Source organism: Pinus tabuliformis, chromosome 8, assembly GCF_031772625.1.
Source record: "Pinus tabuliformis cultivar Carrire ecotype Pingquan chromosome 8, CPIR1, whole genome shotgun sequence".
Lineage (NCBI taxonomy): Eukaryota > Viridiplantae > Streptophyta > Pinopsida > Pinales > Pinaceae > Pinus > Pinus tabuliformis.
In genome coordinates, this window is record NC_142294.1 from 1,755,537,698 (window position 1) to 1,755,609,786 (window position 72,089).

The following is a 72,089-nucleotide window of genomic DNA, read 5'->3' on the forward strand; positions in this document are numbered from 1 at the left end:
GGGCCTTATTTCATGGGGCCACAAGGTTTATATCTAAACAAATGGTCATCGGATTTCGACCCGACACAAGATGTGCCCACTGTCGTCCCAGTATGGGTGCGACTTCCCCACCTACCCCTGCATTGCTGGACCTAGAAATTGCTCCAAATCATTGGCAACTCCCTTGGAAAATATATCGACCAGGCTGCGAGGAAAGATCAGTACTCCTGTGCTTGAATATGTGTGGAAGTAGACCTTGAAGAAGGATTACCAGAAGCAATAAAACTCACAGTAGCCGGATGGTCTCACATCCAAGAACTGGATTATGAGCAGCTACCCTTCAAATGTAGACACTGCCATGGCTATGGGCATTTTGCGAGATACTGCAAGAAAAAGGCTGAAGAATAGAGTGATAAGTCGAAGGGAGAACAGTGGACCACAGTCCAGAAAGTTGGTCATGCAAAAGCACAAGGGAAAGGGCCTACAAAGGAGAACAACGCTGAAGATCAAGGAAATGAAAAGAGGAACCCCCATGCCCCGGATGAGAATCCAAACCCTAATGGAAGCCCCCCCCAGATCCTCCTGAAGCAGATCTGATTACCCCGACACAGATTGACATCCCTCAAACAAACAAAGAAGGAGGAGGAACTGCCTCTCCTGGTGTCTCTCAGGGTAGCCCCTCCATTCCCTCGTATGCAGATATAACAAAGAAAAAAGCGGCAGAACCCTCTGACTCCTCTGAGGATGAGATCTATGAGAGACCCTCGAAGAGGGTGGGCAGGAAGCCTCACCAAGTAGTGAGGGAAGAAGAAACAAAATGTCTAAAGATCAAGGCAGCCAATGCATAATAGAAATGTCTATTGGGAGAAATACAAGAGCAAGACCTTCCAAGGGAGGCCTCTCAAACCCCTCGCCAGGTAAATAATGCGTATAGTCTCTTGGAATTGCAGAGGTCTGGGGACCCAACCAAAAATCGAAGCCGTCAAAGATCTGATGAAAATAGAACCCACATATATCCTCTTGCTCCAAGAGACCAAAATCGAAGGGCAAGCCCTCATGGAAATCAGCAAGTCAAAATGGAAAAAGAATGCAGGCAAAGCAGTCAGCTCGAGGGGATCTTCAGGAGGAGTTGCGACACTCTGGACTGATGATCACTTCCATCTGCTTAACTCGCATGAGACCCAGCACTGGATCTACACTGAGCTCAAGCACCTTGAAAGTAAGTTAACTATAGCCCTATTCAATCTCTATGTCCCTGTCTTTTATGCTGAAAAAAGAGAATGTTGGAATTCTCTCTCCGACTTTTTAGACCTTCATTCCCCCAACAACATCATTCTGGCCGGAGACCTCAATATTGTTATGAAGCCAAAAGAAAAAAGGGGGGGAAACAACATCAGAGACCAACTACTGCCCTTGGTCGAAGAACTCATGCAGCAGAGGGACCTTTTAGATTTTGCACCTGTAAAAGGCACATACACTTGGACCAATAATCGAACTGGGACTGATCACATTTCTGCCCGGTTGGATAGATTTCTGATTCAAAGCTCCTTGCTGTTGGAAAATATTCTTATCTCCACAAAAATCCTCCCCAAACTCACCTCGAACCATAAGCCAATTCAAATCCTTATGGCTCCTGAGGAAGACCTAGGCCCAATGCCCTTTAAATTCAGCCCTTTGGATTGAAAAAGAAGGGTTTCTTGACACTGTTCAATCAGCCTGGGATATTCCCATCAATGGTTCTCCCAGCTATGTGTGGGAACAAAAATTAAAAGCCACAAAAAAGCTTTAAAAGAGTGGCTAAGCAATCCATCTAAAAACCGTACTCAACAGAGAAATGAAGTTGTTCACTCATTGGAAACTCTGCAAATGGGAATATAAGACCTTCACATCACTCCAGAAATTCTAAATAAAGAGGCCGCACTCCAAAGCAACATCCATCGCTCTTTCAGATGGGAAGAAGAGTATTGGAGGCTCAAATCTCGTAGCCTATGGCTCAAGGTCGGAGACCGAAACACTTCGTTCTTCCACCGACAATACAAAGCCCGATTATCTCACAACCATATTACTGAGATAAAAAATGAAGAAGGACAGATCTACAAAAAGTTTGACCAAATTAAATCAACAGCTGAAAATCATTTCAAAAACCTCTACGGGCCTGGGAATGAAGGCAACAAAGAGGATATTGAAGACCTTCTCTCTAATATCCCTCACCTCATCAATCAAGAGGACAATCAAGCTCTTCTGAAACCACTATCTGAAGAAGAAATTATCAAAGTAATATGGGCAATGGAATCAGATAAGGCCCCTGGGCCAGATGGCTTCTCTATACACTTTTACAAAGTCTGCTGGAACATCATCAAAACAGATCTGTTGAAAATGATACAAGGTTTCTTCAGTAAAGCCAAGGTTGGGGGAGGCATCAATTCAACCTTCCTAGCCTTAATTCCAAAAGAGGTCAATCCAGAAACTTTTAGCAGATTTAGGCCCATTTCACTTTGTAACGCTTCCTATAAAATCTTGGCCAAAATCCTTGCAAACAGAGTCAAACCCCTCCTTGAAAAATTAATCTCCAGCTCTCAAGGGGGATTTGTTAAAGGTAGACACATCTTGGATAATGTCATTCAAGTCCAGGAAGTTGTCCACTCCAGTAAACTGAGAAAAGAGAAGGGGATTTTGATCAAGCTCGACATGGCCAACGCCTTCAATGGGGTCAACCACTCCTTCCTCTTCCAAGTCCTCCAATCCTTTGGCTTCCCTGCTCAGTTTATCAATCTCATCAAAGCCTGCATTGATAATCCTTGGATTGCCCCTCTAGTCAATGGCCGACCAACATCCTTCTTCCAAGCTCAGCGTGGATTGATGCAAGGTTTCCCGTTATCTCCTTTCTTGTATATTCTAATGGCGGACTCCCTCAGCAAGAAGCTTACTGCATAAATGAATTATGGTGACCTCCTCGGAATTCGCACTTCCAATGCCCAAAAGCCTATAAACCACGCCCTCTTTGCAGACGACTCCCTCCTTCTTGGTGGTGCCTCTACGAGAATAGCTAAATCTTTCGACTCTATCCTAAAAAGCTATTGCAGAGCCTCAGGAGCTATGATAAATGACAGAAAGAGCTCAATCTACGGATGGAATGTGGATCAAGGCAATCTGAATAGTATAGCCCAGATCCTTGGCTTCGAGGGCTACGCCCATTGGGACAACATCAAATATCTTGGCCTACCACTCACCTCCGGGGTTAATATCAGAACTCTGTGGCAAGGTATTATCAGCAAGATCAAATCCAAGATCGCCTCTTGGGGAGGGTTCTGGCTCACAAAGGGAGGAAAAACAATCTTAATAAAATCTGTGCTTTCTGCCCTTCCTATCTACCAAGCCTCTTTTCTTCTTGCTCCTAAACACATCATGGAGCAAATCTCCTGCCTTCTGCGAAACTTTCTTTGGCAAGGAGGCAAAGGCAATCAAAGAAAAATGCACTTGGCAAACTGGGATCTAGTAAAACGCCCAATAGCGGATGGAGGACTCCAAATAAGAGACCCTGCACTCTCCAATCTCGCTCTCAGCTGCAAGCTTCTCTGGAAAATCTATTCCAACCCTGCTCATCCAGTTAGTGACACACTCAGGAAAAAAATATGTGCAGGGGGTCTCTCTCAGGCAACTATCTGTTGACAACACCTCCCCTGGAATGTTAACCTGGGATTTATGCAGAAACAACATCAATCGCTTTAAGTCTCACCTCTACTGTATTCCAGGCAATGGGAAAAAAATTTACTTGTGGGAAGACTATATAATGAATAGCGCACCCCTTAAATCCCATGATGAAATTCGTGACCTCCGATGTTGGCTTCTAGATGCAGGGTATCACAAGCTATTTGACATAACAGAGTGGGATCGCAAAGGGAATTGGCAGGATTGGAGCTTCCCAATCGTACCGGAGCATCTCCTTCCACAGCTGGCAGCGCTGAAATCGCTCCTCTCCAACGTTGCGCCCATCCATCGTGACAGTCCAGATAGCTGGGGCTGGGGAGACACCGGCACTTATACCACTACAGCAGGTTATATCGCTCTGCAGCCAAAAAAAGATAAAATACGTTCTCCCAGCATTTGGAAACAGGTTTGGCATTCTACAGGACTTCCGAAAGTCAATTTTTTTTTTTGGATCCTCATGCATAACAAATAGTTGACAGGTGACAATCTACTAAAAAGAAACATTGTTGGACCTCATCGATGCATCATGTGCAGAAATGCTGGAGAGACAACCCCTCATCTATTCCTAGACTGTGTTTTTGCCAAGGAAGTCTGGAAAATAATGCTCCTTGATCTGCAAGTTAATCTGCCCCAGCAATGCACCGTGGCTGATCTTTACTCCACATGGTTCCAAAATTATCCTCATCCCATTCCCAACAACTCTCTATGGTATCACATTTGGCTTTCAATCCCTAAATTCGTGTGTTGGGAAATCTGGCTCACCCGAAACGACTTGACATTCAATAATACTCCTTGCTTCCCTACAAAAATAGCTGCTAAAGCTAAAGCTCTTCTCCTAGAATCTGTTCTTCAGCATTCGCAAAAATCAGATTCTTCTCTCCTCCCTTCTGAAAAGAGCTGGTTGAATCATCTTAGCCCTCTCCCCAAAGGCAAATTCCCCCCTTCCCAACCCTCATTGGAGATTAAGAGATCCAGAAGCCAGCTTGCAACTTTGGTGGAGGAACCAACTCAAAACTACAATTTTCTTCGACGGAGCCTCCAAGGGAAACCCTGGGGTAGCGGGCGCTGGTGGAGTCATCTACTCCCCAAACAACACTAGAAAAGATTGCTTCAGCTGGGGGCTTGGTCATCGTACAAATAACCAGGCAGAACTTCTTGGCCTCACAAAAGCCTGCCAAATTGTTCGGGAAAGAGGCATCAAAGATTGTCAAGCATTTGGAGACTCAGAAATCCTCATCAAGAAGATCAATATGCAGGACCAGTTCAACAACGCCACACTCAACAAGTCTCTGAAAAGGCTAATGACCATACTGAAGGACTTTGAATCCTTTCAAATTTTCCACATTCTCAGAAGCTCGAATAGTGAAGCGGATATAATGGCAAACAAAGGCTACCTTCTTGCATCGGGCGAACTCAACATCAATGACAATAGTATTATTCAAGCAAGTGTTCCTTAACCTGAGAAACAGAGTACATCAAGATGTATTAAGATGTAAGATATTGCAATGTAACAAGGTTGATTAGGCTCCGACCCAACCAAATCAGAAATAAAACATACCCGTTTCAGTTAAAATATATATATATATTAATTTAAAATTTATTAAATATTTAAAATACTTAAACAATATTAAATATTAATTTAAAATTTATTAAATATTTAAACAATATTAAATATTTCGGAACCTAAAATTTATTAAATACTTAAACAATATTAAATATTTGGGGCATGGGAAGAAAATTTAAGGAAAGAAACTTAACTTAAAACAATATTACTTAAGAAACCTAACTTAAAACAATATTAACAAGAAAGAAACTTAACTTAAAACAATATTAGCAAGAAAAAAAAAACTAACTTAAAACAATATTACTTAAGAAACTTAACTTAAAACAATATTAACAAGGCTGCATAGCTGGCATGCCCTGCCACTTAGTTTAATTATTGAATTTTAAAAAGTATGAATCAGATTCTACATTTGAACAAGGACTATCTAGTGGCTACTCTTGCTTAGTTTAAATATAGTTAAATTATAGTGAAAAACAATAAAAATATATAGTTTTATATTAATAAAAATCACAATTAAAATAACAAGATAATAACTCTATTTGTTCAATGTAGAACTCTATTTGTTGAGCATAGATTATAAGAACTCTATTTGTTGTTGATTTTTTTTTATAAACGTTAATACCATATTTGTTCAATGTATAATGTTGAGGGTACCGAAGTATTTTAGTTGAAAACAAAAAGTTTTCAAGGAAGATGGTAATGTCATTGCACCCTTGTTTAACATATATTTCTTAAATTTGCAAGGTATTGGTTTAAATGTGGTAGAGGTCATTTAACAACTCACACATTATTAATTATAAACTTTAATACCATATTTGTTCAACATATCGCGTTCAGGGTACCGAAGTATTTTAGTTGAAAACAAAAAAAATCAGAGGAAGATGGTAATGTCATTGCACCATTGTTTAACATATATTTCTGAAATTTGCAAGCTATTGGTTTAAATGCGGTAGAGGTCATTTAACAACTCACAAGTTATTAACCATTTTCAGTGCTTCATTCAACTTGACTTAATTTTAAAACGTAAAGGTATAATGTAACAAATGAGATTTAACAAAATCCTTCATTCAACTTGACGTCATTTAACAACTCACAAGTTATTAACCATTTTCAGTGCTTCATTCTACTTGACTTAATTTTAAAACGTAAAGGTATAATGTAACAAATGAGATTTAACAAAATCCTTCATTCAACTTGACTTAATTTTAAAACGTAAAGGTATAATGTAACAAATGAGATTTAACAAAATCCTATACCATGTTTGAGTGTGAAAGTGGCATATTTTCACTTCAAAATCTATTATCTACTTTTGTGTAGGGAAATTTAACTAACAACATTGCAATTGATTGTTATGATTGTGCAAGCAACATTCATCTTTGTTCCAAAGTTGCAGTTACCTTAATAAAAGTATTTTTGGGAGCTTTATCTCAACCCAAAATTATTAAGAAATATTCAAGAATATTGAGAACTAATTAGGGTAACTCTTGATAATATGGCACCAATGTCCCATTTTATATTAATTATTGACATGGCTCAAGAATTATCTTGTAATTATGATTTCTTCTTTAAAAAAAATATCCTTATTAGAGTAAATATATAACATGCATTATTGATTGGTACTAACACAAATTCAAAGCTAAACTTGATATTAGCAATGCTAGCAAAATAAAAGTAAAACTAAGTTTAATGGCCTTAGTGAAGAGAAAGTTATGTAAAAGGTTCTATAACAAATACATTTCATATTATCTACATATTTTCATTTATAGATAAAATATCATAATAGAGAATTTGCCAAAAAGAAAATATTTAATTTTAAGTTGACAAAAAATCCCCAACACAATATATCTTTCTCATCAAATATATCTTCATAATCAAATGGAAAATTAAAGTAAAATTATTGAAGCTTAGTTTAAATATAGCTAAATTAAAGTAAAATTATTGAATTCAAGTTAGTGTTAAGGTTTATAATCCTTTCAATTTAGGTTTCACTGATTGGTAAATTGAAATATTTTGTTAATTGTAATTATGCATTGCTTGCAGGTATGAACAACTTTGTTGCTAATTTCATTTTTTGAAATATGAATTCATCCACCATTATTAAGTGAATTATGACCTAAAACTACTTTTGATTAGCTATTGTCTTTTCTTCTTCACATGTGAGAAAACATGTAAATAACACAAAACCCAAAAGCACATGGTATGAGTAAAGTTCATACCCTTAAAAATTACCAACAAGCTATTTTAGGTAGTATGGATTTATCAAGAGCCTAGAGAGATCAAATCTTTTGAGTTGCAAACCACTCTCTAGATTTACATTATTATAAGTGGATAAAATACATACATTTTGTTATGAGTTAAGTAGATTAAAAACGTGCTTTATTTTTAAAAAAATTATATATAAAATTATCTATAAAATATAATGTAAAATTTTGAAAAAATAATATTTTAATTATTATTATAATGAAATATTAAAAACCATATATATATATATAACTAACAAAATAATAAATTAAATTATTAGTATATAAAATTATTTATAAAATATAACGTAAAATTTTGAAAAAATAATATTTTAGTTATTATTATAATGAAATATTAAAAACCATACATATATATATAACTAACAAAATAATAAATTAAATTAAACATAATAATGTAATAAAATAAAATAAAAAATCTTTTTAATTAAATTTATTTATAAAGAATTAAAACAAGATACAAGTTATAAATAAAACATTAAATTAAATTAAAAATAATAATAAATAATAATGAGACACAAAGTTGTAATTTATTAATATGATTAAGGGTTTATAGTTATATTTCAAAAGAAAACTAAATTGATTTTTTATTATTAAAAATATAGATTAGATGAAACTTATAAATAAAATAATAAAATATGGAAATAAGAATTTTGGTTTCAAATTTTATGGGAAATAATTTTTAGTTGTTGAAAGTAAAAAAATAAGCTTTCCTATTATTATCAAAATTAATGCTTCTAAATAGTAAAATTCCTATATTTGATTTACAGATTATTAAATATACTCTTGGACTAAATGTAATCTTGAATCTTGTCCAAATTACTATGACAAATTATCTATTCAACATAGTTAAAAAAAATGGCTTGAATAATTATTTCAATGTTCATACAGAACATTAAGTCAACAATATCATTTATCATTTTTTTGTGGCCTCATTACTTACAATTCCCAATAAAAGACAAAAGAGTAATGCCATATACCTAAAACTATGGTCTAATATGTATTAGAATATTTACATAAAATATAAAAATGTAATTTTTTTATCTGGATAGAAAATAATATTTTTCAAATAATTAGATATTTATATTAAAATTAAATAAAATTATAATATCAAAAACTTAATTAATTAATTAAACAACATGATAATATTCTTTTATTAAAATTAAATACTTATATATATTATTTTATAATTTTTAAAATATACAATTTCTTAATATAAAATCTCATATTTATTACCAATAATATTTATATAATAAAAAACAAATTATATTTTTTCATGCCTAGGCGCAATAATAATTGCCATTTGTAAAATTTATTTGAGTCGTTGAATGATGGGATAGCGTTACGGATACGGATTGTTTCAGAGTGATAGAGCATCTTGGTACACGCTAATAATTATTAAGGAGCGAAGGAGCCAATTAAATTCACAAAAATTAAAATAAATAAAAATTTAAATGTTTAATAATTTTGCTCAGGTAAGCCGGCGTATAAGCTTGTTCGTACAAGTTTATAATGATTATTCAATAAGACTTAGAGCTAAACAACCGATTAAAATTAAGAAAATTAAAATAATTTGTGTAACAAAAATAAATTAAATTAACTTACTAAAGTTAACTTTAACAGTTATAATTTAACTTTGTAGTCAAAGTGCAACTAATTCGAAGTCAAATTATTTTTGAATGCTTATATCCACTAACGTGCGGCAGGGATAATAAGTAATATTTCAGGCAGTCGCAGAAAATTTAACGAAAGAAACCTAGAATTTATTAAATTAAATACTTAAACAATATTAATAAGTAATCAATTTAAGAACACAAGCTAACCAGACAGGTCAAGGAAATCGAGGAGAGCGCAGAGGAGCCGAGGGCGAAAACAGGGTTTCCTTTGAGCTGATTCCATTGCAGGGCTGGAAGCAGTAACCTCTCGTTTCGCAGCACTGTATCGCAAAGGTCAAGAGCTGACCGACCGAATGGGGGCAGAGGGGTCCAGTGGGACCCCTACTTTCAAACAGATAATCATGCAGAAGCAGAGACAAAATAAGTATGAAGGGGTCAGGATTTCAGGGCTTGACAATAACAAGCAGAACGACAGAAGAAATAAGGAGAAAATACAAGGAGAAACTGACAAGCCAGACAGCACAACGGAAGGCATAGGCACAGTGGGTGAAAGCCTGACAGGGACAAAAGACAAAATAACCTCAATAATTAAATCATCAGAAAACAAGGAGCGACAAGTTGAAGAAGACAGGGAGCAAACTGATAATAGGCAAGGAAAGCCGGAAAAGGAGGGGGAGACAAGCACAAGACCCAACATATACTCTGCATCAAATGGGGTCTGCAAACCAAAAAAGACCAATAACCTTCGGGTTGTAATCACTGACCCCGAGATTCAGGCATATAGAGAGCACATGGCAGAACATGCTGTCATCTGCAAATTTATGGGCATTTGGCCATCTGAAAGGACTCTCTGTCATTGGATCAGACAACAATGGAAGTCAAGGGGGGATGTTAAGCTTCATTTGGGAGCCAAGGGTTTCTTCACAGTCGTATTCTCCAACCTATAAGACAAGGATAGAATTTTTGAGGGAGGTCCATACTTTTTGGCTTCAGCTGGTCTGTACATGCGACCATGGAAACCAAACTTCGCCCCAGAAAAAGAATCTTTCACCCAAGTCCCAGTCTGGATTCGTTTGTTCTCTCTCCCAATAGATTATTGGGGTTTGAATGACTTGAAACAAATTGGAGACCAGTTGGGAACATTTATCAAGGCCTCGAAAGCAACATTACAAAAGAGATATACATCTTACGCCAGAATATGTGTTGAAATGGACGTTTCCGGGGCACTGCATGAGGGGCTTTGGCTAGAATACAGGGACGAGGATTACTTTCAGGCCATAGATTTTGAGCAGATTCCCTTCCGGTGCCGCAAATGTCATGAACACGGCACTTGATGAGAGATTGTCCTCTGACTCGGAAGGAAGTAGAAACCGATACAACACAAGCCAACAAAGACAAAGAAACCGTCATAAAGCCTAAGTCTAGGCAGAGAGCAAATAGAAGGAAGAATATTAAAGGTAATACAGATAGAAACAACCACAACAACTCTTTTGTGATCTTAGATCTGGAAACAGATTCGAAGGATAAGCACAAAGCCCTAGCATCAGATGCAGGGCAGGATGAAAAGGAAGAACCAACCAGGGAATGAACGGATGAAGGGGACCTCAACAATGAAGTTCAAATGCAGGAGAGAACAGAGGAAACAGAAGAAGAAACTGACATGCTCACGAGTGATGGCGGAAGTGAGGATCAAGAATGGGAAGAGGCGCTAGCTAGGGAGGGGATGAACCTACCAGTAATTGCTGAGAACTGGAAGGCCCGAGGAATAGAGAATGCACCGGAAGAAGAAATCAGGAAGGTAAACGACCTGTTCATAGCAAGGCAAAAAGCAGAATTAGAAAAGCAGAACAGGAAGCTAGGTATAGTAAAAGGCAATAGCTTCCATTCGAAAAGTCTCTTATGGAAATCATCCAGCTCGAAGCAGAAGAAAAGAAGAGGCCGTAGAACTAGTGGTGAAGTTCTACAAGAGCTAGGCATGATAATGATAAACTCAGGGAAGATGAAGGCGCTTAGCGCCTTCCAGTCCTTCCAATGAAAATTAGTTAAATATGAAGATCATCTCGTGGAATGCAAGAGGGCTTAACAGCCCGGCAAAACACAGGATCTTAAAGCGGAAAATCCAGAAATACAGACCAGAGATCATGTTCTTACAAGAAACTAAATGCAGCAGCTCCAGTATCAACAATCTTTGTAGGAAGCTTGGAAGAAATTTAGAAGTTTTAGAGATTGAGAGCCAGGGACGAGAAGGAGGCCTGGCAACTATTTGGGACACAAGGGAAGTCCAGATTTTATCAGCTGAGGCGAACAAACACTTCATAGCGGTGGTTTTTCAACCCATAGGTAACTCTGGTTCTTTCCTTTGCATCAACATTTATGGTCCTCAGAAATTAGAAGATAAAATATAATTTCTGAATTCAATAACCAAACTTATTGAAAGATATCCAAGGTCTAAGTGTATATTGGGGGGGTGATTTCAATATGATAACCACCCTTCTGAAAAAAAAGGGGGTCTTAGGAAACTTAATAGGGACGCGGAAGCCTTTACAAGCTTCATTGAAACTGTCAAAATGGTAGACATATACCCCAAGAGTGGCATGTATACCTGGAACAACAGAAGGGGGGGAGAGAGGTTGATAGCTTCTTGCCTGGACAGATTTTTAATCTCAGAAAGCATTATAATGGATGGCATAACAGCAGAATCAGATATCCTTCCCAGTGGTGGGTCGGATCATTGGCCGATCTCGCTTATTGTTGAAGTTCAGGGTACTCCAAGGAATAAACCTTTCAGATTTGAAAAATTCTGGTTAGACCACCCTAACTTCCTCAAGATGGTTGAGAAATGGTGGGCTGAACCTTTGGAGGCAAGAGGATCCAAAATGTTTAATCTACAAAAGAGGTTGAAAGCAACCAAAGAAAAGATAAAAGAATGGAACCGAACAGTTTTTGGAAATATATTCCAGGAGAAAGCCATTCTCGAGAACAAACTGGAACAGATTCACAGAGATGGTGCAGCAGACAACCACAGTGTCGAAGCTTTGGAACAGGAAACAGTTCTTTCTCAACAATGGCACAGAAGATGTATACAAGAAGAGATACTTTGGAAACAGAAATCTAGAGTCCAATGGCTTAAAGAGGGCGAGCAGAATACAAAATTTTTTCACAGGTCGGCTCTAGACCATAGAAGTGCTAACAGAATTCTTGAATTGAAAAACAATGCAAGGGAGATATTAAAGAATCACAATGATATATCTGCTCTGCTTTCGGATCACTTCAGCTCAATTGCACAGGAACCACCCACAAATAGAGAGGAGGCCATCAAGGAACTTACAGCATCCATTCCTAAATCCATTACCTCAGATCAAAATTGGGCCCTTTGCAGAGAAATCTCTCTAGAGGAGGTGGAGGAAGCCATCCGGAGTATGCTTAATGATAAAGCACCAGGTCCAGATGGATTCACCATCAACTTCTACAAGGCTTGTTGGAATACTGTTAAGCAGGAGGTATGGGAGGTAGTTGAGGATTCTAGACGTTCAGGAACTATTCTAAAATCCCTCAACTCCACCTTTTTAGCGCTCATTCCTAAGGTTGAAGAAGCAAAGACACCTGAGAAATTCAGACCCATTGCCCTATGTAATGTGATCTATAAAATTATTTCAAAAGTCATAGCTAACAGACTGAAGTCGATTCTTCCTGGTATTATTTCAGAAGAGCAGTCGGGTTACGTTGAGGGTAGACAAATTCTAGATAACATCTTGTTAGCGCAGGAGATGATTCACTCACTCCATTCGAGAAAAGAAGTAGGAATGCTAATGCAATTAGATTTATCAAAAGCTTATGAAAAAGTAAGCTGGAGATACCTTGAAGTTGTTTTGGAGGCATTTGGTTTCTGCAGGACTTGGATCAAATGGATACTTGCTCTCATCAAATCTCCAAGATATTCAATCCTTGTAAATGGTGCTCCCTCAGCTCCTTTTACTCATTCACGGGGAATAAGACAGGGGGATCCCCTATCCCCTTTCCTATTCGTTATCCTAATGGAGGGACTAAGCAGAATCATAGCCAAGAAAAAAGCTGAAGGATCTATAAAAGGTCTGCAACCGATAAGATCGTTACCAGCCACAACACATCAACAGTTCGTGGACGACACCATGTTACATGGTACTCCCACAGTGAAGGAGGTTGTGGCTTATAGGGGTATCCTTGATCTCTTCAGCCGAGCCTCTGGCATGGAGATTAATTTCTCCAAATCCACAATTTTCTTTTTCAACACTCATCCGACAGTTCAAGCTCACCTATCCCAGCTTCTTGGATTCAGGATTGGTTCCCTGCCTTCGAAATATTTAGGGGCCCCCCTGACTCTGAAACCTTGGCAGAAAGCTCACTGGGAGAAGGTACTTGCCAACATGGAGAAAAAGTGCAGGCACTGGACACACAGAGCCCTAAACCTGGCGGGTAGACTTATCTTAACCAAGGCAGTTCTGCAGGCAATTCCGCAATATTTACTTTCTATTCTTCTAGCTCCCAAGGGTATTCTGCAACAAATGAGAAACATACAGAGATCCTTTTTATGGAGTGGGAATGGGGATAAGAAGAAATGGGCGTTGGTAGCGTGGAGTAAGCTTTGCCAGCCAAAATCTAAGGGGGGGTTGAACTTAGTTGATCCTTCAGTGGTCAACAGAGCATGTGGAGCTAAGATATGGTGGAAATGGATTAAAGAACCCAATTTACCTTGGGTGAGGCATTGGAAGGAAAAATACATTCCAGACTGTGATACTCAGGATCTCATAAGACTTCAAGAAGTCCCGGAAGGATCGCCAATATGGAACCATGCCAGAAATAACAGGAGCTTAGTACAGGAGCACAACTTTTGGGAGATTCGCAATGGAAGGCTTGCCATGTTCTGGGAAGATGCGTGGCAGCAATTCCCTAAACTGGACACCCCAGAGCTTACTCTCCTCAAGAGAATAAGTCAAAACAAAGGTCGATACAGAGTCAATCAATATTGGACTCAAAGCAGTAGGGATCCGATATGGAGGGAATGGATCAATTTAAGTCGTGGGAGCACAGAGGAGAACAACGAAAGCTCACAGCAATTCCATGAAAGAATCCTCAAAAGAAAGATTCGAAAAACTGAAGAGGATGATAAGCTAATATGGGGTTTAAAAGGTAATGGTAATTTTTCATTAAAAGAAGCTAGGGATATAATTGAAAAGGAAGAACAGGTAGAAGCCGTGCCATGGAGCAGCAAAGTTTGGGACTGCCTATTTTGGCCGAAAATCAGGACCTTCCTTTGGCTTTTAATGCGAAACAAGACTTTAACTTGGGACAACTTGTGCAAGAAAGGTTTCAGGGGACCCTCAAGATGCCCTATGTGCCTCGTCGAAGAGGAAACTATTAACCACCTGTTTAATGCTTGTGAATGGGCAAATCAGTTGTGGAGCTGGATGGAAGGAATCCTCAGTAGCTCTGACCGAGACAGAGAATCCATTCATAGAACCATACTGAACTGGAGAAAAGACTTCTCCAATATTCTAAGAGTCAACAGCATATGGAAGTCTGTTCCAGGCTTCCTACTGTGGTCAATTTGGAAGGAACGTAACCGCAAAATTTTTCAAGACGAACACAAGAACATAGAGTTCTCTAAAGACAGTTTATTAACTAATATTCAACAGTTAATTCAAATGAAATGCAGAAAGGACTGTAACGAGAAACCTTCAGCTCAAGACTTACGCATTTTGAAGTGTTTTCGTCTGGAAGCCACCAGCAGCATCACAACTTCAAGACACAGAACGCAACCATCCTCACAGATCGACAAATGGCAGAGTCCGCCGGAAGGTGGATTGAAGCTAAATTTTGATGGGGCCTCGAGAGGCAATCCCGGCATGGCAGGAATTGGAGGTGCATTACGTAACCATCATGGAGAAATTCTGCACATATATTACAGAGCGCTTGGGGAAAGCACAAATAATGAGATGGAATTTGCAGCGCTCGAGCATGGTCTGAGAATTTTAAAATCCCTACGAATTTGCAATGTAATTGTGGAAGGGGATTCATCTCTAGTTATATCAACAGCTAAGAGAATTCAGGGAGGAACTAAGGCGAACAAAGCCACAAAACACTGGCAGCTCGCCAAGGTGACGGAGAATATAGCAGAACTAATGGATGGAATGAAAGGTTTAGTCTTTCATGCGGTAAGGCGTAAGGCGAACGGGTTGGCGGACTACCTAGCGAATTGTGGCGTGGACAATCAGGACAGGGGGTGGGACAGCTGTTGGGAGGAAGTGGACTGCCCGAACCTGAAGGCGAGATGTTTACAGCTGGCACAGCAAGATCTACACGAAACCGACCGGACCTCACCGGCATCGGTTTCTGTTTCCAGGACCGCATTCCTGGTGATACCGGTAACAACTTGGGTTTTCATCACGGGAGCTGGGCGACTAGACAGATGCGGCGGTGGTCATTATGGCAAGAGAAGGCCAAATATGGGAATTATCAATATGGTTCATGCCACGAGAGACTCTGTAGAGGCCGCTTGCGAGGAAGGGACAGTTGGCTCAACCGTGACGGGAAGGCATGCAGCTACATTTATGTTAGGTCAGGGAGGGGATGTGGGATTTGTGCAGAAATCTTTCGTATTAATAACGAAAGTACCTCCACTCTGCAGCGAAGGGAATAGTGCATTATGGGAAACTCCATGGACAACAGCTATTTAACGGAGAGCCGCAGCTCTGAATCTTTCACCTCTGTTCATAGCACTGCGAGAGACTACCACTTTTCTGCCCGTAGAAGGATTCACAACGAAAAGTTTAGAGGGTATAGTATGGAGGCGGGGAGCTGTAGATGTTCGGCGGCCCACCATGATCTTCGAATTGCACAGAATATGTATGAGACCCGAGCAGCAGCCAGGAGCAAACGCAAGATCGCGGAACTGGAAGCTGCTGTGAAAGAGGAAGAAGCGCAGCGACTGGGGGAGATCATTGTGGAGGAGGTTGATTGGTTACATGACCCGGGCACTCCTTCAAAAAGAGCCACCCAGTTTGTTCGGACTAAAGCGGAGAGTTGGAGAATCAAAACTCTCCTTGCGAAAGCCCTGGATTCAAAGGAGGACGGGAAGCAGCAATCTGGGAAGGGGAACTCCACTTCGGAGGAGCAGTTAGCAAAATTTCATGAAATCCATGATTCGCTGGATCGAAGAATTTCCACAGTGCATGATGCTGTGGAAACCGTCAACAAGAAACTGACTCTGCTCATCAGGCTTCTTCGGCAAACTCTAAGCCCGGACCCCCTGATACAGGAGCAAAAGATGAAGGAGGCACAAGAGTTCCAATCCATGCAAGACATGCAGGCCAGAGTTGACAAGCATGTTCTGGACGTGGGCTTAGACACAGTCAGTCGCATTGGCGGTTTTCCTCGCCCCGGCGGGTTTCCTTAGTTTCTTTTCTGGTTGTCTTATGTCTTCTGTCATAGCCTCGACTTTATGCTAGATAGTTATGTTACTCTTTTACTCTGTTGCTGTCATGGCTTCGGCCTTATGCTTGTTAGTAATGTTACTCTGTCTCTATCCAAGTTTTGATAGTGTCGTGGCATTATTTATCAACTCTAAGAGTATGCCGCCCTGCGTGTTGTGCAGCTTAGTTTTGAAAGCTCAGGGCTGGTTGTTAGCACGTTTTAAATGGTCCATCTAAGGTTCGTTCTGCTTCGGCAGACTTTTTTGTAACATATTTTGTTCTATAATATACATATCTGACTTACAAAAAAAAAATAAGTAATAAATTTAAGGAAAGAAACTTGAAATTTATTAGATACTTAAACAATATTAATAATTGTCGAATTGAGGCTTCTGTGATCCATATCAATTTATGAGAGATTCTTCAACGCAAATCACATAGAATATCATTTTTCGACGCGTTTCGAACCAACTATGAACCACACTAGTTGGTTCGAAACGCGTCGACAAATGATATTCTATGTGATTTACGTTGAAGAATCTCTCATAAATATTAATAATGTTAGATACTTAAACAATATTAAGTATTTTATTTTTTTATATTATATTAAAAGAAGGAGGTTATTTTTATTTAATGTTTTTTTGTTTCAATTTTAGGAGAAGGTAGGGCGGTTGACTTTTATGGACAAAGATTAAATTTGTGTTGAATATATCTAGAATACGTTTCATCTCATAAAAGGCTATGCATTTGAAACTCATGGTCTCTGAAATTGAAGGCCTCTGAGTTTCCACAGACAATCCACGTGGTTGATGGCCCCTTCCCATTCCAAGGTGGCCTGATCATGCCACTGCTTCCATTCTCCTACCGTTAGACATGAAACACCACCGCTTTCATCCATCGGTATTTTCAAGCGTTGGTGGTAAGGGAGCATTTGCTATTTTTTCAGGAGCACGACTTTCTTAGGGAAGAGTCGAAGAGGAGCGCACTTCCTGTGGCCTGCGTATCTAGAATTTGAATTGTTTGTGAGTTGGATTGCTCACTATTGGAGTGAAGGGACGAGCCGATTAGAGAGCCAATCTATGACTAGTGAGTCAAAGAGCTGAAGAGCCGACTAAAACTCGATATGTTCAGCAGAACGTTCGTTCCAGAGAGCCGGCTTGATCTGTTACTTCTCTGGTGTACCAATCTGAGCATATGAGCAGTTTGGACAAGTATTTTACGCATTTTAGAACTGGCTAAGGGAAATTATGGTAATTCACTGCCATGCGACGAAGAGCGCTCTGCCTAACTGTGGTTTATTATAAAATTTAAAGGAAAAAATAAAGATAAACATTGTGCATGACAATGACATTAACCATGTGTGAATATTTAGATAGAGTTTATGGAATTGACTAAATTTACGACCATCCCTTCCTTGACTATTCTGTTCATGCAAATAACAAAGGCGTGGATGGATACTACAAGCTAGGGGTTGTAAGAAAACAAAAGGGTTTAGAGGGGATTAGGGGTGGAGCCTCTCTAGATAACCTAGAACATGCTACCGTGCATTTATGCCACTACTCCTTGCTAAATTGAAATTGTTACTTATAGAAGTCCTTGGCGCTTCAAAGAATTAAAGAATCAACTATTAAAATTGCAGTTGGCTTAAGGTTGGTGGTTTGCTAAGGACTTCCTTTGTTTGTCTGAATAAGCTGATGAGGTCGACGGTTGTATGAGTTGCTTCTTTCTTCTGTTAAAATCTACAAATAAATTTTCCACTCTCATCATTAAACACCTTTTGGAAGAACTTCATAAAAAAAATATTTCACGAAACTTGATCTCTATTATAATTATCATCAAATTTGGATAAATTCAATAGACATTCATAAGATTTCCTAGATTTCCTTTCACACAAGAAGAAAATTGTGATTTTTTGGTGATACGTTTTGAGCTTTGTGGCTATTATAGTTATCTTTTGATCACCTTCTTCCAAAATGAATCTTATTGTTCAATTATTGATCACATAGCAAATTTTTGTGTCTAAATAGTTTTTTTTGGCATGGTAGTTACTGTTCATTAAGAAAATTTCTGTAAAAACTAAACGTATCTCTTAATTCTTTCTTATTATGTAATATTGGCTTATTGATTTTTTAGTTGTTGAATAATATGGGTTTTTTGGACTCTCTTCCGCATTGTCAAAGTCTATCGTTACAGTGACAATGAAATGAAATTACAGATTGATCATTCAATCGTGGAGAAGATGAAAACAATGCATAATGGTTAGAGCTTTACCCACCCTGAAAAATGGCTATGACACTGGTCTCTACATTTTCAATAATGGTGCTTCCACTATCACTAGTGGCAAATTTATTGCATGTGAAATGCCTTCCTGCAATCGCAGTCCTCTGCAATGAATAAATGAGTATTCGATCTTTTTCAATTTCAGCATATTGTACTCATGCTTTAGGAACCTTTCCTTTCGTAAATGAGCTAAAACTAGATTTCCAACTTCAAAATTTACCTCCCTTCACTTGAGATAAGCCCTCTGCATATATTTAAGATTGCTTTCCTTTAGCTTCTCTTTAGCTTGCACAAATATCATCTGCATTTTTGTAACAAACTCCTCTGCATCTAGACTTCGATTTTCTCCTTACCCCAAATTTCTAAGTTCAGAAATACCTCTCGAATGCATGTCATACATAATCTAAGAACAAATTTTTCTTATGCTCCTATTAGGAGAATCATTATAGGAAAATTAAACTTGTGGGATAAGTTAATCACATTGCTTATTATGTTCATCAACTAGACACCTTAGTAAATTTCCCAAACTTCTATTAACCACTTCAGTCTTCCCATGTGTTTGGGGATGATAATCTGAGTTGTAGGTTAAGTTTGTCCCCAATTTCTTCCACACAGTTCTCTAGAAATATCCAACAAACTTGGTGTAACATTCTCAGACAATGCTCCTAGGAAATCCATGTAGCCTCACTACTTCCTAGAAAAACAAATTTGCAATATGAGAAGTATCATTGGTTTTTGGAACAGGGTATAAAATGTTCCATTTTAGAAACCTGTCCACTACTACAAAAATTGAATCATGACTTCTTTGAGTTCTTGGAAAACCCAGAAAGAAATCCATACTAATGGCTTCCCAAGACCTACTCGGTATGGGCAGTGGCTGATAAATTCTTTTGTTCTGATGTCTCCCTTTAGCATGTTGAAAAATTCGACATCTATTCACAAACATTTTGATGTTTGTCATAATATCCAACCAATAATAAAAGGAACTTGATTGTGCATAGGTCTTGTCATGGCCAAAATGACCAACAAACCCTCCACTGTGTTTCTCTTTTACCAAATTATCCCTCATTGATCATCTTCAGATACACAACTTGTTTCCCTTGAACAAAAATCCATCCTGAACTAATTATTCAAGCCATGGGCTTCGATCTCTAATCACAAGGTTTTCACAACCTTCATAGATTTCTTTAAAATTTGGATCCTCCTTATCCAATTCTTGAATGTGTTCATATCCCAGAGTGTTAACTTGGAATTCCTACATAATTAAACATCTCCTGCTCAAACCATCAACAAATTTGTTAGCACTTCCATTTATATGCTTTAAAACAAAAGAAAATGTACTCAACCCATTTTGCATGTTTTTGGTTCAACTTGTCTTGTTTGTTGATAGATTACAATGCATGGTTGTCTCTATACAAGATGAACTCTCTAGGCATAAGATAATGTTTCCACTTCTTGACAGACTGAATTAATGCATAATTTTTTTTTTGTCATAAGTAGAATACTTCTGCTAGGCCTCATTCAATTTCTCACTGAAATATGCAACTCGTTTATCATCTTGCCTAACAACAACTCCTATTGTTGTTCCACTGGCATCACACTATAACTTAAAAGGCTTCTGGAAATCAGGAAAGACTAATATAGTTCAGTAATTTTCTTCTTCAACAATTAAAATGCTTCTTCTGCAGCTATTGTCCATCTAAATGGTTGTTGTTCCCTCTTAATTGTCTCTATCATTGGTGCACAAATGCCGCTGAAATTTTGATTTTTTTTTTTTCTGTAAAAGTTAGACAATCCATGAAAGCTTCTCACCTCATGTATGTTGGTTAGGGAAGGCCACTCTTTAATGACTTTTAACTTCTCAGGGTCCATTTTCAACCCTTCAATAGAAATTAGAAATCCTAGATAAAGTAATTTTGTCTTAAGAAAATAACACTTCTTCAGATTTATCAAAAGTTTTCCTGTTGCTATTTCTTCAATACTAGCTTTAAAAATTTGAGGTGTTCTTCGTTAGTTTTTTTGTACACAAGGCTATCATCCAAGTAAATAATCACAAACTTGATAACTCCATCATGAGCCTCATAAAAGTGTTGGGTGCATTGGTCAAGCCAAAAGGCTAACCAACCATTCGTACAAGTCATAATTAGTTTTGAATGTTGTCTTCCATCAATCCCCTTCTCTCATACAAATCTTATGATGCATGCCCTTTAAATCTATTTTCGAAAATTACTTGGCACCACTAAGATAGTCCATTATATCGTCCATGTGGGGTAAAGGAAACATGTACCTGATAGTTGACTTGTTAATAGCTCTGGAATCAATGGACATTCTCCAACTTTCATCATTATTTGGACTCAAGACAGATGGCACAACACACAGGTTTAAGCTCTCTCTGATCATCCCTATGTCCAATAACTCTTGGAATTTCTTTATGATCTCCTCATTTTCCTTAGCAGTCATTCTGTAAGTTGCCTTGTTAGGTAGACTAGCTCCTGGAATTAAATCTATATGATGGCTAATGCTTCTTATAGGGGGTAAGGAATTTGGAAAATCATACACTATAACATCAACAAATTGATCTAATAATGACTAAATTTCACTAGGAAACGCAGTTAGATTTGTGTGTGTGAGGACAATTTGAGGCTTACCAATTACAACAAACTACAACTCCTCTTCTTGCTTTACTTGTTGTAGCGGCTCCTTCCCAGCCATCATTAACACACCCATGCTTGCATCCTCCTTGGTTCCTTTCTCTTACAATGGTAACAACATGTGCTTACAATTGTCTTATTGAAAGAGTAGGTGTTCTTTCTCCCATCATGAATAACACCTTTGTCATACTACCACGACTTACCTAATAAGACATGACAAACATCCAAAGGCATGATGTCACACAACATCTCATCCTTGTAGCTTCCAATTTGGAATTCCACCTTGCTATCTTCATTGACTAAAATCTAATGTCCCTTTTTTAGCCATGTCACTCAATAAGGAGTGGGATGTGCCATCCTTTACAGCCCCAATTTCTCCACCATTTCAACAGAAACTAAGTTGCGAGTGTTGCCACTATTAATAATTACTTTGTAACACCTTCCTTTAGATTTGCAATATGTTTTAAACATATTTCTTCATTGGGCTAGCTCTTGCTTCACCTTATCTCCTTTAATTAGGATCCTCTTCAACATTAGAGACTCACCCAACTTAGGGGTTTCCTCTTTTACTTTAGTTGTTGTTGCCTCATCCCTATCTTCTACAACATGTGCTCCTCCCTAACCTACTGATTTATTTTTAGGGTAGCTCCATGACAAATGGCCTGTCTTTCAACACATGTATCATCTAACTTCCATGTCTATGCCTCTACCTCTCAAGAAAAATCCCCTACCTCTTGAATTTCCTCCTCTTGGATGTCGACTGCTTGAACTTCTTGCTTCTTCTCTGGGAGTCTGTATTCTTCCCCTGTTGGGAGTATCTTTCCCTTTAGCTAGACTCCTTCCTCTACTGCATTGGCTCGTCTTCCTAGCCAACATTTCTTCTGCCCTTAGTGTTTCCTAATAAGCATCCTCCACAGTCTTCAATAGTAAGAGTTTGATTTCATATTTAACCTTAAATATTAGGATATTAATGTACCTGGCGACCTTCTCCACATCCTCTTCGATGTGGCATGCTCTTATACTTAGCCTATAAAACTCCTTCATATACTCTTTCATTGTCATGGATTTCTATCTCAAATTTTGTAGCTTCCTAAAAAAATTCAGATGGTAATGCTTGGGCGTAGATTTTCTCTTGAATTTAGCCACCATTCTCTCCCAACTTTTAATCTTTTCCTTTCATTTTTTTCTCTAATCTGCGTGCAACTCATCCCACCACAACATTACATGTCACCTTAACCTAGTCACAACATACTTGAACTTCTAGTCTTCTTCAACATTCTCATAGTCAAAATATTTATCCAGGATGCTGATCCAATCCAACAACTCTTCCACATTCAAATTTCATTCATATATCGACACTTCCATTTGGTATGGACCCAACCTTGGTAACCAGTTTAATCATCTGCTCTTATGGTTCCTCTCTTCCTCAAGTTCTTTCTACCTCTTCCTCAGAATTTGTATCCTCACTCTCACTGATGTCTCTTGTATCAGGGTCTTTTTTATGGGAAGTTTCCATGACCTTCATCCTTGCCTGGATAAGCCTAAGCTCCAATCTCCAGTCACCATCCATCTCATCCCGTCCTCGTCCTCCTCTTTTGGTCGCCATATTAGCAGCACACATTTAACAATGTCTCAATATTTTCTTGTTGTTAAAGAATTATTTGCAGAGCTCAAAGAACATTCTAATACCATAAATTTATATAGTAGAGTGTGATCTCTTCCTTTGTTCTTCCCAAAAAACCCAATTTATTCCTCCTCCACTCTCAACTTTATACGCTTCTCAAAACACAATTCTATGAGGAATATTTTTTTCTTCATATCCCACTATTTCACAAGGTGCATGCCTTCGTGATGCCTTCATTGATCATTTCAGTCCTATCTCAAATATAATTTACATCTCAAGGTTCTTGCTTCATGATGGCCACCTTGAGCGAACTCTCTTACAACCCTTCCCTTTGGTTTCCTTTACAAAAACTTAACAATCAAATCCACTAAGGACAATCCACGTGCAACCTCAAGATTCACACAACTTTGAAATCAGTCAGGGATCATAACCCCCACACTTGACCACTAGAGGAAACACCATGTTCCCTCTAACTTCCAACTAGTCAATGATCTCAGAGATTAGGAATAAGACTAAACCAAGCCATCCATTTCTAACGATTTTATCTCCAATCAGAAAACCCAAGAGAGAAATATTGGGCATGTTGCATCCCTTGGTGCGTCCACTATTGAGCACTATTGATTTATTTGACAAGGTGCTCGAATGAATAAATCCATACACGAACTACATTGAATTTTATCGAAATATTTGCTATTGGAATCAACGAATTTTCAAAGTTTTTGCCCTAATTCAGGTGAATTCGGTTACCATGGTTAAACATCATCATCATCCACAACAACAAAAAAATCAACTTTGATTTATAACCAACTAAGCTAACCCTCCAAGCTTAATTAAAACTAGAATTATATAAATATTAATTTATGTTTGTCAATTTTAAAAATGTGTCATATTGAAAACTATTAAAATTTCGAAAGATTTACAAACAAAATTCCCAACCTGTGTACACACACTGTGAATCCTTAAATTTTTTTTATCCATGGACTCCACAATTTGTTGATTGTCAACAAAGGTGTCTTTTTGCAGTTTCGTGGGCTATGCGGGGCATCATATTTTACATCAGGAGGCCATGTAGACTCCACAATCTAAGTGTGGTTGCTTTTCAACTCTAGGGGTTGTTTAGACTCCACGATTTATTGAGTGTCGCTGATGTTCAGTTCTGGTGGCCGTGCGAGCTCCACAATCACTTGATCAGTGTGGTCACCTTTAAGCTTTGGAGGTTGTGTGGACTCATCAATATTTATTTTGGTAGCTACTGAAAGAGATTTAATCATGTTGAAAGAGGCCTTTAAATCTCATCTTATAATGTAGCAGAGCATGGTCTCTTCCTTTGTTCTTCTTGAAAAACATTTAACACGAAAACCCAATTTATTCGCCCTCCACTCTCGGATGTCTACGCTTCTCAAAACACAATTATGTGAGGAAGATTATTTTTACTTCGTATCCCACTATTTCACAAGGTGCATGCCTTTATTGTTCTTTTCTTTTTTTTGATCAAGTAAGTGTGGAACCTTCCATTAATCTAAACAAAATACATATTGTACACTTCTTAACCGGAGCTGAGCAAGGCAAAACCCAGCTCTGTGACACTTCAACGAACAACTAGGATGGCAGAACCTCGAACCAAATTCCAATCAAGACTACAAAAGAAATGAGGACAAGACAATCTGCCCTACAAAGAGTGCAAAGAAACCAAAATAAACCCAAATAGTTCGCTCTGTATGACCATCGGACTAAAAAACCTGCTTATCGACCCTTGAAGGCGGGCCCACTGAACCGAAGGCCCAAAACTATGCCACAATGGACCCAAGCAACATCATTAACTTTCGATTAACTATCAAACTCAATGGACATGCGATCCCACCCTTGAAGATCTAACGTCCCTGATTTGATTTCGGGCCTAAACCTCACCCGCACTTTAACCTTTCTTGCAGACCCGAAGAGAATATAAGTCGCCACACTAAACTATTTTGGTTTCGAAAGACGAATTAACCGTCGATCATTTTCTCTGCCTGAATCTATAGGATGGGGGATTACCAAAGCGATCTTGCCAACAAGCCCACTTTGTAACCTGTCTTATGGACTCGAAAAGTTTATGAGCCACCACACAATAATTTTTTGGGTCCGTTTGGGGAATTATTTCTCATGTAGCTTTCCACCCAAAATCCATGGGATGAAGGATTTCTTACAAGATCTCGTCAACTTGCACACTTTTTACCATTTCTTACGAACCCGAAAATTAAATAGGCCACCACTTTATAATAGTTCGGGTCCATTTGGAAGATTATCCTTCGTGCATTTTTCGCCCAAAATGCATAAGATGAAGGATTTCAGGGCAATCTTTGGTTAGTCGCTTGCCAACCTGCCCGCAATTTATCACTTTCTTCTACCCTGTGATTGGTCCACTACCTACTGTTTCCATTGGTCTTCTCTCTGTTCATTTCTCATTCTTTGAAAGTGCTCCTTGTCTTCGATAGCCTGCCTGTGGTAGTCCTCACACAATTTCCCTAATGGCTTCCTCATCTAGGCATATCTTCTATTGTTTTTTGAACATAGTGCTCCTTCGTTCACCAGGCAATTCACCAACTTGTTAGCTGTTCTGCGAACGTGAACAAACTGGAGTGTTCTCAGGGCTCTCAGGTGGGATTGAATGTGTTGATAGACCTGCAATAACCGCCAATGTTTTGACACTTTTTCTGGTGCTGTACCATTGCATATCTTCTTGACCGAGTTAATTATCAGTTTAGAGTCTGCTTCTACAATGGCATTGTGTAAATCTGACTCAATCAATATTTCTAGGCATTGCTCTAAGGCCATGAGTTCCGCCATATTGTTAGTGGCATTCCCAAAATGACTGTGAAAGATGATTTGTATGTATCCCTTCTCATCTCTTATGACTCTGCCATAACCAGCCACTCTAGGGTTTCCTTTAGAGGCTCCATCTATATTGAATTTCAGAAAACCATGTGGAGGAGGTTGCCAGAAATCCTTACCCGCTGTTGTATAGCTTGTGTTCTTGCTTATTCCCTAGGGGATCAACAACTAGAGACCCAATTGCACAAGTATATGTGCATCCTTGTTTAGAGGAGGGTTTTCGAGGGGTTTCTTAAGACAAGTACTTACAGTTTCTTTGAGCTCTCTTATAATCTGATCTATGATGCTCTGTGTTGAGCCAATTCTGTTCTTGAAAATCTTGTTATTACATTCTTTCCAAACATCCCAGATCAAGAAATATGGGATTAGAGTCCATGCTTTGTTGACTATTTCATTTTCTGAGAAATATTTCCACCAATTCTTTAAAGTGCCAGTAATGCTGGATTCGTCCCGGTCAGTTTGCCAGAAGATTGAGGCTACCCAGTTCCATAAGGTAAAGGTGAATGAGCAGATGTTGAGTAGGTGATCCATCGTTTCTTCTTGTAGACCACACAACTGGCATCTAGATGGACCAACTAGACCTCTTTTCTGAAGATTCTCCCAAGTAAGAATTTTTTTATGATGCACCAACCACATGAACAGTTTAATTTTCATCCAGTGCAAGTTCTGCCATAGGTCCTTCCATATCTTATCAGGGTTTGGAAAGTCAAGCCCAATGGCAATTCTTTTGCCTTATTTGAGGTTAAAGTTGCCTTCATTGTTTCTTCCCCATCTTAGTTGGTCAGATAATGTAGATGTTAATATATTTCTTTGTTCCAAGATAACTGCAAGAGCTTCTGCTTGGGCCTTCAAAGGGGTTTCTTCACTGTATCCTAGGTTCTTCCATGTTCTCCATTTATCCTTGTATCTCATTTGATCTGATAAATCACTTACCCTGAGTAATTGTCAGTGTCATCCTTAAGATTGGCTAATTCTTCTCTACACAGGTTAGGTTCCTCCTGCCAGTTATCCTCCCAAAACCATGCTAGGTTTCCATCTCTGATCTCCCAGAAACTGTGCTTCTGAACTATGGCTCTATTCTCCCAAGCACTGTTCCAAATGTGGGAGCCTTTGATGTGCCCAGACATCCGAATATGATCCCTTTCTTGCCAATTGTTTGCATACTTCTGTTTCCAGAGCTTGGCCCATGGGGTTGCTGACTCCTTTAGCCATCTCCACCAAAGTTTTGCCCCCAAGACTTTGCTAAGGGTTTCAGGGTCATGAAGTCCCAGACCCCCATGGTTCTTAGGTTTACATAGCTTTTCCCAAGCTACCAAAGCCCATTTCTTTTTCTCTTCCCCTTTTCCCCAAAGAAAATCTCTTTGAATATTTCTGATGAGTTTCAAAACTCCTTTAGGAGCAGGAAGCACTGAAAACATGAAGGTGGGAATAGTTTGCAGGACAACCTTTGTAAGCACTAGTCGTCCAGCTAAATTCAAAGACCTGCTTGTCCATTTCCTGATTTTATCCCGCAGTCTATTAGTCACTGGCTCCCAAACTTCCTTGCTTAGAGGTTTATCAGTGAGAGGTATTTCTAGATATTTGGATGGTAGCTGATCTCTTTGAAAGCCGAGAATTCTGGAGAGGTTTCTCTGCATAGCAATGTCAGTATTAAGAAAGAAAATTTTTGATTTGGTGAGGCTTACCTCTATACCAGCAGCCATAGCAAAGTCATTCAGGATTTGTTTGAATGATTTAGCTTCCTTGACCTTGGGTGTGCCCTGCAACATAGTATCATCCACAAATTGTTGATGAGTCTAGGCATCCCCATTCAGGGTGAGTTTGAGACCCTGGATTCTTCCTTCTATGTCGGTGGATTTAATGGCTCTGCCTAATCCTTCCATCATGAGAATAAAGAGGAAGGGGGAGAGCGGATCTCCTTGTCGGAGGCCTCTCGAAGGCCTAAAGGTTTTGGATGGAGAGCCATTAAGCAGGATTGAAAAATTAGCTGTAGTGACCAAGGCCATTATCCATTTTATCCAATTGTGGTCAAAGTCGTATGCTATTAGTACTTCCCTTATGTACGACCAGTTGAGATTGTCATAAGCTTTCGCTAGGTCAAGTTGTATGATCATCCCCGCTTGCTTATTGTTCTTCAGAGAATGCACCACCTCGTGAGCTTGAATTATGTTGTTTAGAATTTTCATTCCTTCCACATAACTAGTTTGCTCCTCAGACACAAGCGTTGGAAGTAGGGGTTTGAGTCTGTTAGCAATTACTTTGGAAATAATTTTGTACACCACATTGCATAAAGCTATGGGTCTAAATCTGTCTGGTGTCATAGTTTTTTTATCCTTTGGAATCAAACCTATGAAAGAAGTATTAAGCGCCCTCAAAATGGTTTTGGATCTTCTCAAGTCCTCCACAACTTCAAGGATATCTTGTTTGACTATTTCCCAACATGCTTTGAAGAAGTCAACTTTGAACCCATCTGATCCTGGAGCTTTCCCATTTTGCATTTCTTTAATAACTTCAGTAACTTCCTCTTCAATCACTGGCTTGTTAAGGTTGTAATTGTCTTCCCTGATTACAAGCTTTGGAATATACTTTGTGAATTTGTTGATAAATTGTGATCTGTTTATGAGCGACTCCTCTGCAATGCTTTGGAAATGTTGTACCAGAGCACATTCCATTTCTTTGTGGGTGCTGAGCTCTTTCCCTTGAGTGTCTCTAAGTTTTGAAATCCTGTTATGTGCCCTGTGATCCATGGTTGACTTGTGAAAAAACTTGGTGTTTCGGTCCCCTTCTTTAAGCCAATACACTCTCGATTTTTGCCTCTAGAAGATCTCCTCTTGCTAGCATCTGTCATCCCATTCCTGTTGCAGAGTGTCAGCTTGCTTTTTTCTTTCCTCGGTAAAGCCATCTGTGATAAGGATCTGATTGATTCCTTGTAGTTTTTGTTCAACCTCTCTTTTAGCTTTGAAAATATTGCCACACTCCTTTTTGTTCCATTCTTTAAGCTCGAGTTTGATGTGTTTCAATCTTTGTTGTAGGAGAAACATATTAGTGCCTTGAATGGGTAAATATTCCAACCACCATTTACCAATGTTACTAATGAAGTCAGGGTGAGTGAGCCAGGCATTTTCAAACCTGAAAGGTATGTTCCTCGGAGTACCTATAAAAGAAGCTTCAAGTTGGATAGGCCAGTGATCTGAGCCTCCAAAAAGAAGGATTGATGCAGTCAAGTCAGGGCCAGTGAGAAAGAGGTCCTCCAAGATTATAAATCTATCTAATTTAGAGGCAACTTGAGAAGCCCCTCCCCTCTTATTGTTCCATGTGAAAGTACCATTTATTGTCTCCGTATCCACTAGCCTCATGTCAATTAGGAAGTTCTGGAAGGCAATGAAGTCTCTACCTAGCGTTCTGGTCCCGCCCTTTTTTTTTGTAAGAGATCTGATCATATTAAAATCCCCTCCCAGAATCCAAGGCATAATAGGATGTCTCCCTCTCAACTCCTCCAGTGAGGTGAGAAGCCTGAGTTTGTCTTCTAGTTTTTGAGGACCATAGACATTTGTGATCATATATATTTCCTTATCACCCAAAGGTTGGATCACCATTGAAAGGTAGTTCCTGGATGCCTCAGCATCCAAGATTCCAAGTTTCTGGGGATTCCAGAGAGTGAGAATCCCACCTGCTGTGTTATCTGCTTTAACTTCTAGATACTCATACTTAATGAGCCATTTGCTATGTATCTCTCTGATTTTATCTATTGAAAATTTTGTCTCTTGGATAAACACCATGTTTGGTTTTTCTTCTTTTATTCTATTGCTAAGATTTCTTTGTTTCCTTTTGCTTCCTAGACCCCTAATGTTTGAGGTTGTGAGCTTCATTATGAAATATTTGTAAATGAATAACTAGTAAGATATTTCATCTTACCTGAGTTAATCATGAGTGTCCCACACTCTGTCAGCAGCTCATTCTGTCTTTTCCTTCCTCTTTTCCTGCCTAAGTTTTTGGAAGTGTGTCCTGATGTTGCCTCCATCGTTTTAACCCCTCTATTTTCCTAGCTGTCATGGTTTCTTTTGATTCCAGAACCCTTTGCTTGAGATCTCTAGAGGAAGAGCTGTTGCACTCTGTCAAACTCCTCTTGTGGTAGAGAATCAACCCCTTTGGTGGTTCCCTGCTCCAAGAACTTTTCTAGATCGAGGTTCTCCCTCTCAAGAATCTCCTGTAGTTCGTGGTCCTTTGTTCCCACTTCACTTGGGGTCATCTCATGGTCCCTGCCAAGTTCCATGATGTTTAGCATATCTTCCTTTAGTTTGTTGTTCTCAGGTACATCCTCCATGCTGGCATCTTTTTCCTTCTCTACAGGATTATCCTCTGATGCTTGGTTCATCGCATTGTTCTCATCTTCTTCTTCTAAAATCTTGAAACTATTATGAATTGGGTGTTTATCCTCGCTAGTTTTCCTTTGGTACTTTTTTCCTCCTTTCCCTTTGCCTCCCATCTTGGTAAAGCCTTCAGGGTCTTTGCCTTTGTTTGTTTTCATATTGTCCTCCACTTTGTTTAAAGGGCAATCTCTGATGAGGTGCCCATGCTCATGACATTTGCGACATCTGAATAGGACATGTTCATAGTCCACTGTCTGCATCCATTCTTCATCATAAACTTCTAGAATGATTTCATCCGGAAGTGCTCCTGATAGGTCCATTTCTACACATATGCCTGCAAAGGAGGTGTATTTTCCTCGCAGAGTCACCTCTGAAATTTTAAAAAAATGACCTAATTTATTTCCTATGGCCTTTAAGGATTCAGGCAGCCAGTAATCTAAAGGTAGGGAGTAGAGTCATATCCATACCAGTACTGATGTGAATATCTCTCGTTCTGAGACAAAATTCATCACCCATGGTCGCATGTAGAGGCTAACTGCCGCATAGAAGTATGGTCCTCCTTCGAACACTCTGTCTTTGTCCTCTAGGTTTGTGAATACCACTGTGAAGAAACCCTTGGACCCATGGTGGAGGGTTATTTACCCCTTCGGTTTCCATTGGTTTCTTATCCACACCTGCAACATCTTCTCCATTGGCCATATCCCCATAAATTTACATATAACTGCGTATGCCGCCATGTGATCCCTGTGCTCCTGTAGCGACAGATTATTTAAAACAACCCGGGGTTTAATGGTTGACCTGGGTTTGCAGAGTCTTGTCACACTCCTGTTCTCAGCTTTCTGACTGCTACTTTATGTTCTCTTCTCTCCTTTAACTTCCTCATGATTCTTTTCTTGCTCATGAGAACTGTTGTTTTCCGGCTTTTCCGTGCTGATCCTCTCCATTCCTACCTCCATAGGCTTGTTGAAGTGATTCGAGCCCGCTTCCTTGTTTCTATTCGCCACTACGTGGCTGTAGGAGGGAGTAGAACTCCCCCCTCCTCACCCTTCCATGGTAACCAACAATCCCTTGTTGTTCCAGACCCTCGTTCTGTGCTTTCCCCTACAACGCTCTCCCCTCACCTTTGTTGTTCTTTTCAATCCCCTCTCAAATATAATTTACATCTCAAGGTTCCTGGTCCACGATGGCCATGTGGAGCAAACTCTCTTACGACCCTTCCCTTTGGTTAACTTAAAAAAAAACTTAATAGTCAAAAGCACTAAGGATAGTCCACATGTAACCTCTAGGTTTACACAACTTTGAGACCAATTGGGGGTGAGAACTCCCACACTTGACCACCATAGAAAATGTTACGTTCCCTCTAACTTTCGACTAGTCAATGATCTCTACAAATGTCAGGGTCGACATTAAAGCCAAGTCAGGTTCCTACAACCTTGTGTGAGTGCCGAATTAGGCCACACCCGACTAAACTCTACCAATCTTTACATATGTCGGGATCAGGTACGAACAAATTAACATTGGTTGCGAATAGATTAATGGTTTGAATGTAAGAGGAGGTCTGTGCTATGGTAGAGGTGCCCACGTCAAGTATCCATTCATTAGTTTCATGGTCCACTTGCCTATCTCGAATGACCCTTATGGCTTATCAAACATGTTCTTCCACATAATAGATTACTCTTTGGAGTACTTCAGGGATAATTTCTCTATATCGGGTCATAGTAGCGTGAGCTACTGATTAGGCTTAGGTTTAACCAATAGAGCGGGAAACGAGGTTAGGGGTAGGGGAGGGACCCAATCATCCTCTTCTACCTCCATAGTGAGTAGAGGAGTGACGGCTTCTTGCCATAGCCCATGGACACCAGGGAGGGGATGAATAAAGTCTAAGATATCAAAGATAAAGTCTAGATAGAGAGGAGTGTTGGAAAATTGAGGATATTGTATTAGGGCGTGATTCTCCTTTCTTGATAATTACTTGTGAGTGTGTTTGGCTTCTTTTAGTTCTTTATTATCTTATCTTTCATCAAGCAATTATACATACATGATGATCACAAAACAAGAGGCATAAGATATAGGCACATGCTAGGAAAAAACCCCCCTCGAGGGGAAAACCTAATCAAGATAATTCTTCCTTTTAATAATATTCTTTGAGACTCTTCACCTTAGACCAAGACCAGACTTTCCCTCCACACCATGTCAGCCTCCAAGATCTTCGACCCCTTCTAGCAACTTCGACTAGGCAACAACTTCCAACAACATGCAGCTTACGACAACAATAAAATCTTAGGAGACTTCAATCTCCCAACCCAGACCATGAAACAAAGAGAGAGAGGCACCAAAAGTTCGATTTTCCTCTTCTCTAGAGACTCCCCCAAACTCACACTTCTTTCGTCCTCTTGACAACAGACTTCACACTTCTCCAGTTCTTCTTGAGATATCAAACTTGCTTGAGAGTGAGTGCTCCAAATGACTTTGACCTCCTTCAATATATAGGCTTCTTGTGGGTCAAATGGGGGTCCTTAGGCCAACTTGATCTTCCTTAGGCTGACATGATGTGGAGGACACATAATTCATATTTGACTTGATACAAAACCTTTTTACATGATCTAAAAGCCCAATAAGGGTTTCTTTGAATGTACAATGACTCTATAAAATCACTATTAATCCTAGGAGCCCACAATGGGGACTTTGATTAATATAATGATGACCCAATCATGAAACCCATGCTTTGATAAGTCATTGTTACAAAATTTTCTTTCCTTTATTCTTTTAACAAGTACATTTACATAATGACTCAAGTACATTATTGAAGACTGAACATAGTTACTTTTTCCAACAAGGAGAGGCAAAAGAGAGATAGTAGGAACTCTAAGAGGGGGGAAGGGAAGGTAAGGAGAGGGGAAGAGAAGGATAACCTGACATAACAATGAATAGGGCACTCTCGTCAGAGAGAAACAAGGGAGGCAGGGGATCAAACAAGGGTCAAAAAGCCTAAATGGAAGTCATAAAAAGCAAACCTCCTAGAATAATAAGTCCCAAAGAGGAGATCAAATAACGAGAATATGATTAATCCACAACTCTTGTAGAATGCCCTTCCATTAAAAGTATAATTCTAGAATCCCCTTCAATTACTAATTTTTGATAAATAAGATCCTTGACTAGTATTAGTCCTTGCTTCAAGATTCAAAGTTCTAACACATTATTATTGTGATTGCCTATATTTTCGGCATACATGTAAATATTTTTCCCATGATCATTTCTAAATTCCCCTCCAAAACTAACAGGGCTTGGATTTCTCATGCAGGGCATGCCAAAGTTTAATTTTAAGAAGCCAGTAAAAGGTGGTTGCCATTTATCAGGACTTGAGGGAATGAGTTGGGGTTGTGGAGCTTGAGATTTTGTAATAGATTGTTTGAGCTCCAAAAGTGTGAGAATGCTTTATTCCTTGGAATTACATTTCCAAACTTGTGCCGACAAGGGGTTGTGAGAATTGTTTCCCTTAACTTTACCATTATGGAGCTCCAAAGAGTGTCCAGATATATTTATTGGTCTTTGAAGATTCTTTTGTTCCTTTCCTTCCATATTTCCCATATTATAAATCCTTGGAAGAGCTATAGAGCCCTGTTCACTATAACACTAGTAAAAGGTCTATGCTTCCATTCTTGAACAAATAATGGTTCTTTTTAGATGTGATTGTTTAGTAATGACAAGCTAATCCCAAGTTAAATACATATATATTGAATGATGGCTAATGAATATAGTGTTTTTTTCATGCTAAGCTACTTAAAAGATAAAATATTAGTAATTAAAAATGATCAATATAGTGTTATTTTAATCGATATTTTTTTGTAAGCTTGGTAGGACAACATCTTCAACATTTCCAATTTCTCACCTCGATCGGGGGGATAGCACAAGATTTGAACCCAAGACTTCCAATTCAGTGAGACTTCATTTTCACGGCCATTGCCAATTGAGCTATCCCAAAATTTTTAAACTATAATAAATTTTTATATTTTTTAATTGTTTATTAGTTTTTTTTTAATTTTATTATAAGCGATGTTTGATATTTTTTTAATGTTTAATATTATTATTATAATTTTAAAACATTTTTGCATATTTATTTAAGAAACAAAATTATATTAATATAATATAAAAATAATTTTATTTTATCGTATTAAATTATTAATTGATTTTTAAAGTAAAATCCTTCATTCATATGATATACAGTATTCTTTTCGTATCAATATGCTTAGTAAATGCGTTGTAGTTCATCACGCGCTCCATTTTTCTAAATTTTAAAATTGATTGAATTTCTGAAGCACGGATAGACAAACGCGCTGGCGTTAAAACATCTTTTTTTGACTGTCGCTAAAGGTAGGAAATGCAAACTGCGGTGTTTTTGTCCCACATTGATCGCGTTGTCGAGACGTCGAGGGAACAAATATAAATATGTGGGAAATTAACGTGTAAGGTACGGAGCCGTGTGGTCAGCACAAAGCGAACTACTCTTTCGCCTTTTACTAAAGAATACCGTGTGTTGGCCACAATCAGCGGCATACGCCAATTTTTGGATGCTTATACCTCGTCACGAGGCGAGATATTCACAATTCAATTCATTCTGGATTGGGCATCGACTCACTGAAGTGATGCAGGGGGTAAGTCTTTTTAGAAGCTTTATATTAACCCAGAAGCTTACAGCAACCTAGCAACCCAACATGCATATGTGTGTTTCGAATGCAAATAGCAACCCAACATGTATATGCGTGTTTTGGGATGCGTGTTTCTTCACCCACCTCACAATTCAATTCATTTTGGATTGGGCATCGACTCATTGAAGTGATGCAGGGGGTAAGTCTCTTTAGAAGCTTTATATTAACCCAGAAGCTTACAACAACCCAACATGTATATGCGTGTTTCAAACGCGGGTGGGGATGCGTGTGGGGATAGCAACCCAACATGTAATGCAAATAGCAAACCAACATGTATATGCATGACTGTGGGGATAGCAACCCAACATGTATATGCGTGTTTTAGATGCAAATAGCAACCCAGCATGTATATGCGTGTTTTGGGATGCGTGTTTCTTCACCCACCTCACAATTCAATTCATTCTCGATTGGGCATCGACTCACTGAAGTGATGCAGGGGGTAAGTCTCTTTAGAAGCTTTACATTAACCCAGAAGCTTACAACAACCTAGCAACCCAACATGTATATGCATGTTTCAAATGCGGGTGGGGATGCGTGTGGGGATAGCAACCCAACATGTAATGCAAATAGCAAACCAACATGTATATGCATGAGTGTGGGGATAGCAACCCAACATGTATATGCGTATTTTAGATGCAAATAGCAACCCAACATGTATATGCGTATTTTAGATGCAAATAGCAACCCAACATGTATATGCGTGTTTTGGGATGCGTGTTTCTAACGTGGGTGAAGATGCAAATAGCCAACCCAACATGCATATGACGTGGGTGAAGATGCAAATAGCAACCCAACATGCATATGACGTGGGTGAAGATGCAAATAGCAACCCAACATGTACATGTATATGCGTGTTTCAAACGCATGCGTATTTCTAAGGCGGGGTGTGCGGGGTGTTTCAAACGCATGCGTATTTCTAAGGCGGGGTGTGCGGGGTGTTTCAAACCCGGGTGTGGAGGTTCCAACCACCCGGGACATTGATTTGTGAGGTTGAGCATAAACTACTATGATGAAAGAAATTAATTTACTAAAAGTTAATTTACTAAATAGAGGAAAGAACTTAATTTACTAAAAAAATTGGTAATTTAGTATAAAGGTAAAAGCTTAGTACTTCAATATGGAGGGAAATTAGTAATGGTTCTAAGAAAAAAAATTTATTTTTTTAATGCAATAGCTTGAATAGTGAATATGTATTTTCTTTATTTATTTTCTGTTTATTTTAGGTACTTGGAATAAGTGTGTTGGTTCCATTCTCTTCAATATATTCATTAATAAATTAATAAGTGTGTTGGTTTCATTCTCTTCAATATATTCATTAATCTTTTTATATTCATTAATCTTTTTATATTCATTAATCTTTTTATGCGGGCTTGGCCCTCTAAATTATTTTTTCATATATATTTTAAAAAATTATAAATTTTTTTATTAATATAATACATAGATAATTTGATTATCTTATTAAATTATTAATTGAATTTTAGAGTAAAATCCTTCATTAATATCATTGACAGTATTCTTTATCATTTCAACAGGTCTGTTAGTCTAGTAAACGTTGTGGAGCTCATCAATTGACACTTCGAAACAATTTCGAAGAAGTGCTTCACCCATAGTAGGTTTACTGTATTTTGTAGAGGGCCATAGACTAAAAGATATATAACAGGACCATTTTGCTAAATTTTAAAATTGATTCAAGTAGGAAGCACGGATAAACAAACGCGCTGGCGTTAAAACATCCTTTTTTTTGTTGCCTATGAGTGGGATGGGAAATGCAAAGTGTGCCTGTTTTAGTCCCACATTGATCGTGTTGTTCATGGGAAATGCAAAGTGTGCCTGTTTTATTCCCACATTGATCGTGTTGTTCTTACAATCGAGGGAACAACGTTAAATATTAGCGGAATCAATGACGGTGGATGTGGAGACGTGTGGTCCACATAAAGTGAACAATACTTTCACCTTTTAGTAAAAGAATATACCGTGTGTTGGTCACTATCGGCTACATGGACAATATTATCAGTTACATGGACAATATTAATAAGTAAAAGAAAATTAAAGTTTATTAGATATATAGACAATATTAATAAGTAAGCTACATGGAAAATAGATATACCGTGTGTTGGTCACTATCGGCTACATGGACAATATTATCAGTTACATGGATAATATGGATAATATTAATAAGTAAAAGAAAATTAAAGTTTATTAGATATATAGACAATATTAATAAGTAAGCTACATGGAAAATAGATATATAGACAATATTAATAAGTAAGCTACATGGACAATATTAATAAGTAAAAGAAACTTAATAAGTAAGCTACATGGACAATATTAGTAAGTAAAAGAAACTTAAAGTTTATTAGATATATAGACAATATTAACAAGGAGCCACTGTTGTGGCGCTAGTCTCTGCGCTAGTCTCTGCCGGTTAACAGAACAGTTTGGTCAGTTATTTTATGAGATTTAATTTGCGTTATTGTGAGAGCTGGTTTCCATTACTAGTGTGTTGTAGGCATGCTTACTTGTATTAAGATTTAATGAATTGGATGGCCAATTGTTGTATGAACTTTTTGACTTTATGCGAAGAGTGAAATATAATGAACTATGCCTTTGTTAAGTAAGAATTGTCATAAATGTCATTGAACTGATAAATGCTTGTAATGTTGAGTTTGTATTTCTTAGGATAAGATTAGTTTTAGATATAATTTTCCAATGTCTCATGATTTAAAAAACGCTTAGATTAATAATTAAAATATAATAAAATATAATAGTGAATCATAGAAAACTTGAGAGAAAAAAACTATAAAAGGTAATAATAATGCATTATAATGTATGAAGAATTAGAGAGTGTTAAAGTAAGTTATGTATTTTAATAAGCACGGGGTATAAAATATATTTAAATGCATAATAATGAATTATAATGTACGAAGAATTGGAAAGTGTTAAAGTGAGTTATGTATTGTAATAACCATGGTGCACAAAACATATTAAAATAATAGGAAGGTGTTAAAGTAAGTTATGTATTTTAATAACCATGGTGCACAAAACATAGAATTTTCTTATTTTTTTACATTTGAATATTATGGAAATATTCATAAAATGATAATGACCAAATAAACATTATTATGAATATAAATTTGTTAATTAAATTCGTGGTGGAGAGTGTTCAATATTTACATAGATCATTCTCGAAGGTCAAAGAAGAACTTAAGCATTTAAAAATTATAGTTATGGAGTCTTGAACCCATGATTGAAAGATTACATATCAATGATTGAGGAATTATTCCATGGTCAAAAGAACAAAAGATATATTTATTTAAAAATATTGTTTATCATAACTTTAGTGTGAACTTTAAATTTGTCCAATTACTAATTAGCAAAGAAAATAAACCCTGCATCTAATTTCTAATTAGTAATTTGTTGCATTTAATTAATAATTTGTTGTGATGCAAAAGGACATGACTTTTGGCCTTTTTTATAGTTTTGGGTTAGTAAATATAGCATCTAAGTACAATAATAAAATAATTTTGATAAGTTTATTTTATAAATTAAAAATTAAAATAAACAAATTAAAATTAAAAAAACATTTAAACTTTACGAGTTGAAATGTAAATTGATCATGATCTCCAAGAAAAAATTCATTATCTTTTGGTGTTCTATACTCTTGCTTTCTGCAATATCATAGTATTCGAATTAAAAAATATAATTTATAATTTAAACTGATAAGCTAATACATTGTGTAATAATATATTGAATATATATAAAAATATATATTTTTTACACAAAGAACATTGGTTTTGGAGCATAAGCAGTGGCAGTAGAATCCAAATTCAAAATATAATGCAGTTCATGTTTATCAAAATCGTTCTGTCATTTTTGTTGCAAAATACATTTATGTCAAGTCAAAGAAATGGCACTTTATAGGCTGGATAAAGAAGTATTGTGTCAGTACAATGTCAAATTTTGTGCTGTAACATTTTGTCATTCTGTCAGTACAATGTCATTTTGTCAGCAATGACAACACTTCATTCCAAGTCTCCATGTTTCAAAAATTTCAGTTGAAGTCCTAGAATGGCTGCAACTGTGCGTTCAGATATTACAACTTCAACTGTAGTTTTTGTGATAAGCTCACCAGCTGCTCTGACACTGCCAAAGGTGATATACAATGCCAGGGACATTAGTACAGAAATGGTGATCAGCAAAACCCCCATGATAGCAGCAATCGACAAAGTTTTGCAAATCTTGTGTACCTTCCTCCACCCAACTTCTGGATCTTGAATGAAAGCTCCTCCACCCAATTTCTTGAGCTTGAATGAGAGCTCCTCCAGAAGCCCTGCACCCAATTCTTGATCTTGAATGAGATCAGATAAGACATCACATATGCATAAACCTTTCGAGGCAACAAAATGCAACCATACCCGGCATTGTCTCTCTCAACCATATTTTCCACTATGTGCTCTTTCTCGAGATGGAACTCCCTCTTTCTCGAGATGGAACTCCAAGCAGGGATTTCATTGCATCGTATGTAGTAAAGCCAATTGCCACTGAAGGTACAACCTGCCGAGACCAGAATGGCAATTATTACTAATCAAATGTCAGTTTTGCTAAACTATTTAATTCCCTTCTGTAGAAAATAAAAACCCAAAATGTCATGTAACCATTGGCATCACCATAAACAATGAAAAGCTCAAACGCCAGCTCGGGCATCCTTCTATTTCAAAAAATTATCTGGCTATACTGTATGCCATAGCATATGCATAACATTAATAGGCCACATTGACAACAGAGAATCACGAAATGCTGGCTAGCGAATCAAACAGGAGTCAAGCAACTCAATAATTGTGTGGCTGATGCTGAAATTTAAAATACATGCAGCAATAAATTACTTTTATGCAACGAGATTATAAAGTTTACCTTTACGTAATTAATACTTAGCCCAGAAAACATCTGCTTCCAGCCTTGTCTTTGAACAATGGTAACAAGACCATCCAATGTTCCTTTGAACTTGGGTTCCATTTGTTGAAGAGAAGATGCACTATTTTGGTTCGCTGATAATGTCTGTACCTGTAGTGCCACTCAAACCATAATGGTCAATTTTCAGTATCATAGACTTAAATAGCCTGTATCTTTGACTTAAAATTATGAATACAGTAAACCAAGACTCCAGTTACCAAGGAAATAAAATGTTCAACCTGCATTTGTCGTCTAACAACATCCAGAGGATACGTGCAGGTATCAACAATCGAGCTTCAATCACTAGCCATTTAACACATTGTTATTTGCTCTAGCATTGAAGCCAAATTTATCGCTAATCTGATACTGCTGCCATGTTATTTCATTGGGGCAAAAGAATATTCAAAATAGAAAAGTCATAAGGTATACAGGAACCAGTATGTGGCAACAGTTTTAAATATACAGAACAGGTCCTGTCAAAAATTGATCCACTACAAAATTCTGAAAATGACAGAAACTGTCATTTGCTAAAATTCTGAAATTGAAACATGATACATTGAACCAAGCGATTATAACCTAAGTCGAACCAAAGTTTTGGGGTGGAAAGGTTTTGGGGTCTTATTGCGGGTTTCGCATTGTTCGAGGTGAATGGCAGGCTTTGGCTCAGTGTTTGACGTTACTGCGGTACAGATGGGAGTCCTTTTGAACGCAGACGGATGTACATTCCCACGGCTACATAGGTACATCACTAAGCTGGAGTATGTATGTGCCGCATATTGTGTTTTTAATGGAATGTATTATGGTTTGGAGAAAGGAATAAAGACTTGCAAGTATTTACCGTTAAGTTCATTTGCTTTGTTAAGAACTGCTGAATTGAAGGTTTGCTATACTGGTACTAGATGTTCTTCGTTTGCTGTTGTTTATATATTGGATGAAATGTTTCCTTTGCGAAAATTATAAGCTTTTCTGTGATACTGAGGGTTTCTCTTACCTGCATGGGTTTTATGGAAATTTCCGTAAATGTCAGTTTCGACCACCATGTGACTTCCTTGTCATTTGGGCTGAGACGACCTGGGTGAAGCTGTGATTCTTGGTACAGATTGAAACCATTGGTACACCGTTGTAGGGTTTCTTTTTTCTTCTTTTCGGGTGAAACTGTGATTCTTCGTACAGATTGAGCGGCAATCTTTTGTAATTTGCACTGTTTTTGCACATGAAGATCTAAATAAATTGGGGTTCATGGGTATTTAGATTGAAGCTAGAGTATGTATGTGCCACATATTGGCTTTTTAATGGAATGTATTGTGGTTTGGAGAAAGGAATAACTGGACTTTTCATGGTTTAAATTTTCGGGCAGTGTTGAAGTTATCTGAACTAAAGTTTGTTGTGCAACCCTTATATCACGTACAATGTGCCAAAAGCTTGTTTAAGATTAAAAAGAGTATTTGATTGACTAAAGCTGTATAAGACTAAAACACATGCCTAACATGGCTTGTTGCAGCTTTGCAATGTTGGTGAGATCTCTTTTGATTTGCAAAAACAATTTATTAGAAAGTGAGTATTGTATATACCTGAACCAACTGATTAGTTTCGAAAGCACACCAAGGAAGGTCTTCTCTTTGTAATATTCTAATATTGGCAGCTGTTGTGTGCCTCATATCAGAAGTCACTGCAGCACCCCTGCCAATTAGACAACACAATTTCAAAATAAGATCAAGCTGCTGAAAGGTACTTTATCATATGCAATCCTATTACTGGTTACAGAACTGTATCTGCCATCAAACTTCAGATTCACGCTGACTAGCTAAACATGACAATGCAGAAGGAGAGATCAAAACTGTGAGGCTACAAAGTCATAAACTTCTGGAACAAGGCTTGCAGCGCGTGCTTTTCAATGAGATCTAATAGAAACATTGGCTGAAAATATTGCACAGTGCTGAGGATGTAGGCAATTATGAGATTGGCATTGTCTTAGTATACAACAAAGGGGCAAAATGGTGCAAGAAAATGCAAACAACCGACTAGAAATTTTAGGCACGGGTTTCATAAAAATCTTTAAGTCGCCTTGCCAAAGTACTCCAAAGGTAGCTTCTCCATACACAACATTGTGTGTGAAGTGCACTTCAAATCATATAAAAAATGAAATGGGTTGAGGTAAACTTACTGCTTTGAAATCCAGCATTGAGTGCGAGCAAGAATACCAATGGAATGAGTGGAAGCTACCAGAAATGTATATCGGCCATTGTGTTCTTCGTCCTTTGTAGATTTGAAACCATGTGACCATTGTTCAGATTGTAAATTGCAAACCATGTCAGCACTCTTCATATATATGGCATATTCAGATGGTCTCTGGGATAAATTCTTTGCTGGTAGTGTTAGCAGATTTTATGCAAAGCAGTTACCCTGTAGCATTCGTTTCGAAAATATAACTCTATGTTTGACTTTGAATCAGATGTATTTAGGAACATGCAAAAAATTTAAGCAAATTGTAGAGGTAACAGTAAACAGAAGCTTACGTAAAATAAAACAAAACCTTTCCATTGCAAAACTTTTGTTCGACTTAGGTTATAATGCTATTATAATGAAAAATCATGTCCGTCAAGCAACGGCCAGCAATTGATCGATCCCATATAGTCATAGGGAGGTAGTAATAATACCAAATGCATTATGCCATAATTCCATTTTCAAACAACATATATTCATTTTAAAGTCCATATAGTTTGGTGCTGTTTATAAAGTCTAGCTTCAAGCATGTTGCAGAATGCGTTCGATCTCAAATACAAGACAGAAACACAAACAATACAAACAGACATGTATAAATACTTTCTAGCTCTCTTTCCTGAATCGTTACCTACACTATGCAAGAAACAAAAACTAACATAGCATTCAGCCATAACATAGGAAGAAACAGAAATGAGTAAGCGATTCAATATACAATTTGTCATTTAACTTGAGTGGATAATAAGTACATGTTTAATCAATCTATGGAATCTTTGGTGTTTGCATTGAGCAGCTGTAGATACAAAATTATTGCTCATCTGATGTTGCATTTGCTGTATTCAATGATATAATTTAAACCAAACATGGTAGTTTTTAAGATGGAGCAAAAATATAAATAAAAAAGGTGGCAAGACAATCTCTGGTTGTCAAGGTTGAAGCATGATGCAGAATGCGTTCCATTTGAGATACAGAACAGAAACAGAAACAGTACAAACACAGATGCATAAAGACTTTGTAGCCTTTTTTCGTCAACTGTTGCGTTACATGTTCTTTGTAAATGAGTCAAAATTGCAAGTCAAATACTTGTATTACAGTAAGAGCATAATATGAAGAAACATATTCATATTACTTTTGCATTTGTTCTGGACGTGAAGGCCAGCATGTTCCTGCATTTTGTAATCTGTATAACAAATAGTTAGTTAGAATAAAATGATAACATTGTAAATTGAAGAGAGGACATATTTGAGACAAAACATCTTAAGGAGTTATGTGAACTAAAGCTTCTTGTGCAATCCTTATATCATGTACAATGTGTCAAAAGCTTGTTTAACATTAAAAAGAGTATTTGATTGACTAAAGCTGTATAAGAGTAAAACAGATCTCTAACATGGCTTGTTCCAGCTTTCCAATCTTGACGAGATCTCTTTTAATTTGCAAAAACAATTTATTAGAAACTGAGTATTGTATATACCTGAACCAACTGATCAGTTTCGAAAGCACACCGAGGAAGGTCTTCTCTTGGTAATATTCTAATATTGGCAGTTGTTGTGTGCATCATTTCAGAAGTCACTGCAGCAGCGCTGCTAATTAGACAACAAAATTTCAAAATAAGATCAAGCTGTTCAAAGGTACTTTATCACATGCAATCCTATTACTGGTTACAGAACTGTATGTGTCATCAAACTTCACATTCACGCTAACTAGCTAAACATGACAATGCAGAAGGAGAGATCAAAACCATGAGGCTACAAAGTCATAAACTTCTGAAATAAGGCTTGGAGTGCCTGCTTTTCAACGAGATCTAATACAAACATTGGCTCAAAATATTCCACAGTGCTGAGGATGTAGGCAATTATGAGATTGCCATTGTCTTAGTATACAACAAAGGGGCAAAATGGTGCAAGAAAATGCAAACAACCGACTAGAAATTCTAGGCACGGGTTTCATAAAAACCTTTAAGTCCCCTTGCCGAAGAACTCCAAAGGTAGTTTCTTGATACACGACACTCTGTGTGAAGTGGACTTCAAATCATATAAAAAATGAAATGGGTTGAGATAAACTTACTCTGTGTGTGAAGTGGACTTCAAATGATATAAAAAATGAAATGGGTTGAGATAAACTTACTGGTTTGAAATTCAGCATTGAGTCCGAGCAAGAATACCAATGGAATGAGTGGAAGCTACCAGAAATGTATATCAGCCATTGTGTCCTTCGTGCTTTGTAGATTGGAAACCATGTGACCATTCTTCAGATTGTAAACTGCAAATCATGTCAGCAGTCTCCAGATATATGGCATATTCAGATGGTCTGTGGGATAAATTCTTTCCTGGTAGTGTTACCAGATTTTATGCAAAGCAGTTACCCTGTAGCATTCGTTTCGAAAATATAACTCTATGTTTGACTTTGAATCAGATGTGTTTAGGAACATGGAAAAAATTTAAGCAAATTGTACAGGTAACAGTAAACAGAAACATAGGTAAAATAAAACAAAACCTTTCGAGCCCAAAACTTTCGTTCGACTTAGGTTATAATGCTATTATAATGAAAAATCATGTCGGTCAACCAACGGTCAGCAATTGATCAATTGCATATAGTCCCAGGGAAGGACTAATAATACCAAATGCATTATGCCATAATTCCATTTTCAAACAACATATATTCATTTTAAAGTCCATATAGTTTGGTGCTATTTATAAAGTCTAGCTTCAAGCATGTTGCAGAATGCGTTCGATCTCAAATACAGGACAGAAACAGAAATAGTACAAACAGACATGTATAAAGACTTTCTAGCCCTCTTTCCTGAATCGTTACCTACACTATGCAAGAAACAAAAACTAACATAGCATTCAGCCATAACATAGGAAGAAACAGAAATGACTAGCCAATTCAATATACAATTTGTCATTTAACTTGAGTAGATAATAAGTGCCATGTTTAATCAATCTATGGAATCTTTGGTGTTTGTATTCAGTAGCTGTAGATACAAAATTATTGCTGATCTGATGTTGCATTTGCTGTATTCAATGATATAATTTAAACCAAACATGGTACTTTTTAAGATGCGGCAAAAATATAAATACAAAAGGTGGCAAGACAATCTCTGGTTGTCAAGCTTGAAGCATGATGCAGAATGCGTTCCATTCGAGAAAGAGAACAGAAACAAAAACAGTACACACACAGATGCATAAAGACTTTCTAGCCTTTTTTCATCAACCGTTGCGTTACATATTCTTTGTAAATCAGTCAAAATTGCAAGTCAAATACTTGTATTATAGTAAGAGCATAATATGAAGAAACATATTCATATTACTTTTGCATTTGTTGTGGATGTGAAGGCTGCCATGTTCCTGGATTTTGTAATCTGTATAACAAATGGTTAGTTAGAACAAAATGATAACATTGTAAATTGAAGAGAGGACATATTTGAGAGAAAACATGTTAAGGCATATGTTGATGTACCTTCCATTTGTTAGTTGACATGTAATAGCTCACTATCTTCATTGAGTGTGAACTTGCTCTGAATTTTGAAGTCACGTAAGATGTAAACAGTGGTAGCTTTCTGTTGCAAATATGTTTCATATGACATTGATTTTAAATCAGGAAGCAAGTCATGTAATAAGGGCTCCCTAATAATGCACTGGACAAAGTTATTTGTAATGGATTCTATTACAGCATTTATACAATGCTTGTAGAGGAAAGGGCAATTATCATTGCATTGTGAACAAAAAATTGTTGCATTGGCTATTGCTATGGATGAATTCACTGGGGAGTTACAAATTGCACAAACAGGTTCGAAAGGAGTTGAATATGGATTTGTTGCGATCAGAATACCTTCGACTTGTTTATAAAACATTCAAGCGTTAATTTACATTATTACATGGCAAATGCAAAGGCAGCAAAAACATTATTATTGCTATACTTACAGCATAGGTAGATGTAGTTAGTTTTTTGAGATTGTTGAGTGCATCTGTGTTAAGTTCAGTCATGAACGTTGACTTCGATGCTCTGAAATTGTTTCTTTTGCGTTTACCTTTTTTGTTAAATTTTTGAAAAGGATGAGCGGAAATTGTCCTTTTTGCAATTGTTTTTCCATTGAAAGGAAAAATTGTTCATATGTGTCAAAGAGTTGCAACTGCAAAACAGAAATTGTTATGTATTGAAAAATACAAAAAGTAATATGCAAATACATTGTTCGTATGCATTGAAAAATTGCAATTGCACTAGACAAATTACAAAAACTATAGACAAATTACAACAACTATGTATTGAAGTGATGCATGTTATCTACTAAAAATTAGGAATAAGTAACATCTGAATACATACAGTTGCATTGTCGTTTTCAGAATCTCCATCTTTGATATGAAGTATGTAATGCAATCCAACTCGTTTGGAAAGTGTAACGACGGCAGTGATTGTGCCAATTGGGTACATTTCTTTTTTGTTTGCAAATTGCCTAATGGTTGTATTGGGAATGAAGCAATATTCTTTGCAAACTTCAGGTACAGTTTCTATGATACTTGATTCATTAAGCAATATTATTTTGTCACAGTCACCGCGATCATAAACAGTTTTAGGCAATATCCTGAAATTTGTAATTGAGATGCTGTTGCCTTGCAAAATTTTGTGTTCATGTCGCTCCACCAAATGTGCAGGTACACTCAACATTATAGTCATCATTCCTTGAGCATCTGTCAAATCAGCTCGCAATACTTGGCATGATTTGTTTGCTTTATCAAGGAATGCAGTATAGACAACCATTATGTCTCCAACAAAAAGCTGCCCAATTTTACGACTATTGAGATCTTCAATTGATACTTTAATTGGTAGTATCTGTTTTTGCCTATTAAAATTGCTTAGTTAGAAATTGCTATAAACATTTGTAGAATAGTATGTTTCTCCTAAAGACTGAATAAGTAGAAATAGATTAGAGTGTTGTGTTTCATATGCATACCTTTTTGATGTATCATTTTGTACATTTGTTGAATGAAGTTTGGCTGCGATTGTTTCAGTTGGACTAACACAGGCAAACGCATGGTTCAATATGATGTGGATATTATCACATGTATTTTGTGATAAGCAATCAATAAAGAAATTGTGATATGTAACCTGTACATGTCTTCTTGCTGCATTGTTTGGGGGGACTTACTACTAGTGCTTTCTTCACTCGTCCAAGATTTTCTAATTTATATACATTTAAATATAGATATGTAAAAAGAGAAGATATATATAGTAAACATTAATCTGATATATATACATTTAAATATAGATATGTAAAAAGAGAAGATATATATAGTAAACATTAATATTTTAAATAGAAAATAGCATATTTGTATAGTTGTCATACATACCTTTTCAAAGCAAGTGGTTGGTTTGCCTTTTCTAATTGAGTTATGCGCTCTATTTCTTCAGTTTTTGTTTTCCTTTTTCAGGATTTATGCTATGTTATAGAATAGCAACATATATTTAGTTCAATTTGAAAGAGCATATAGAAGTAAACAGTTAACAAGGAACATTAAAACCATAGAACCATACATATGTAAAGATAGAATGCATATATAGTAAACATTAATATTCTAAATACAAATTGGCATATTTGTATAGTTGTCATAGACATACCTTAGTGAACATTATTATTCTAAATAAAAATTAGCATATTTGTATAGTTGTCATAGACATACCTTTGCAAAACAAGTGGTTGGCTTGCCCTTTCTAATTGGGTTATGCATTCTATTTCTTCAATTGTTTCTTTTCGTCTTTGAAGATTTAGGCTATGTTATAGAATAGTAACATATATTTAGTGCAAATTAGAAGTAAAAAGTGAACAAGAACATTAAAACCATAGAACCATACATATGTAAAAATAAAAATAGAATGCATATATAGTAAAGATTAATATTCTAAATACAAATTAGCATATTTGTGTAGTTCTCATAGACATACCTTTGCAAAACAAGTGGTTGGGTTGCGCTTTCTAATTGGCTTATGCATTCTATTTCTTCAATTGTTTCATTTCCTTTTTCAAGATTTATGCTATGTTATAGAATAGTAAGACATATTTAGTGCAAGTCAAAAGAACATATAAAAGTAAAACTTGAACAAGAACAAAAGATCCATAGGAAAGGAAAGGCAAAAAGAATATACTCTGTTTGTTTATGTTGCATGTTGTTGTTCTTTTTTCTTGGTCGTTCTGTTCAATTGAAAAGGGTTTTACTAGCAGAATCTGCATCCATAAATAGATGAGGTCATATCTGCAAATTTATGATAGGATACTTGTGTTGGTTAATTGAAAAGGCTGTCTTTGGCATAACTTGCATTGATCAATACAGAACGCCATATATGTAAATGTACAATAGAATGCATAGTATGTATGCTGTTATCACTTCGTTTAGTACAAAAAGGATATTGTAGTATGCTTTAGTAAAATAGATATGGTAAAACCAATGAGGTATTGCAAAAATGTCAAAATTTGGAATTTTGTAAACTGTTTCATGTGTATATCATAGCTGAAGGACAAGAGATATTGTATCATGGTCAGACCAATATGTATCCAATACGAAAATTCTATATTTTATATTAGCTAGATTTGCCCAAACATGGTCAATCAATGATTTGTGCATGCTATTAGTTTTGTCAACTAGGAAATGAAGATTGTAGTTTTGCATGTAGGTTTCTAGCTGCTTTGTTTTTTGATTGCAATGTACCATATCAATATTGAAGTCCCCTAATATAACTATGATATTGTTTAGATCTAAGTGGTATAAAGCTTTTGCAATGACATTGAGGATATTGTTTAGGTTTGCATGTGGCGATGCATATATATTGAGTATTGCAATTTGTAATGTGTGAACTTTTATTTTTGCGAGCAATGCTTCTACAAAGCAGTCTTCAAAATGGGTATGTTCAAGGATAATGATATTTTTCTTTATCAATATCATTACTCCATGCTTAATGCAACTTGAGATGCAATTGAAATTTTTGAAGTATTCATTTTCCATACACAGCAACATATGTGTTTCTTGTAAGCACAAGATATCAGATTGCATTGTGTCATGGTCATTGCATATGTCAGTAAGATGCGCATGAAGATTGCGAGTGTTCAATGAAAGAATAAAGATGGATCGCAATGATTGTATTGATGAAGAGTCATATTCTAATTGCCATTTTGCAGTGGTTTGCAAACGTTGCATTTCACAATTTACTTTTTGCTTGACCTTGAAATTATTATGTTTAAGAGGATTAAGCAAATACAATGATTCTATGTTTCTGACACGTGATAGTGCTGTGTATACTAGGCCATGCACTTGTACTCCAGTAGGGTCGAATGCAAGCCTATCCAAGGTTAAGCCTTGTGATCTATGTATTGTGCGTGCACATGCAAGTTGAATTGGAAATTGTTTTCGTATTTTCAATGGGGCCATCTTTGATGTCATAGGCATTGCTTTTGATATTCGCAATATTGGTGTCCAATCATGTGCTATCTCTGAAGTATACAAATGAGCTAGTTTTCTAGATTGTCGATGACCAATATTAGGGTCATGGAACTTAATCCATAGAACATCGACCTTATCTGTATGGGTATATGCTTTAACTATTCCATCTGCACCATTCACTAGCCCATCTGGTGCATCATAATTGCAAGCATACATTTCAACTAACATGTTCAACTTTATCAAAAGGTGCGGAGGCAAAATAGCCGTATGTTGATGAGTTGGGAAATTGTCGTTATTCTCCTCATTTTCGTTAATTGCATTAATTAAAATTTCTTTGCCAGGCATCAGCATCAACATTTTCTTGTTATGCATTGCAACATCTTTGTTTTTGTAAAATAAATAGGGAAATGTTGGATCATTTGGTACAGGGCGCATGCAACTTGTATTCATGTATGTTATATCGTCAGATGTTTGACAATTTGTTCGCATTCTATTTAACACTGATATGAATCTCTTATTTGTTTGTCGCATCGTCATATGCAATTGGAAGCACTTGACATTATCCTTCCAGAAATCATGTGTTATTGTTTGATTGTTGATTGTTGGTTGTTCAAAAATAAGAGAGTCTTGAATAGGTTGTGCTTGATAGAAATCACCACAAAATATGATGTCAATGTTCCCAAAGTATTTCGTTTGGACATGTTTTATGTTTCTGAGTCTATTGTCAATAGAATATAAGAACCGACTTCCAATCATCGAGATCTCATCTATGAAAGCTACTTGCAATTCTTGATATAGCTTTGATAAGTTGTCCAATACTTCTTTGCTCAATGAGAACAGTTGAGACTTGTTAAAAGGCATTAGCAATGCAGAATGGATTGTTGTTCCACCTGCATTATATGCAGCTTTTCCTGTGTATGCTAATATTAGACCTTTTGGTTTCATAGGATCAGTTGTGTTTTGTGAATCATAAATTCGTATAAGCATTTGGAAAATCGCTTTTGCTGTGAGCGTTTTACCTACACCTGCTCCACCTGTAATAAAAAGGTAAATTGGTTCCTTGGGGTTTTTTTTTTTTTTAATTGCAATGTCTTTTACAATTGCTTGTTGCTCTTTGTTCAAGATTCTTCTAAGTTTGTAATATTCATTGTTCTCCATTAAAAATGGATGGGTAGTAATTTGAAATCCAAGATTGATTTTTTTCTTCATTTCAAATTGTTTTGGAAATTGCAAGTCCGATTGCAAATCATATTCCTCATAATGGGAATTGTTCTCTTGGTTTTGCATATTCATTTGGTTAGTATTCAAAGAACTAATTTGCTCATTTGTTGCAGTCTCTAAATCACCCCATGTTGGATTGATGTTATATGTAAATTTGGCTTCATTGACTTGAATTGTTTTTTCATGTAATGTATATGCAGAGAGCCATGTAGGCAATTCTTGTTTCAATGTATCTTCACAATTTTCAAATGGCATATATAACAATAATTTCTCTCGACAAAAGTTTTCAATATCATTGTGTTTGTTATATTTGACAAATCGTATAACATTTGGTTTTTTCCTTTTAGATATGGGTCTGCCATCTTTCTTGTAATTTGATACAAATTCTGCAAGGCAGATTTTGCTAATGGAACTTGGTCGTCCAATGTAGTAGTCAACAATGGAATGGCACATAACATCTTCTGAATCATCAGGTTCTTGTTTCAAAAGAATAGGCGGTTTAAGCATAAATGTGCGTTCATCAACTGGAGACGTGTTTACAAATATACATTCCCTTGAACTACAACTCAATGGCAATGAAAGTGCTATATGCACTGCTTGTTGAGCTGACATTTGCTGTAGATTGAGTAATGTATTTCCAAGTTTACGAATCATTTGCATAGCATCAATTTCATTTTTCTGATGCTCTTTGCGTATTCTTCTAAATGCATTTGTCATAGACTTGTCAATTTTGGTCATATATGAACTACAATATGACGCTGCAGCATATGCATTTAGCACAAATTGTGCATCTGTATTTGCATTCCATAAAGTAGGCATAGCCTTTGCAAAACTGTTATTCCAAATGTGAGAAGGTTTTCGTTTCAGGAAAATTGTTGGTTGCTTTATTGTATGTTGTAATAGTTCTATGTACTCATTTTCTAGTAGCCCTATTTCTAGGAGGAAATTGTCATGTGTTATTGAATCATTGTAGTTTGTTTGCTCCAAGAATGCAAAAAACGATATTGATTTCTCTACGATTTTTTTATTTTCTGCATTGGTTGGTTCAATGATCATTGTTGATTTCATTGGTGGCATGGGGAAGTTGTATCTGCAATTTGAATTTTTTCGCTTCTTACAACTTTTTGTATGGTGATGTTTATGCAATTTAGCAACATCTGGCTCCAAATGATCTGTATTACAAGTGATGTAATTGTCAAGAAACTTCTCAATTTCTGAATTGCTTTCTTTTCCATATATTGGAGCATTCTCTATCCATAACAGTCCATGTTCATGTTCAGTTCCTCTATTTTGGAATTCTGTTACGAAATAGTAATCAGATATTTTTCCAAAGAATGTAGTATCTTGAGATATCAATCGCTTTATAGCATTAATTCTATGTCTATAGTATTGGCTACATGTGACTGGATATTTTCTTATAAGGTAGTCAATGTCATCATCTTCTAATATATCAATAGCATTTTTATTTGCTTTATTTCTAAACAATGTGACGAGTGTATCTACTAATGGTTTCCATCGATGTTCTGCACTTGTGAATGTCACAAAGAAAGTTGGAGGCCCCAGTTGTCGTATCATTGCAAATATGTTTTTCCTAATTTGTTCCAAATGGTCAGAAGATATGCGAATGTTTTTGAAATCTATGTATCCAATGTCAGACTTCAATAACTTTTCCAAATTTGCTCGATACTTGACATCTTTTGCTAATATTTTCCTGCCTTTTAGTTGTCCTTTTCTTATTCGTACCCATATGCAAGAAAGCACTTTATCAATTATTATTCGCATTGTCTTGAAAAAAAAATTTGTTGTATGATATTGGAAGTCACCACTTGCTTGTAAACAATTCCCATTGTACAATTTTTTGGTAACTAAACCTATTTGTGATGTCATGATCACGTGCATTGCCATAAAATAATGTTGGAAAGTTCATTTCTTCTGCATATTTGTCCTTGAAAATGCCTAATGGTCGTTGTCCTTCAGCAGGTGCCAATTCAATAATCTTGTCTTGCAAATCGTAGATGCGTTGTGATTCTATTAATCCATGCACCAATGTTTCAGTAGGTGTTTCATTATTTGCATCACTATCTGTATCACTTTCATTGTCACTGTTTGAATTTTGTACAATGTATTCATTATTCTCTTGTAAAACATGGGCCCAATTCTCATTTATACAAATGTTGCTAGCTTTATAAAGACTTCTAGAACATAGTTCGTTCAATGCTTTCATGACAATAATTGGACGTACTTTACCTGTTTGGTATGCATTTTTGTATTGCAATCGTCTTTTCAATGCAACTGCAATTGTCATTGTATCATTTAGATATTGTGGCAATGCTTTTTGCACAATGTCCATATGAACTGGTACATTGATAATTGATCCTGTTAAGCCAATTTGTGATCGTCTATGTCCCCATTGTCTGATTTGTGCAAATGCAATTCTCAATGACACAAGTCTTTCTTCTAGGTCTGAAAGTATATTTACAGTTGGCAATGAAATGTTACGTCTTATTTGTTCAGGTGTTGCAAATTGTGGTAGCTTTCCATTCTCGAGTGCTTTCTTGCAAGAAACACATATGTTTTCATTGCTAAAGGTCCTATTGTTCAACGTCAAATTCATATGCTTTTCTTGCAAATCTATAGTGAAGAATCTAATATTTTTTGCAAAATGCAATTTGTTGCAAACTGCACATGTATTCCTAGGCGTGTCTTCGACTTTTTCCATATAAATTTGTATTGCATTTTTCTTGCTTGTAATTCTTGACTTCTTATTAGAAAATGGTTTTTTGCATTTGTCATTGCATTTGCGTTTTGTACGTATGAATTGCTTTAGCTTGTGATAATTCAGCCTACAATCCTTAGTTGGTTGCATTTGATCTAAATGACATGCTATCTCAAATGCAATATTATTGCTAAAATGTACTTGAGATATACATTGCTCTTTTTCTACTATATGCTTATGACACAATTGATTACAAACGTCATTTGCTTCCATGTGCAGTTGTTGAGAATTGTGAACATATTCTTGTATCATTGCGTGGTAGTGAATATGTGATGTATTTGTCATGAATGACAAGATGTTAACAATATCATTGCATCTCGAATAAGCGGAACTGTAATTGACAAAGTTATTAGCAACAGAGGACCATACTTGGATATTGACTTTGAATATCACAGATATCCATTGTAGACAAAATGGTCCGCCTTCCACTTGTCCTTTTTCATATGGCATTGCCATATTTATCAGATATTGTTGCCAGTTGCTATTCATTGTATAGTGTATCGCATCAACTACTAGGTATTGCTCTAAACAATGCAATGCCTCTTGATTCTTATGCATAAGTGCATTGCAAAAAGATTGCACAATGTAAAGTCGCAAACACTCTGCATTGAATTATGTTGCTACTAAATAGCAAATTGCATTAAAGAGACTGTCACCACAATTAGATGTCACTTGCTTTGCAATTGTTAGTCCATTTAAAAGCATATTATTTGCAATGTGCATCCAATGGCTTTCAATATCTTTGCAAATAGGTGACAGGTAGATATTAGACTGGTTGCAAATGCAAATTGGAAACTTTTGGTAAACCAATGGTTCATAATGACCACTAACAGGATTTGCATCATGAAAGAGAATGCAATATGGAATTGCATTTTCATGTTGATTAAAGAGAAAATATCTCGTTTTTCTTGTCAATGACCAAACTGCAATTGATATATCTAGCCATTTAGCTAACCAACGTATGCAAAAGGTATCACCCCATAAACCTCGATCAGACTCCTTTATATTTGTAGATGCAGAATAACGCATTTTATGAAGATATGTACCAATATCATTAACACCATGTAACTCGTATAGGAAGTCAGGTGCTAGTTCATACTGATATGACTGTATTGCTTCAACGTCATTGTTCTTTAAGCAAAAAAGAAAGTGGTCTATTAACCCATTTCGCAATTCATTTGAAGTATAACGAAAATGTAGAAGCATTTCGAATGAGTCAAATAGACAATCTCCTACAGTATATGAAAATGCATTTAGTCTAAAAAGACCATTTCTTTTTAATACAATATCAATGTTCTCAGGCAAAATGCATTGCAATCTGAATTTGTAATTGTCAACATCTATTATTTCTTCCATCATTTGCAATTGCTTACCAGAGTTGCCTTTTGCAATTGTCTTGTACAGCTTTGCAAAAAATATTGATGAAGTTAGCAAAAACTGAACATGATTGTTTTGAACAAAATGTATGTATATTAAAAAAATAGGCTATTGCATTATGTTGCTAAACAAATATCAAATTTCTAGCAAGAAGCCATATTTATAAATAACAAAGAAATTGGAAATGGAAACAATGCAAAGACATAATGAAAAAATGGAGCATAATTTTAAGAATATTTGTGCAAGTTAACAAAAGGAAGCAATGGAAAGACAAAATGAAGTTAACAAAAGGAAGCAATGGAAAGACAAAATGAAGTTAACAAAAGGAAGCAATGGAAAGACAAAATGAAGAAATGCAGCATAACTTTAAGAATATTTCTGAAAGTTAACATCATTGTCAATTGCATTTGTGAAATAAAATAACTGTGAGGCTATTTATGAGTTTTACATAAGTGGTGCACCAATTCAACTGTCAAAATATAAAAAGTATTGTCTCCAATTTGTGCTAGGTTGCAACTCCAATATATTTCAAGGTAAAAAGTTTCCTGCTATTCGGTATCAGAGTATGGTTATACTATATGGATCTAAACAGAATTCAAGGATCAAGGAACCCAAACAAGGCATTGAGAACCAGATACGAGTAGTGCATAAGCGTACTTCCATAAGGCTTGTCAAGAAGATCCATCATTATGTGATGCTGGAGGTATGATTCATATAAATGATGAACATGTAATATGTTCAAAGGACAGCTTTGGCAAACACAGCAACAATCTGCCTGAGAAAATTGTCCCAAGACTGTTGCCAATTGTGGCACGTGAAAAAAGATGCCCAAAAATTACAGATCTTTGATGATTCACAAATTGTGGTGAATTGGATGAATGGAACAAATTCATTGGATAATTATAAATTTCAGCCTATATTTCAGGAGATTCAACTTGCTTGAACAGAGTATTTAAAACATTATCTTTCAACATGTCTACAAAGACAGGAACATGGAAACTGATGGACTGTCAAAAGCTAGATTACACTTGGTAGCACGAGCTTGGATCATTCAAGAGAAAGTGGAAGGGCAGCTCATGGAATGTCTTGACACACTTTTCATATAATCATGGGACTGTTTAAATGTGAATATCTATATGTATATTTTTTTATGGCACTGTTTATGAACATATCTAGGAGCTAACTTTTTATGAGACAAAACTGGTTTCAAACCTGCGATATATGTCAGAATGACCATGATAGGGCTGTCATATTGACATTTTTGAAAACTGTTTATGAAGCAAGATATCTTCTCAGCCATACTTTTATCACTTCCTATGCTTAAGTATATCTCTATATGTATTTTTTTTATGGGACTGTTTATGGACATATCTAGGAGCTAATTTCTTATGAGACAAAACTGGCTTCAAAGCTCTGATATATGTTAGAATGACTATGATAGGGCTGTCATATTGACATTTTTGAAAACTGTTTATGAAGCAAGATATGTTCTCAGCAATACTTTTATTACTTCCTATGCTTAAGGATATCTGTGAAATGCAGAAACATATATAGTAAATGTAATTTTGTTTTCATAATAAAATTATTTTTTCTCTCTGAGGAGAATAAGGTAGTTGAACATCATATCAGAACCAATCTGGTTATAACTAGCTAACATGAGATTTTAATCTAAGGTTTAAATAGACAAAATGTCTTGATACATCATTATACGGAGCTAGTTGGATGCATTACCCAACTTCTACTTGTTGGGATCATCTCAAATAATATTATTGTTATGATTATAATAATTAATAATATTAATATTAATATTAATGTAAACACAGAATAAACAACGACGATTCCAGATTTGAATTCCAATATAATTGAATGAGAGAAAAAATATAAATGAGCCAATACAGCTTAAATATCTATATTTTTTAAAACAATCACGGAGTAACTCGACTATAAACCTAGAGTAACTGGACCATAAACCTACACAATGCAAAAATTAAAAGCCTAACAAATTGACAAAAAGCAATTAATAGAAAAATTGACAAAAAGCAATTAGTAGAATAACGCCGTACCTGCAACGAAGCCGAGGGTTCGAATTCCTTCTCGTCTAGACCATATTCATGCACAACACAGCCTGTACGAGTACCATGAGAAAATGTGCAAATGACGAAATTGGTTAACGAAGTCTCCAGAAGCCCCTGGAAAAATACTTGCAGGTCTTTATTCCTTTCTCCAAACCATAATACATTCCATTAATAAAAAGGCAATATGCGGCACATACATAAATACTTGCAGGTCTTTATTTCTTTCTCCAAACCACAATACATTCCATTAAAAACCCAATATGCGCCACAAACAGTTCAAACAGTTCAAAAACCCCAATTTATTTAGATCTTCATGTGCAAAAACACTTCAAACTACAAAAGACTGCCGCTCAATCTGTACCAAGAATCACAGCTTCACCCAGGTCGTCTCGGCCCAAATGACAAGGAAGTCACATGGTGGTCGAAACTGACATTTACGGAAATTTCCATAAAACCCATGCAGGTAAGAGAAACCCTCAGTATCACGGAAAAGCTTATAATTTTCACAAAGGAAACATTTCATCCAATATATAAACAACAACAAACGAAGAACATCTAGTACCAGTATAGCAAACCTTCAATTCAGCAGTTCTTAACAAAGCAAATGAACTTAACAGTAACTAAATGAACTTAACAGAGTTCTTAACAAAGAAACCTTCCGCTCTAGGAGTAATGTCAGAGTCGAATATTCATACATCCATAACAGAATTACAAACTTAAAAAAACATTATGCACCAAAGTAAGCATACAGATAAATTATACAAGCGAAAAACCTTGAATACATGCCTAAGATAGGAAACCGTGCAGTTACAAAACAGACTGCAATCTTAAATATTTTAACATTTCGGGCAAGCAAAACTTAGCGACAGGAACAACAGTCTACTCAAGCCTGACAACTGGTGAAACCAGACCCTTGAATTTAACAGAGGAGTACCAGGCAAACAACGCTCCTTTCTCCAAACCATAACACATTCCATTAATAAAAAAAAAGGCAATATGCGGCACATACATACATAAATACTTGCAGGTCTTTATTTCTTTCTCCAAACCACAATACATTCCATTAAAAACCCAATATGCGGCACAAACAGTTCAAACAGTTCAAAAACCCCAATTTATTTAGATCTTCATGTGCAAAAACAGTTCAAACTACAAAACACTGCCGCTCAATCTATACCAAGAATCACAGCTTCACCCAGGTCGTCTCGGCCCAAATGATAAGGAAGTCACATGGTGGTCGAAACCGACATTTACGGAAATTTCCATAAAACCCATGCAGAACAATACAGTAGCCGAACTTACCAAAGCGACACCAGACAGTCGAGGCATACAAGCCGGACCTGGAACAACAGAACCGCAACCAAACGTTTGCTATACAGTTAACCGAGCAGGCAGGAACCGCATTGTGTTTTCACCGCAGACAATACAACAAATACAAAGGAAAAATCGCAGAGACTGCAGAGCTAAACAACCAAGTAACAATAATAACCCAAAGGGCGCGAACAGGGTAAAACCCAAGCCGAGTAACTTTCCAGGATCTCGAGGAGGGACAGTTGTCCGCCGATAAGACCACCACAGTACATGCCGTAACCCAAGTTGATTGTAAATCAATCTGAATTTATTACCAAATCAATTGTATACTGTCTGATTCATAGGAGCGTTACACATCCGCTTGGGAGTCGCGGGACCACGTGCCCTTCACCTCGAACGATGCGAAGCCCGCAATAAGACCCCAAAACCTTTCCACCCCCAAAACTTTGGTTCGACTTAGGTTATATTGTTAATATAATGAAAAATCACGTCGGTCAACCAATGGTCAGCGATTGATCGATCGCATATAGTCCCCAGCAGGGATCACAGAGTAACTCGACTATAAACCTAGAGTAACTGGACCATAAACCTACACAATGCAAAAATTAAAAGCCTAACAAATTGACAAAAAGCAATTAATAGAAAAATTGACAAAAAGCAATTAGTAGAATAACGCCGTACCTGCAACGAAGCCGAAGCAGTCCGCTCAAGCCTGACAACTCGTGAAACCAGACCCTTGAATTTAACAGAGGAGTACCAGGCAAACAACGCTCCTTTCCCCAAACCATAACACATTCCATTAATAACAATACATTCCATTAATAATAAAAAAAGCCAATATGCGGCACATACATACATAAATACTTGCAGGTCTTTATTTCTTTCTCCAAACCACAATACATTCCATTAAAAACCCAATATGCGGCACAAACAGTTCAAACAGTTCAAAAACCCCAATTTATTTAGATCTTCATGTGCAAAAACACTTCAAACTACAAAAGACTGCCGCTCAATCTGTACCAAGAATCACAGCTTCACCCAAGTCGTCTCGGCCCAAATGATAAGGAAGTCACATGGTGGTCGAAACCGACATTTACGGAAATTTCCATAAAACCCATGCAGGTAAGAGAAACCCTCAGTATTTAACCAGAATGCCATTAACTTATAATGCTCAAATAACCATGGACTCTTGAGGGAAACGAACAGACAATACTGTGACAAACATCAACGCCACTGGAAAACGCCAAACGACAGAGGAACAAACATCTAAACAATACAGTAGCCGAACTTACCAAAGCGACACCAGACAGTCGAGGCATACAAGCCGGACCTGGAACAACAGAACCGCAACCAAACGTTTGCTATACAGTTAACCGAGCAGGCAGGAACCGCATTCTGTTTTCACCGCAGACAATACAACAAATACAAAGGAAAAATCGCAGAGACTGCAGAGCTAAACAACCAAGTAACAATAATAACCCAAAGGGCGCGAACAGGGTAAAACCCAAGCCGACTAACTTTCCAGGATCTCGAGGAGGGACAGTTGTCCGCCGATAAGACCACCACAGTACATGTCGTCCGCTTGGGAGTCGCGGGACCACGTGCCGCTCAATCTGTACCAAGAATCACAGCTTCACCCAGGTCGTCTCGGCCCAAATGATAAGGAAGTCACATGGTGGTCGAAACCGACATTTACGGAAATTTCCATAAAACCCATGCAGGTAAGAGAAACCCTCAGTATTTAACCAGAATGCCATTAACTTATAATGCTCAGACAATACTGTGACAAACATCAACGCCACTGGAAAACGCCAAACGACAGAGGAACAAACATCTAAACAATACAGTAGCCGAACTTACCAAAGCGACACCAGACAGTCGAGCCATACAAGCCGGACCTGGAACAACAGAACCGCAACCAAACGTTTGCTATACAGTTAACCGAGCAGGCAGGAACCGCATTGTGTTTTCACCGCAGACAATACAACAAATACAAAGGAAAAATCGCAGAGACTGCAGAGCTAAACAACCAAGTAACAATAATAACCCAAAGGGCGCGAACAGGGTAAAACCCAAGCCGAGTAACTTTCCAGGATCTCGAGGTGGGACACTTGTCCGCCGAGAAGACCACCACAGTACATGCCGTCCGCTTGGGAGTCGCGGGACCACGTGCCCTTCACCTCAAACGATGCAAAGCCCGCAATAAGACCCCAAAACCTTTCCACCCCCAAAACTTTGGTTCGACTTAGGTTATATTGTTCATATAATGAAAAATCACGTCAGTCAACCAACGGTCAGCGATCGATCGATCGCATATAGTCCTCGGCAGGGACTAATAAGTAAGCTACATGGACAATATTAATAGATATATAGCCAATATTAATAAATAAGCTACATGGACAATATTAATAAGTAAAAGAAACTTTGATAAGTAAAAGAAACTTAAAGTTTATTAGATACATAGACATTATTAATAAGTAAAAGAAACTTAAAGTTTATTAGATATATAGACAATATTAATAAGTAAGCTACATGGACAATATCAATAAGTAAAAGAAACTTAAAGTTTATTAGATACACAGACAATATTAATAAATAATATTAATTTAAGGAAAGAAACCTAATAAATAAATATTATTTAATTTAAGGAAAGAAACCTAAAATTTATTAGACACTTAACAATGTTGGTCACTATCAGCTACATGGACAATATTAATAAGTAAAATAAACTTAAAGTTTATTAGATACATAGACAATATTAATAAGTAATATTAATTTAAGGAAAGAAAACGAAAATTTATTAGACACTTAACAATATTAAGTATTTGTGCTTGTGTGTTGGTCACTATCAGCTACATAGACAATATTAATAAGTAAAAGAAACTTAAAGTTTATTAGATACATAGACCATATTAATAAGTAATATTAATTTAAGGAAAGAAACCTAAAATTTATTAGACACTTAACAATATTAAGTATCCGTGTGTTGGTCACTATCAGCTACATGGACAATATTAATAAGTAAAAGAAACTTAAAGTTTATTAATAAGTAAAAGAAACTTAAAGTTTGTTAGATACAGACAATATTAATAAGTAATATTAATTTAAGGAAAGAAACTTAAAGTTTATTAGATACTTAACAATATTAAGTATTTTATTAATAAGTAATATTAATTAAGGAAAGAAACCTAAAATAAGTATTTTATTAATAAGTAATATTAATTTAAGGAAAGAAACCTAAAATTTATGAGACACTTAACAATATTAAGTATTTTATTAGCCACATGAAAAAGTGATTTTTTATTTTATGTTTTTTAATATTTGATTTTTTATTTTATGTTTTTTAATATTTAATAAGTGATTTTTTATTTTATGCTTTTTATAAATATTAAGTGTAGAAGGTTATTTAAGTATTTTTTTTTATTATATTATATTAACAGAACGTTATTTTGATTTTTGATTTTATTTTTTTATAAATATTTAAGTATTTTATTTTTTATTTTATATAAGAAGAAGAGGCTAAGAGCTCGTCTTCCTCGGACGTAAGGAAACAGGTTAACGGCCCAAGACCCAGAGGCATCTGGCAGGAGTGAAAGCCTGCTCCCTTACGGACCACCAGCGGGTTATTTCAGGTGGCGTGGTTTTCCTTTATAACACTGATGTGTCAACTGACATTCGCGGATAGCAGCCAGAGATGGCTGTCCTCACTGTTGGTTTGACAAACTGAGTTTGATAAGTTTTTCCACCTTTTGAAAAAAAAAAAAAAAGAAAAAGAAAGAAGAAGAGGCTATTTTTATTTTATGGTTTTTATTTCTAACTTTAGTTGGAGGTAAGGTGGTTGGTTGACTTTTTCTTTAAAATATCATTGGACATGATTAATTCTGGGCTGAATATATCCGGAATATGCTTCAACTTATAAAAGGCAAGGCATTTGAAACTGATGGTCTTTGAAACTGAAGGTCTCTGCGTTTCCACAGACAATCCATGTGGTTGATGTCCCCTTCCCATTCTAAGGTGGCCTGATCGTTCCACCGCTTCCATTCTCCGACCGTTAGACATGAAACACCACCACTATCATCCGTCTATATTGTCAAGCGTTGGTGGTAAGGGAGCAATTGCTATTTTGTCAGCAACATGACTTTCTTAGGGAAGAGCCGAAGAGGAGCACACCTCCTGTGGCCTACGTATCTTGAATTTGAATTGTTTGTGAGTTGGATTGCTCACTATTGAAGTGAAGGGACGAGTCGATCAGAGAGCCAATCTTTGACTGGTGAGTCAAAGAGCTGAAGAGCCGACTAAAACTCGATCTGTTCTGCAGAGCATTTGTTCCAAAGCGCCGATATGATTTATTGCGTCTCTGGTGTACCGATCTGAGCATATGAGCAGACTGGACAAATATTTTACACCTTTTAGCACAAGCTACGGGAAATTAAGGTAATTCACTGCCATGTGACGAAGAGCACTTTGGCTAACTGTGGTTTATTATAAAATTTAAAGGAAAAATAAAGGTAAACATTGCGCATGACAATGGCATTAACCATCTATGAATATTTAGATAGAGTTCATGGAATTGGCTAAATTTCCGACCATCCCTTCCTTGACTATTCTGTTCATGCAAATAACAAAGGCGTGAATGGATACTACAACCTAGGTGTCGTAAGAAAACAAAACGATTTAGAGAGGATTAGGGGAAAAGCCTCTTTAGATAACCTAGAACATGCTACCATGCGTTTATGCCATTACTCCTCGCTGAATTGAAATTGTTACTTACATAAGTCCTTGGCACTTCAAAGAATTCAAGAATTAATTATTTTTATTGCAGTTGGCTTAAGGTTGGTGGTTTGCGGAGGACTTCCTTTGTTTGTCCGAATAGTCTCGCGACATCGACGGTTGTATGAGTTGCTTCTTTCTTATGTTAAAATCTACAAATAAATTTTCCATTCTCATCATTAAACAGCTTTTGGAAGAACTTCATACAAAACAATATTTCACGAAACCTGATCTCTATTATAATTATCATCAAATTTGGATAAATGCAATAGACATTCATAAGATTTCCTAGATTTATTTTCACACAAGAAGAAAATTGTGATTTTTTGGTGATATATTTTGAGCTTTGTGGCTATTATAGTTATCTTTTGATCACCTTCTTCCAAAACGAATCTTATTGTTCAATTATTGATGACATAGCAAATTTTTATTTTTATGTCTAAATAGTTTTTTTGGCAGGGTAGTTATTGTTCATTGAGCAAACTTCTGTAAAAACTAAACATATCTCTTAATTCTTTCATTACGTAATATTGGCTTATTGATTTTTTAGTTGTTGAATAATATGGGTTTATTGGAATCTCTTTTGCATCATCAAAATCTGTCGTTACAACAATGATGAAATGAAATTACAGGGTGATCGTTCAATCGTGGAGAAGGATGAAAACCATGCATAAGGGCTACAGCTTCACCCACCTTGGAAAAAGGCTATGACACCACAATGATGAAATGAAATTACAGGGTGATCATTCAATCGTGGAGAAGGATGAAAACCATGCATAAGGGCTACAGCTTCACCCACCTAGGAAAAAAGCTATGACACCAGTCTTTACATTTTCAATAATGGTGCTTCCACTATTACTGGTGGAAAATTTATTGCATGTGAAATGGCTACATTTTCAATAATGGTGCTTCCACTATCACTGGTGGAAAATTTATTGCATGTGAAATGGTTTCCTCTAATCACAGTTCTCTGCAATGAATAAATGTGTATTCGATCCTTTTCAATTTCAACTTATTGTACTCATCATATAGGAACATTTATTTCTTTAAATGAGCTAAAATTATTTTTTGACTTAGTTACTGGAGAACCCATAGTAAAAATCATTTTTTTTGTCAACGTTTCAAATCCCAACAGAGATCCATCATCACGGCTTCTTGAATGTTGATAGTAGAAGAGCTTAATTGAGATATTTAAATAGTTATGAGGTAACTCGATTAAAATATGAAATGAAGGTCGGCTTGATTAATAATATTTATTATTATCTTTTCTAATAATAGTTATTATTATTAATTAATAATTAATAATTAATAATAATAGTTATTAATTAATAATTATTAATTAATAATTATTATTATTAATTAATAATTAATAATTAATAATAATAGTTAATAGTTATTAATCATTAATAATAGATCCTAGTTACTTATAAATAATAATTGTTTAATATTAATAGTTAATAATAATTATAACATTTACAATAATGATAATACTAATAGTTAATAGTTAATAATTAATAATAATAATAATAATAATAATTAATAATACTTATTAATAATTAATGATAATAGTTAATGGTTATTAATTATTAATAATAGATCCTAGTTATTTATAAATAATAATTGTTTAATAATAATAATCATAATTATTATTATAATTGTTATAATGAATTATAATAATCATTATAATTATTCGCATAGTCTAACAAGGCGGAGGATTTGGCCGGAAAGTTATGGAAATTCCGGTCATATTTAGTGAAAATTTGGCAAGGATTTTTGTAAATCCAAGTTATAGTTGTTAAACTTCAAAACTTTAAGTGTCCCAGACGTTTTTGATGGTGCTGAATCCATTTCCACCATCAAAAACACGATTCAAACACTACCTCTAAGAGATTTTTTGAAATTTTTTTGCCCGGATTCCGACCACTTTTCGCTGTCCGGGAAATTCCTCCGCCTCGTTAGACGACTCCATAAATATATTGATTAAATATCAATGATTAGATAATTTCTATTGTTCTTAAAATTATTTAATCTATATTAATTCATAGTTAGTTAGATGAATTATTAATAGATCTTAATAAATAATTAATAATAATTAATAATAGTTAATAACTATTAATAATTAATAATGGTTAATAGTTAATAATAATTAATAGTTAATGGGATAAAGTTTCTGAATTGAGGAAGAGAGGAAGGCTCGGATGATGGTGATCCCCTGATACGGAACGGAAATGGCCTGAACGGGATGGCATTTTCGGGTACGGGGTATTGCAGCCACCGGCACTTTGCCTGCAGCGACCCTTGACAGCTCCTCGGTACCCGATCCCGGGCTGTTTACACTTAATTTTTTTTTTTTTTCGTTTCCGGTAGGGTTGTTTCATTGTTTAGGGTTTCGTTTGTTTGAGGAGGGGTTGCGCAAAAGTTGCTCTCACCTTCCTCTTCCACGATGGTTATGCGACTGTTACCTCTTCAAGCTCTCGTATTGGTCTACTCTTCCCGAGGTTTACATATTCGTCTAGTTCCGTTCCCATTGCTGTCGGTGCTGGTATTCCGTCAGCCAGCTGGTTTCGAGGTGGTTAGCCATTTTTTAGTGTAGTTGTCGTTATGGACGTTGACGAGGTGGATTATTTAGAGGATCCTCTGGAGGAAGGCTCCATCTGGCACTCCACGTTTGCAGCTACTGAAGGTATGTACAGCGAAGGCCTCTCTGGTAATTTTGTTGATTTCCCTCAGTCCTCTGGTCCTGTTCACACCGCCTCTGTTTTGTCGGAAGAACCCTCATCTTGGCCGCCTTTCTCCGTGCCGTCCCCGGCTACCCTGGGTTTTCTCTCGGATTGCTTTCACCCTACTCCGGATATCGCGGGTCCATCTGTGCCGCCGGGCCTCTCATCTGCACCTCTGTCAGGAGCCCCATCTGAAGTCCCCCCGCTTGTCGTCCTCCTCCCGTCCTTTGCTCACTCCATTCCCTCGGGTAGCTTCTCCTCGGTTCCCCTCCTCTCTAAAGCCGTTCCCGATTTTCCCTCAAACCCTAACCCCCCACTCGAAGCTCCGGAAGAGGCGAGGGTTTCTGCAAACCCTAGCCACCCGCCCTCCCGTCCCCTGAAGAAACAGAGGTGTTTTAAATCCCGGGCTGCAGACGTTATTCTTCGGCTAGAGGATATACAGTGGGGGGACACGATGGATTATGCAGACAGAGTTCTGGTTGGTCGAATTAGAGGGAGAAACTATTCGGCGGCCAGGTTGAAATCATGGGCCACGGAGATCTGGGGACATCACTTGGTTGATATCCCTTTCGTCTAGACTTTCGTTCGCGGATGGTTTGCTTTACGCTTTGCAAGGGCCGACCATACAAGCTGGGTTCTCTCTTCTTTTTGGCACTTTGAGAATGTGCTTGTGCTCCTCAAGCGTTGGATGCCTCTCTTTGACCCGGAGACTGAGCAAATTGGGGTCGGTCCGGTCTGGATTAAGCTCCCTGGTTTGCCTCTACAGTACTGGTCAGAGGACATTTTTTGGAAAATTGGGAATTCCCTGGGCACTTTCATGGAGTACGACAAGTCATATCAGACCACGGGAATGATGGCCTACGCAAGAATCCTTGTACACTTGGATACCAAAGGAGGTCTTCAGGAATTCATCACCATACAATGGAGATCCTTCTCGCGGAAATAGTCGTTGGACTAAAAAGCTATCCCCTATCGCTGCAGAAGGTGTCATCAAGTGGGTCATCTTAACAAGGCTTGCCCCCTCCTAAAGAAGCATAAGCAGGCCTCACAAGAGCAAGAACAGGGACTGCCAGCTAAATGGCCTCCTCCTCCGGCAACGGAGACCTAGATGGCGGAGCAGAACAAGACTTCGGATACAGTTGAAGCGCCGCTTGCACCAGCACAGAAGAAGAGAGGCAAAAACACTATTCGACCTCCCTCCCCACCTCTGACGCGCTCCAGGGCTGCAAAGGGTGACGTCTTCTCTTCGGGGAGCGCAACTCAGGGGCAGACTTCCTATCAAAGGAGGCAGCGCGCTGGTAGGAAGAGGACTGGTTAATACAGGAAGAAATTGATGGAACCTTCCATTAGTTTTATCACAGACCATTCATAGATCTTCACTTGCACCAGGGGATATAAGCACTCTGTCTTTATACTTTTTGTTTTTCCTAGTATTTCGTATGATGTTTATATTTCAATACATATGGTCCTACATAACTCTTTTCATAGAGACTATTTTGACAGTCTTTCAATCAATACTGATAAGTGATATTACAATTTTGAGACCTTCATGATCTCCATGCGTGGAGAATTCAGTATTTTGGGTTTGTTGTTGTTTGTCGGCTAAAAATTGATAAGTGACAGTAAATTTTGAGACCTTCATGATCTCCCTGCGTGGAGAATACAATGTATATTTTTTGTTGTTGTTGTTTCGACAAACAGTCTGGGGAGGCAACTAGCCTCAATATGCATATGCTATGGCATCTACAGAATGTAATTTCTCATCATTAATAGAAATTACGACTTTTTCCAAGGGAAAAAAAATTAATAGTTAATGGTTACTAATACTTAATAATAGATAATGGTTAATAATGATTAATAATAGTTGTTATTATTATTAATAATAATTAAAATATAATTAATAATTAATAATATTTAGTAATTAATAATAAAAAATAAAAAATAATAGTTATTAATCATTATTAATAGTTAATAGTTAATAATAATTAATAATAGTTATTATTAATCATAATAATTAATGATAATTTAACTAATTAATAGATCTTATTAATAATCAATAATAATGATTCATAATGATAATAGTAATAATTATTATCATAATTATTATTGTAAATATTATAATTAAATACTCATTACTAATTATTATTTACTAAATAATAAATACTAATTATTATTTAATAATACTTATTAATTATTAATAGATCTTAATTAATAATTAATAATAACAATTCAGAATAATAATTGATGATAATAGTAATAGTTATTATCCTAATTATTATTGTAAATGTTATAATTAAATAATAATAATTATTAATATTATCATACTTAATAGTTTTTGAAAATTATTATTAAGAGTAACAATGATGTTAGTACTACAACCTATTGGAAGAGAAGAGGGAGAAATCGACCCACTGAATGCTATATCTGATATGTATTGGTGATCTTAATTTCTCTAATTAAGGGAAGCCAGCTTCCATTAATCTCAACACCATTGTCCCTATTGAGATTATGTGGATGTTTGATAATCTCAAGAGCTTCTCTAATCTTTCGCCTATGATGTTGTTCTTCTCTTGTGACAATTGAGGCATTTTCCAAACAAATATGGTGCTTAGTTTTTGAGGAATTATCTGCCAGGGCCGAAATACGAGATCTTTCATTCCTAATATCAGCTCCATGTTCCTTGAGTCTTGTTCATGGTCCAACTTCAAAATCTACCTCCCTTCGCTTGAGATAAGCCCTCTGCATATATTTAAGATTGCTTTCCTTTCACTTCTCTTTAACTTGCACATGTGCCATTTGCATTGTTGTAACAAACTCCTCTACATCTGGACTTCAATTTTCTCTTTTCCCCAAAGTTTTGATTTCAAAAATACCTCTCAGATGCATGTCATAGACACTTAACAATATTAAGTATCAGCTATATGGACAATATTAATAAGTAAAAGAAACTTAAAGTTTATTAGATACATAGACAATATTAATAAGTAATATTAGTTTAAGGAAAGAAACCTAAAATTTATTAGACACTTAACAATATTAAGTATTTGTGTTTGTGTGTTGGTCACTATCAGCTACATGGACAATATTAATAAGTAAAATAAACTTAAAATTTATTATATACATAGACAATATTAATAAGTAATATTAATTTAAGGAAAGAAACCTAAAATTTATTAGACACTTAACAATATTTTAGACACTTAACAATATTAAGTATCCGTGTGTTGGTTACTATCAACTACATGGACAATATTAATAAGTAAAAGAAACTTAATAAAAGAAACTTAATAAAAGAAACTTAAAGTTTATTAATAAGTAAAAGAAACTTAGAGTTTATTAGATACACAGACAATATTAATAAGTAATATTAATTTAAGGAAAGAAAACTAAAATTTATTAGATACTTAACAATATTAAGTATTTTATTAATAAGTAATATTAATTAAGGAAAGAAACCTAAAATAAGTATTTTATTAATAAGTAATATTAATTAAGCAAAGAAACCTAAAATTTATTAGACACTTAACAGTATTAAGTATTTTGTTAGCCACAGGAAAAAGTGATTTTTTATTTTATGTTTTTTAATATTTGATTTTTTATTTTATGTTTTTTAATATTTAATAAGTGATTTTTTATTTTATGCTTTTTATAAATATTAAGTGTTTTTATTTTTATTTTCCTACCCTAGAAGAAGGTTATTTAAGTATTTTTTTTATTATATTATATTAGCAGAAGGTTATGTTGATTTTTGATTTTATTTTTTTTATAAATATTAAGTATTTTATTTTTTATTTTATATAAGAAGAAGAGGCTATTTTTATTTTATGGTTTTTTATTTCAACTTTAGTTGAAGGTAAGGTGGTTGGTTGACTTTTTCTTTAAAATATCATTGGACATGATTAATTCTGGGCTGAATATATCCGGAATATGCTTCAACTTATAAAAGGCAAGGCATTTGAAACTGAAGGTCTCTGCGTTTCCACAGACAATCCATGTGGTTGATGGCCCCTTCCCATTCTAAGGTGGCCTAATCGTTCCACCGCTTCCATTCTCCGACCGTTAGACATGAAACACCACCACTTTCATCCGTCTATATTGTCAAGCGTTGGTGGGAAGGGAGCAATTGCTATTTTGTCAGCAACATGACTTTCTTAGGGAAGAGCCGAAGAGGAGCACACTTCCTGTGGCCTACGTATCTTGAATTTGAATTGTTTGTGAGTTGGATTGCTCACTATTGAAGTGAAGGGACGAGTCGATCAGAGAGCCAATCTTTGACTGGTGAGTCAAAGAGCTGAAGAGCCGACTAAAACTCGATCTGTTCAGCAGAGCATTTGTTCAGCAGAGAAATTGTGATTTTTTGGTGATATATTTTGAGCTTTGTGGCTATTATAGTTATCTTTTGATCACCTTCTTCCAAAACGAATCTTATTGTTCAATTATTGATGACATAGCAAATTTTTATTTTTATGTCTAAATAGTTTTTTTTGGCAGGGTAGTTATTGTTCATTGAGTAAACTTCTGTAAAAACTAAACATATCTCTTAATTCTTTCATTACGTAATATTGGCTTATTGATTTTTTAGTTGTTGAATAATATGGGTTTATTGGAATCTCTTTTGCATCATCAAAATCTATCGTTACAACAATGATGAAATGAAATTACAGGGTGATCGTTCAATCGTGGAGAAGGATGAAAACCATGCATAAGGGCTACAGCTTCACCCACCTTGGAAAAAGGCTATGACACCACAATGATGAAATGAAATTACAGGGTGATCATTCAATCGTGGAGAAGGATGAAAACCATGCATAAGGGCTACAGCTTCACCCACCTAGGAAAAAAGCTATGACACCAGTCTTTACATTTTCAATAATGGTGCTTCCACTATCACTGGTGGAAAATTTATTGCATGTGAAATGGCTACATTTTCAATAATGGTGCTTCCACTATTACTGGTGGAAAATTTATTGCATGTGAAATGGCTTCCTCTAATCACAGTTCTTTGCAATGAATAAATGAGTATTTGATCTTTTTCAAGTTCACTTATTGTACTCATGATTTAGAAACATTTTCTTCCTTAAATGAGCTAAAACTATTTTTTGACTTAGTTACTGGAAAACCCATAGTAAAAACCATTTTTTTTGTCAACGTTTCAAATCATCAGGACTTCTTGAATGTTGATAGTAAAAGAACTTAATTGAGATATTTAAATAGTTATGAGGTAAGTTGATTAAAAGATGATATTTAATAATATTTATTATTATCTTTTATTATTAATTAATAATTAATAATAGTAGTTATTAATCATTAATAATAGTTATTAATCATTAATAATAGATCCTAGTTATTTATAAATAATAATTGTTTAATATTAATAGTTAATAATAATTATAACATTTACAATAATGATAATACTAATAAATAATAATAATAATAATAATTAATAATACTTATTAATAATTAATAATAATAGTTAATGGTTATTAATTATTAATAATAGATCCTAGTTATTTATAAATAATAATTGTTTAATAATAATAATCATAATTATTATTATAATTGTTATAATGAATTATAATAATCATTATAATTATTCGCGTAGTCTAATGAGGCAGAGGAGTTTCTCGGAAAGTTATGGAAATTCCGGTCATATTTAGTGAAAATCTGGCAAGGATTTTTGTAAATCCAAGTTATAGTTGTTAAACTTCAAAACTTTAAGTGTCCCAAACGTTTTTGATGGTGCTGAATCCATTTCCACCATCAAAAACACGATTCAAACACTACCTCTAAAAGATTTTTTGAAATTTTTTTGCCCGGATTCTGACCACTTTTGGCCGTCCGGGCAATTCCTCCGCCTCGTTAGACGACTCCATAATTATTGATTAAATATCAATGATTAGATAATTTCTATTGTTCTTAAAATTATTTAATCTATATTAATTCATAGTAGTTAGATGAATTATTAATAGATCTTAATAAATAATTAATAATAATTAATAATAGTTAATAGTTATTAATAATTAATAATGGTTAATAGTTAATAATAATTAATAGTTAATGGGATAAAGTTTCTGAATTGAGGAAGAGAGCAAGGCTCGGACAATGGCGATCCTCTGATATGGAACAGAAATGGCCTGAACGGGATGGCATTTTCGGGTACGGGG

At 36.2% G+C, this 72,089-nt stretch overlaps 2 protein-coding genes and 1 non-coding gene across 3 annotated transcripts; all 3 read left to right on the plus strand.

The window, feature by feature from the left end:
* Window positions 1-10,129: 10,129 nt before the first annotated feature.
* On the plus strand, window positions 10,130-10,459 carry LOC149243129 (uncharacterized). Its single transcript, XM_089371129.1, has one exon. The coding sequence runs from the start codon at window positions 10,130-10,132 to the stop codon at window positions 10,457-10,459; it is 330 nt and encodes a 109-aa protein (XP_089227255.1).
* Window positions 10,460-11,173: 714 nt separating this feature from the next.
* LOC149243130 (uncharacterized) lies at window positions 11,174-15,838 on the plus strand. Its single transcript, XM_089371130.1, has 3 exons — window positions 11,174-11,465; window positions 11,793-12,192; window positions 12,289-15,838. The coding sequence occupies exons 1-3, from the start codon at window positions 11,174-11,176 to the stop codon at window positions 15,836-15,838; spliced, it is 4,242 nt and encodes a 1,413-aa protein (XP_089227256.1).
* A 19,005-nt stretch (window positions 15,839-34,843) lies between these two features.
* On the plus strand, window positions 34,844-34,960 carry LOC149243131 (U5 spliceosomal RNA). Its single transcript, XR_016246872.1, has one exon. It is a non-coding gene; the product is annotated as a U5 spliceosomal RNA (small nuclear RNA).
* The last annotated feature ends 37,129 nt before the right edge of the window (window positions 34,961-72,089 follow it).

Excerpts from the sequence above, each read along its gene's own strand:
- LOC149243129 (XM_089371129.1), top strand. The coding sequence starts at position 10,130 with ATGCGACCATGGAAACCAAACTTCGCCCCAGAAAAAGAATCTTTCACC.
- LOC149243130 (XM_089371130.1), top strand. The coding sequence starts at position 11,174 with ATGAAGATCATCTCGTGGAATGCAAGAGGGCTTAACAGCCCGGCAAAA. Across the intron at positions 11,466-11,792 it reads GGTGGTTTTTCAACCCATAG|AAAGCATTATAATGGATGGC; the intron begins GTAACTCTGGTT and ends TTTTAATCTCAG. Across the intron at positions 12,193-12,288 it reads ACAGTTCTTTCTCAACAATG|GTCGGCTCTAGACCATAGAA; the intron begins GCACAGAAGATG and ends ATTTTTTCACAG.